The sequence below is a fragment of the Natrix helvetica genome, assembly GCF_964273705.1.
Source record: "Natrix helvetica genome assembly, chromosome: Z".
Lineage (NCBI taxonomy): Eukaryota > Metazoa > Chordata > Lepidosauria > Squamata > Natricidae > Natrix > Natrix helvetica.
Window position 1 is genome coordinate 86,278,802 of NC_138554.1, and position 72,089 is coordinate 86,350,890.

A 72,089-nucleotide genomic window follows, 5' to 3' on the forward strand; every position below is an offset into this window, starting at 1 on the left:
GGTGACATCAACTTGGCCATGCCCAGCCAATCACATGACCACCCAACCACACCCAGCCAATCACATGACCAAGCTACACCCACAGAACTGGTAGTAAATTTTTTTAAAAAAATTCCACCACTGCAAACAGTGTCATTTTTAATTTTAAATACAATAAATACAACCAATACAAACAAAAGTTATTTGTTAATGTTTAAAATGTTTAAAAATGAGGGATTATAAGAGAAAAACATTTAAGATGAATTTTAAAAGTTATATGAGTAGAGAATCCCCTGTAAAAGGAGATTTTGTACTGTATTTTGGGAGTTTTCACCCAAACTCCAAAATGTTGAAACGCTTCAATGTCTCCTAGCTTTCCTATAAATCTCTTTTCAAAACAGAGCTGAATGCACTAATACCGCCTTTCATGCAATGTCGAGTTTCATTCGGCAGAGCCCACTAATGTGACCCAAACTGTATCGCCCCCACCATCCGGAGTTACAGCGGCCTCTCTGGCCTCGGCGATTCTATGAACTAAGTATAAGCTCCACCTCTTCCTCTCAAAGTGGAGTAAGTAGGACTTCCGGTACTAAAGAACGGGGACCGCGCTGCGGGGTGGGGGAGATTTTCTCGATTGAACGCTGCTTCGACGGGTTTTTTTTTTTTTTTGATGTAGAATCATGTCGGGAGTTGGTCTGCTGTGTCGTGTAGGATTGCGACGCTTGGTACCTGGAAGCATCCTTAATTCAGTTCTCGGGACAGCGGAGGCTGCCGAAGTTGGAGTTAGACGGCGGTAAGACCGCGGCGGGAGCTGAGAGACTTCTTTTGCTACACGTATAATTCTTTTTAGGTATCCTTTTGTGCTCAAATAGCTCCTCCCCCACGCCGGGTTGCCTTTCGCTTAATAATAATAAGAAAAGTAAAACGCCCAACACCAATCAGTCGTATCTACGGATGATAGTTTGGGTTAAAGCTTTTCTACCTCCAGGAGCTGCACGTGAGTCAAACTGGGGGGCAGTTTTAATGCGGAGACAAAGAGTTTCAAGAAAGGCATTGAACAGTGTTGAGTTTAGCCATCGGCTCTTCAAAGCCAGTAGTATTCTCTTAGTAGTGTTGCCTATAATGCTATCAAATTAGTTTTCCTCTTTTCTCTCCTTTACGATCCTCATTTTCGTTGGGATAATATTCGTGAAGAGAGTAAAATAATTTGGAAGAGTACCTGGTAAGGATGTGCATGATATAGATAGCAGGAAACTGAGCCCAGTTTCCAGAAAATTAGCACCCTTAACCAGGTTTGCATATTTATCCCTGCCATTCTTGGAAATTTGTAGCAGTTGGCAGCATGGGACAATTTATTAAAAAGGTACATTCTTGATGCAGATAATTCTGAAAAGTTATACAATTTGTAAATAATGCAGCCTAAATCTTTACCCCATATAAACGTCCAGTGTCTCCTTATTCATCCAAATGGAACAGGTTTGTCAGTATAATTGTACTATACACTTGATCTTTAGTATGCTAACATATACCGTGTTTCCTCAAAAATATGACAGGGTCTTATTTTCTTTTTACTTACAAAATATGGCCTTGGGCTTATTATAGGGGGGGCTTATTGTTTTGGGGTTGCCGGACGGCTGCTCCCTTGTGAACTGGCTGCCGAAGAACCGGGCACAGCCTCAGGGACGAAGCAGCCATGAGATGACCCAGCTCACGAGCAACCGCCCGGCAAACCCCCTCTCCAGCCAGGCAGAGCGCCATCCATTCACCAGTGCATGGAGCTCTGTCCAGCTGGAGAAGGGGGTTGTGTGCCTGTTCCGCTCCCAGCAGGCATGCCTCCTAGCCTCAACATGTCCGGGCCCAGCTCCCCCTGCAGCAGCAGCTGCCATCGCCGCGCTCCGAGCATAACGTCTTCTCTGATTCCAAACTCCAAAACTCGATGGTTGTAGGCTGGCTGCTGGAAGACTCAACTGTCCAGAAAACTCTCTTACAGAGAGTTCCAGCAGCCAGCCTGCAACCATAGAGTGCACTCCTAGAGCAGCCGCTGCTGGAAGACTCGGCAGACAAGTTTTTGAGTTTGGAACTGGAGAAGATGTTATGCTCGGAGTGTGGTGACGACGGCGGCTGCAAGGAGAGCTGGGCTCGGACATGTTGAGGCTAGGAGGCAAGCCTGCTCGGGGCGGAACAGGCGCGCAACCCTCTTTTCCAACCTGGCAGAGCGCCATGCACTGACGGGGTATCCCTAATGTGCCAATCCGTGGGAGCTGGGGAGCGGGCAGAGTGCCACACGGCTTGGCGCCTTAGGTATACCCCCTAGGTCAGTGAATGGTGCTCTGCGTGGCTGGAGAGAGGATTTACCGGGTGGTTGCTCGTGAGCTTGGTCACCTCATGGCTGCTTCGCCCTTGAGGCTGTGCCCGGCTCTTTGGGAGCCAGTTTGCAAGGGAGCAGACCCCCGGCAACTCCCCCCTCTGGCCAGGCAGAATGCCACTCCCCAACCTAGCGGTATCCCGAAGGCGCCAAGCAATGTGAACACCTCCCCCCCCCCCCCCGGCTCCTGTGGCTTGGCACCTTCAGAATACCACTATGTCGGTGAGCGGTGCTCTGCCTGGCCTGAGGGGGGGTTGTCCAGGGGGTTTATTTTCAGGGGGTGGGCTTATATTTTTGCCCATGTGAAAAATGTGGCAAGGCTTTAGTTTCAGGACAGGTCGTATTTTCGGGGAAACACGGCATATTTGAAAGACTTGCTTCAACTTCTCAATTTTTCAGAGAGAGAGAGAAATTTTATTTTATTAAAATTAAAATTAATTTACATAGAATCAGACCTACATTTGATGTTTCTCTGTCCATTTATTTTTTCTAACCCTGCTTCCTTTTTGAAATGTTGCTTCTAGCATCATAGCTCTTAAGCTGTTGAATTCAATTACTCTTTTTACCAGTCTTGAATAATGATATTACCCCCATTGAAAAAAAAATTATACCGTCATTAGTCCCAGATTGGATCCTCAAGTTACAAATGAGAAATTACAAATTGCTCCATAACCTCCAGGATATGCTGGTTTGGTGTAGGGGCTAGAAACCAGGAGAGTTTATGTTCTAGTCCTGCCTCGGGCATGAAGACAATGGATAACCTACAGCTAGTCACTTTTTATTTCTTCTAGGAAAGAGCCAATAGCAAGATGCTTCTGGGAAAAAAACCCACTGCTCTAGTATATCAGTCAAAATCTAGGTGCTGCCTTTGATCTAAAAAAAATGTCCATTTCAATGTCAGCTGATAATTGCTCTAAGAACCTAACCCTCCCCAGTTATATAATTTTCTTTTAGGATACACACTGCAGAGGTTTCCTAGTCATGTATTATGATCATTATTTCCTGACCTTTTCTTTATTGGTAGGTTCGGCATAAAAGTAACAAATCAAGGTTATTGCACTGGAAGTTTGAAAATGCATTTTTCTGAACTCATTTTTCTTCTCTTTGGTAGGGGTCTGTGGTTGGTCACAGTTCGACATATTATTTACAACAGCACATGGTGGGATGAGCAACTTTCAGAAAAAAATGTTGAGTTCCTTAAGAAACTTTCAACAGAAGAATATAAAGCTCAAACTGCGAGTAAACTTTGTCCTCTGAAAGATGAGCCATGGCCTCTGAACTCATGGGAGCCAGGTTGGTATACAATAAATTCAAGGGATAAAGTAAAGGGTTATTTTGGATGTATCTGATTGGATATATATCTAATTCCTTTATTAAAAACATATTTCAAATGAATGAATTAGGTCTACTAGAATTGCATCTTATGATTCTGTTCTTTTACTTCCACTTTGATAAGTTTATGTATTTTACAGTAATCAGTGAAAGTCTATTCCAATTATTGGAAAGTCAGGTAAAAGTTATTTCAACTCTGGGAAATTCTTATAGATATCTCCATTATAATAAACTCATTTGCTGCCTGATTACAGTATAGAAAGAAATTACAATAAAATAAAAAAAAACATTAAAGACAGATAGTGAACTGCAACAGACTAGATGGAAGGAAGCAAGAAGTATCACACTCCCTCGCCAAAGATTGGGTAAAGAGCCACGCCTTCATGCCTCTTTTAAATAATAGCAGAGTGCGGGCCATCTGGCTCTCATTGTAGACGGCAGATGCACTTCCAAGATCCTGAAAGATTATATTGTTTAATTGAAGAAACCTGGTTTGTGCTAACCCTGCAGGATGAAATAAGATGGACAAGTACAGTAGTCCTTCAAGTAATCTGGCCCTTATTCCATAATGAGGTACAAATGCCAGGATTAATGCACTGCCTAGATGTTCACACTACAATGGGAGGGACATAGTTTTGTTAAATGTATAGTGAAGAATGGCAGTATAGTTATAACACAGTAACATCACATGTTAATTGCTCCTGCATGTTTAAAAATATTAGACATTAAAAAATCTGACATTACTTGTTTTCATAGTATGTCCAGTGTAATTTAATCTAAATATTATCTATCAGATAGTAGTAGCTACCACTTGAATAAGTTGATTGTGTTGCAAGATACTGTTTGTAGGATCTGTACATGCTGTGAATTAATTTAAGTATTAATCAGTCATGTCTTTCTGAACTCCCAATAGGCTTGAAATTTAAGAAAGGATTGTTTTATTCTTTTATTCACAGGTTCTAAAAGAGTCGGAATTATTGCAGTAAAGTTGGGAATGATGCCATTATGGACTAAGCAGGGTAAAAAAATACCTGTCACAATGCTTCAGGTAAGGTAGAGAACACATACCGTATTTTTGGAGTATAAGATGCACTGGAGTATAAGACACACCAAGGTTTTGAAGAGGCAATTTAAAAAAAAAAGGTGGATAGAGGGATAGAGAGGGAGAGAGAAATACAGTAGGTGGGGAGAGAGAGAGAGTAGTTAGATAGGTAGGTAGATAAAGGGAGAGAGATAGAGAGTGTCGGTAGGTAGGTAGGTAGAGGGATAGAGAGAAAGAGAAAGAGAGAAATATAGTAGGGAGAGAGAGTGAGTAAGGTTGGTAGTTAGAGGGATAGAGAGAGAGAAATAGAGAGAGGGAGAGAGAGAAATACGATAGCTAGGGAGAGTGAGAGAGTGGTAGGTAGGTAGATAAAGCGATAGAGAGATAAATAGAAGTGAGAGAGAAGTAGGTAGGTAGAGAGAGAGTGTGTGTAGGTAGGTAGAGGGATAGAGAGAGAGAAATAGAGAGATAGAGAAATACAGTAGGTAGATAGGGAGAGAGTATGTAGGTAGGTAGAGAGAGAGAAATAGAAAGATAGAGATAAATACAGTAGGTAGGTAGGGAGAGAGAGTAGTTAGGTAGGTAGATAAAGGGAGAGAGAGAGAGAGAGAGAGAGAGAGAGAGAGAGAGAGAGAGAAATACAGTAGGTAGGTAGGGAGAGAGAGTAGGTAGGTAGGTAGGTAGATAAAGTGATATATATATAGAGAGAAATGCAGTAGATAGGGAGAGAGAGAATGTGGGTAGGTAGGTAGAGGGAGAGAGAGAGAGAGAGAGAGAGAGAGAGAGAAATACAGTATATAGGTAGGAAGAGAGAGAGAGTAGTTAGGTAGGTAGGTAGGTAGATAAAGGGATAGAGAGAAAGAAATAGAGAAATACAGTAGGTAGGGAGGGAGAGAGTGTGTATAGGTAGGTAGATGGATAAAGAGAGAGAAAGAGAGAGAGAAATACAGTAGATAGGTAGGTGTTTCTGCTGGCACAGCACTTGATCAATGTAATTCTCATCAATCAGTTAAATATTTTTTCCAAAAGGAAAAAAAAAGTTTTTGCAATCTGCAAACCTCCCAAAAACAACCCGTTTTTCACGAAAATGCCCCCCCTTTTTTTAAAAAAAGGCATGAATAGCCTTGGGGGTCTTGCAGAGTACTCATGGGGGGTAGCCCCCCAAAAAACGAGCAAAAAACCGGCCCGTTTTTCAAGAAAAGGGGCCTGTTTTTCATCAAAAAAATGGCATGCATAGCCTTATGGAGGCTTATAGAGTGCTGCTGGGGGAGCAAAAAACGGCCTACAAAAACGGCCTGTTTTTTGCTCATTTATGTCCTCCCCAGCCCCCAGGAGGTCTCTGAAAGCCATTTTGGTGAAGGGGTGGGGCTTCGGGAGGCAAAAAATGCTGTATTTGGTGTATGATGCACCCAGATTTTCAGCCTCTTTTTTGAGGAAAAAAGGTGCATCTCTTACTCTGAAAAATGCGGTAATAATTATATTTAATTTGTTATGTATTGCACTTCACATAAAAATTTCAATACAAAAAAACTTTTTTGTCCAGGTGGAAAAAAATAAATTCAGAAAGAGAACTTTGATAAGTGATCAATAAAAGTGCAATCAATAAATCAATAAAATGATAATAGTGTAATAATACTTACCCACCCAGCAGGATTTTTAGAGTAGAGCAGGATTTTTAGAGTAGAGGGTGGCTGGATTTGCTTCAAAGCTTAAATGCTGGTGATGTTTGTTCACAGTGTGCTAGTGTATGCTGCCTGATAGTTCCAGCTTGGTCTCCATTTTAGAAGCACTACAATATTCATGAATTTTCCAAAAAGAAAACAGTCAACGTCATCTCTGAAGTGGAATTTTATATTATATTGTTTTTAAACAATCTAAGCATTTCCCCAACGTTAATTCTTTCAGATTCTAGTTTGCAAAGAGAATTACAAAACCTCAGGTTGTAGAAGCTAATAATAAACCATCTTCGTCTTCCAGAAGGCTGTTAAAGCCTGGTTTTCCTCTCATGCATTTGTTTAAAACACTAGGTTAGATAGCAGAAGATCATAAGTTCAAGTCCTGCCTTAGCCCTTGGGTGGCTAGGCCAGTCTTAGGCCAAGCTACCTCATAGGCTTGTTGTTGTGGAGAAAATAGAAGGAAGAGGGCTATTGGATATATTTGCCAAAATAATAAAGCTGGAACATACATAAATAAAATAATAAATGGGTATCTGTTTTTATGGAAATGCTTTATAGTCCCCAGTTTTCTTTATTTCTTTTTATTTGATTACTTTAATTGAAGGTTTTTTATGTTGATTTTAGAATTGTTTGTTATCCAAAGTTATGCATTTAATATAAATAAAGTTGTGCACACATAAACATATCAGAATAGAATCTCACATCTTATTATCTAGAATTAGATGTAAAACAGATTGTTGAAGCCAATATTTTTTGAAAGTTTAAGACTAAATCTAATTGTCTTTTTCCTCAACTAATATGTGATAAACATGAATAATTTCTTGTAGGTTCAAGACTGCCATGTAATTAAATACACACCCAAAGAGGAATTTGATGGGAAAACTCCCAGTCTAACTGTTGGAGGGAAAAATGTGTCTGAATTCCATGTAAGTCTGATTTATTTTTCTTTTTGGAGTGGGAAAACAATTTTTATTGCATTATCCAAAGAAATGCATTTTAGAAAGAAGATATCTTAAAAATCTAAAAGACTGTCTCCCTTTTTTGTCTTTTTAAGGAAACTTATTTCCTTGTCATAATTTCTTGAAGATAATCCTACACCTTAATACATTTTTCATGGAACATTTATGAAGCTAAGACATGTTTGTTTTTGTGTTCTAGTTCCTTTAGTGTTTTGTTTATTTTGACTAATGGTTAAACATAGTATATGTTTATCATTCATAAATCATGCCAGATTGGGCTATGAAAGAAGGTTTTATTCATTTTACAGTCTTTTTATATGCATATATAATTGTATGCTATATATCAGCGATGGCGAACGTTTTTTGGCTCGCGTGCCACAAGTGGGGGGAGTGCGGGGGGGTCGTGTGCGGGCGTGCCGCACCCATAATGCAACACCCCCCCCAGTGCGCATGCGCGCACAACGCGCCCATTTTTGCATGCTTTTTTCGCCCTCCCCAGGCTCCAGAGGCTTTATAGGAGCCTGGGGAGGGCGAAAAGAGCCTCCCCCGGCCCCCGGAGGCCCTCCGGAGGCTTCAGGGAACGTCCGGAGGCTTCCCTGAAGCCTTCGGAACACTTAAAACCACCTTCCGAGCAACCCGGAAGTGACTTCCGGGTTGCTCGGATGGTCGTTTTAAGCGCTCTGAAGGCTTCAGGGAAGCCTCGGGACGGTCCCTGAACAGGCACGAGACGTGCGTCTCCATCGCCCGGGCGCGGATCACCTCCGCCGTGCGGCGCCTCGGGACCGGCGTCCTTGCGCCGCTCCGCCCAGCCTCTGCGCGCTCGCCAGGGCCCGGCCTTCACATCGCTGCCGCCGCCGCCGCTACCAGGACGGGCTCGGCCGAAGGGAAGTCCGTCAGGCCTCGGCTGCGCCGCCCTCGCCTCCTCCTCCTCTAGTCGAGCCACGCCAGGCAGGCCGCGCAGCTGCCTCGATCCCGGCCTCAGGTGCCGCCGCGCCGCGCTCAATAGTCACAACTTGGCTGCCTGCCACCTTTCCCCTCCTTTGTCTCTCAGCTGGGGCGGCCCGCCGCCGAATTGCGACTATTGCCGTCGCTGCTGCCGCCGCCGTTCACAAGACCCGCCTCTCACCCTCTTCCTCCAGTCGGCAGGCTCCGACTCGTTCGCTGCCTGCCGGGCCCCGGCGCCGTGTTCGAGCCGGAGGGGGAAAGGAGGAGAAGGAGGACAACAAAGCCCCCTTCGCTTTCCCCGTCCCCCCCCTTTCGGCTTAAACCTTGCAACGCCCGCGCAAAGCCCCGAGGGGACGGATTCCTGTGCGGGACACATGGCAGGAAAGCTATAGAGTCCCCCCTCCCTCCGCCGTCCAGACGGTCCCTGAAGCCTTCGGAACGCTTAAAATGACGCTCCGAGCAACCCGGAAGTCACTTCCAGTTTGCTCGGAGGGTGGTTTTAAGCGTTCCGAAGGCTTCAGGGACGGTCCCTGAAGCCTCCGGGGGGGCGGGGGAGGCTCTTTTCGCCCTCCCCAGGCTCCTATAAAGCCTCTGGAGCCTGGGGAAGGCGAAAAATAGCTTTTAAAAAGGTGAACTCAGCTGGCCAGGGCCTGCATGCGCGCTGGCCAACTGACAGGGCAGCGCCTCGCGTGCCCTGACAAATGCCTCCATGTGCCACTTGTGGCACACATGCCATAGGTTCGCCATCACAGCTATATAGAGTCCTCAACTTGTGTGCTTCAGTTATTTGCCACGTGAAAATAAGCTAACACAACTACTACATGGTACAAAATTAAACATCTTTCTGTAATTTTGAGTATGTAATTATAGTTTATTGTTTTCTCTAGATTTAAAATAAGAAAACATGATAAAACAAGACAAAAGTTTGGACAGCTTTCAATTAGTGTTTTACCATCTCAGAAATAACTGTATAGTTGTTTCCTATAACCAGCTACGAATATTTTTAATCATTATTTTCAGTTATTACCCATCCTTTTTTATAGAACTCTTCTAGCTCAGAAAACATATATGTACTGCATGCTTGAGATCTCCAGATTTTCAGTAGTACTCAAATCTGGAGAATGTGAAGTCCATTCCAAATTTTTACTTTTATAGCTAGTTTTCATTGAACAACCACTCATCCAGGAACCATTCAAAGTTACTACTACACTGAACAAAAGGGACTGATGATGGATCTTTGTGGTAGCAGCCATAGTAGCACTTGTCACTTGATCGTGCTTTGGGTGCTTGACAACTAGTTTTGTTATAATGATCATAGTATCCCACAGTCATGTGATTGCTTGTTGGAAGCCAGCAGTAAAGAACGCAAATGGCAAAGGCAATGGGAAAGCTGGCAGGCAGTCACAAATGGTGATTATTACATTATCTGTAATTAGTACAGAATTTGCCTAAAAGGCAAGTGGGATTGCCTCAACTGTTTGTTTTAAGTTAGCAGGATCATATGACATTTTATTTTACAATCCCCAGTGACCATTATTAAGCAAGGGCTACATACATGTACTTCATGATTGATTTGGACCTTTTTTAGCTTGCTGCTTTGGTGAAACAGTTAACCACAATTTGTATGTGGTTTCTTCTCTGACTAAGGGATATTAACTTTTGGGTATATTGATATTTAATTGAAATCATTCTTCCTACCTCCTGTATAGTAGTTTGTGCCATATGCAGATAGTTCTCAAGTTATGACCATAATGGGGACTGCACATCAAGATTCTAAATTGGGTCATCCACATGACCAACCCAATTTTATGACCCTTTTTGTGGCTGTGATTATGTAAATGTGATTGTTAAGCAAATCTATTTTTTTCTATGGGCCAATCTTGTCAAAAGCAGAAGTAAATATTAGGAAAACCATTGTAAAACACTCATGTAACTACAGGGTGCTGCAAAACGCCAGCTGCGGAGCACCCAAAGGTTAGTTAAGTGACTGCAGAACTTTGAACCTGGTTCATAAGTATCCCCAAATAGGTCCATTATACTTACTTTTGCCAGTATATTAAGCCAGAAACAAGTCTTGATTACAGTGAAGTTTAATCAAAAATATGGATACTCTTAATGTTAGAAAATCTTCTGAGGAAATTATTTAATCTTTGATTTCCAAAATGATATTGTGAGACTTTTCTGTGCAGGATTATAGAGGATTAATAATCTGTAGATTTTCTGGCAATGCAATCAATCTTTAAAATTAATGTGAAAGATCAGGCATTTTTACAAGCAAATCTTTGACAGTCATTGGTTGATGGTGATTATCCAAGTATGGCACTACTGTCAGTCATGTAAATTGCTTTCTGAAACAATCCATTTAACCACAAAATTTCACTATGTTGATTTCTTGCATTTTCAGTTTTTATTCATTGTTCATTCATTTAGTTACTATAATAAGAAGGAAGTTCAGAGGAGCTTTTGAATTGTTCCAGAATGTAATGTTGATAAATTATTATGTTGTTCTATATATTGGCTATTAACTTAAGCAGGTTGCTAAAGTTGATTTCCTTCTTGTGAATTTAAGCTAAAATTCCTGACTTTATAGAGTCTGTCTTCTAAGACTGCCATTACAATATTGTCCTGAACTTATATCTCATATTTTATTTTGTAAAAAATATATTATCACTTATCCAGCACCTGGATTTTAGGAGTTAGTGGAATTTTAGTTGGGTAGCAATTTTGAATATATAATTGAACTGTTTGTATCTCAGTACTGCATAAACAGCATATTAATACAAGGTGTGCTGCAGCTATAGTGTTATATAGTGTTATATATACAGATTGCACCTAGAAATCAACTATTCTTTTAACATAGAGGCTAGAACATTTTCAGATCCTATTGATTGACGCGGATCACTTTTTCTCAAAAACTTCCCTAATCTCATAGGAATGTCAAACATTTAAATGTTTGAAGATACAACTCCATTTCAACTTTTGGTAGAATATTGTATAAAAAATTATAATAAAATAATCTTCATAATACTATACCAAAGCAATATGCAGAGAAAACTACTATCATATTACAAATGAGATAGCCCTCAAGGTGACCATAATCCAGTATACCACAAGGTCTGTATAAAGAGTCTGGCTTTAATGGTTCATCTATAAAAAAGGAAAATTAGGTGAGGTCTGAAAAATATTATAGAAAGATTTTGTTCAAAAGGCAGGCACTACAATAAAAATTGCATTCCCTGTTTCTCTCTCTCTCTCTCTCTCTCTCTCTCTCTCTCTCTCTCTCTCTCTTTTAATGGGTTTTAAAACAATTTTAATGGGTTTCTGTATACTTTATGGGATCTAAGAAGTGTACCTTCTCTATTGTAGTACCTGCCCTTTGGAATGTGCAACTCTTTTTGAAATAATGCTCTTTCTTTTATGTTGTAGTTAAGATTTATCTATGTTGCTAAGCTAACTTATTTTTTTCAAAAAATCTGCTGAAAAACTCATGTGATAAAATGTGTGATATAGAGAAAAAGGTATACATATATATATGCCTGTTTGTAAAAAAGATGCATACGTGCAGATTCCAGGTGAGAACATATTTAGAAGTAGAATAGTGAGTAAAAAAGCACCTTTAATTATTGCACAAAAATGATATTTTACTCATTTTGTATACCTCTAATATTTGCCTTTCTCTATGTATTTATAATTGAAATTTTTATAAAGATAATATTGAGTCCAATAAAATAGAACTGAAAGGAACAACATTTTTGCTTCATTTATGTTGCCTGTTTAATACATATGATTGTGCTGTTACTTGCTTGTTATCTTTTGAGCTATATGATCTCAGGGTAACAAGATTCTATTGTGGTATTGTTTTTAATATTGGGTAAGCCAGCTTTATTCTGAAGTGACTATTTGAGAGCATTCTTTCATTTCTGCTCCCACAAGTGCAAAGTATGAAGCGAGAACATCGGACCTGTATGTATCAGTGTGCTTTTAATTCATAGCCTACCCTGGGAATACTTCTTATTAATACTTATTTATTTAATTATATGCAAATCCTATTCTGTCATAGATTTATAATTTGTTCATTTTCATGAAAATAAGACATTCTAATGAATGCTTTATTGTAGATATAGATGGGCTCTTAGGGCATACAGCTTTTGCTAGGTAGAATAACTAATACAGTAACTCAAACATTTTACATTTAAAGTTTTAATAAAGGAATTAAGATTATTGTACTGTGCTTTTCAATTAAGTATTAACTTTCATTTAGAGCATTGGCACTTTTTAAAAATATAGACTATTATACAATTACAAGCAATGATGCTCTTTGTCATTCTGCCTCATTCTGTTCTCTGACATTTGTGAGAGCAATAAAAAGTTAAATTCTATTTTTATTGTTTAAAGGGGCTGCATATTATATAAATTCCACTTTTTACTATGCTGACTGTAGTTTTATGATTTCCAGAGAAGTTCTTCTGTCATGGAAATATACAGAGAACTAGGGCTCCCACCAAAACAGAAAATTTCAATATTTCGAGTGTCGCCTAATGCTGTCATTAAGCCAGGTAATGTTAACAAGGTGCAGTATAATTCTTCATTATATTCTCCCTAATAATTAAAAGCTATTTAGCAGAAGAATAAGTATTTGCTAAACTAGTATTCTTCTACTCAAAAAATAATATATACAGTACCATGTATGTAAAAGTAAAGAATTAAAAACTTCTCATTCTCCAAAGAAAAATTAAAAGTCATTATATTAGGTGCCTGTTATCTTACATTTATTTGAAATAACTTTGAGACAAAGTGAAGTGACTTTAAAAAAAGTTGGCTATAGCAGAAATATTTTTATTTAGTTTAAACATAACTCATAATAACTGTTATTTGTGATATTTGCTGATTGAATTGTGATCATGGACAGGAAAGTAAATTCATAAAAGTTACTATATTTTTAAAAGAGATTACAAAGTGAACCAAATAAAAGTTGCTTCTAATAATACTGAAAATAAATGTTTCTGTACTTTTGAAATGATAGAGAAAAATAATGTTCAGTGAAACCATATACTTTAAAAAATACAGATAGTCCTTGGCTTATGACTGGTAACTTAGCGGCTATTCTGAGTTACAGAGGACCCCCCCCAAAAGTTACTTATGACCCTGCTGGGTAAGTTATGGCCACTGTAGTGCCTCTGTAGTCCTTCACCCTTACCTTAATTGAGCACTGTAGCACAGACTTCTGTCTTCATACACACACACACACTTCAGCACACCAGATCTCCACAGGTGTTTTCTCGACTTCCCACTCCATCAGCTTTCATATCCTCCTCACTTATCTTTCAAAGATCTGTAGAATTTCAGAGCTTGGATTAGTTGCTTCATCATGGGACTACATGGGTGATTCTGGAAGCAGCCACTATTTTCTGAGCAGCCTCACTGAATTGAAGTTTCTCAGAAAAGGACAGCCACTTCTGGAATTCTACCATGTGGTCACATGACAAAGAAAATTGTTCTGCTTCCTTAACCTGGTCTGTGCAGTGCTACGGAAAGCACTAGGGCTTTGAAGTTCTTCAGAAGGTAAGGGTATAATGGGTGGGGTGGATACCCAAGCCCTTGGTGGGGCAGGGAAAACAGGTCCAAGGGCTGTGGGGACCTCAAGGGGCATAAACTAGAGCACTGGGTGTCTCAAGGGATGGAGGATACCTTGGGAGCTTGAAGCAGGTGTAGCTGATCTGCATTAGGCCTCCCAGGTTCTCCTCACTCCTGAGGCACCCAGTGCTCTGCTCACAACCTGCACAGTTATTTAACAGCTGCAGCAGGGAAACATGGGATTAAGCGAAGTCATTTTCTTAATGCCTGTCATGACATGCAACTGTAATGGGCATGCTCTATTACAATTATAAGTTGAGGCACATTTATCTTTCATTTTACATTAGGCAAAGGTTTTATTAAATCCCAGCAAATTGTGAATAGCCTTTAAAACCATCTCATTTTCCTATTAAATATTTGTGTGATTGCCAGGGAGCAACAAGTAGAATGGAATGTGAAACAATTGATTCAGAATTGGGGAAAGTGTGTGAAGGTTCTATACTTTCACCTAATTTATTTAATGTATAGAATGATAAATGCTACATTAGAAATAGAAATAGCAATTAAGATAACTGAGATCTAGCTTTAGATATGATGATGACACCACTTTTTTGGTTGCAAGTGAGAAATATTTCAGGAATCTCATGTTGAAGGGGAGGAAAAACTTTAAAATGGCCTCAATATTTTTGGGGGGCGGAGGGAGAGAGAAGAGCCCTAATTTGTCAATAGTCAGTGCCAACCCCGTGCAATAGATGAACAATAAGAAGAGTTTTAATAAACACTGATCCTTAAAAACCTTGGGCATAGATCTTTGAAAAAAATGACAGAATTTTGACAGTGGTTTGCACTCCAACCTTGTTTCAATTTAGTTTATGAACGTTTCATTATCAGAATAGGTAACATCATCAGCAGGATTTTCTTGTCCTATTCTCCCTAACTTATAAATATCTTGTGTGATCATTTGGTCCTTTGATTGGTTGATTGTTTGGACTTTGGAACTATAATTAAATTCTGAGCAGCTGATTGGTTCTCTGGTGGATTGATCGTTTGAATTGTCTGGTCTCTTACATATTCATATGCTGGATCTAGATCAATGTGCCTGTTAATTGCTCCTTTGGTAAAATACAAGGATTCAATAAATTCATGTGCATGGCGGGTGCTGGCAGGGCCAATGATTTTTGTTCCTTCCCAATCAAACTGGGCTTGTTTATTATCAATGGGGTTTGAGATCAGGGATTTTGGGTCGTGGTGTTTTACTGCTAGTTGATGTTAATGAACCCTTATTTTCAAAATACTTTCTCTTTGTCCCATATAGAATTGGTTACAATCGTTGCAATTGATTTTTTATGCTATGTTGCTGTTCTCTTCCTTCTGTATTTTGTCTTATATAGGTTTTTTTTTAGTGTAAATGTGGGTTTGTGAACTATGCAATGGGTTTTGGCTCTTTTGAAAAGGGTCTGGATGCAGTTTTTGTGTGCAGTGGGGTGAGTGCTTATGAAATTTAGAATTTGGTCTGTGTGGTTGTTAATTTGCTGCTATCTTGTCTCTTTATGTCAGTATCTAGGTCATTGTTCTTTTTCTTCCTCACATGTAAAACTGATCCCATTTATTGAAGCCTGGTATTCTAGCAAAGGAGCAATTAACAAACATATTGATGTAGATCCATCGTATCACTACATAAGAAACCAGATCATTCAAACAACCAATCAATTAACAAGAGAACCAATCAGCTGCTCAGAATTTAAATATAGCTCCAAATGAACAACCAATCAAACAACCAACTGATCACACTGGCACACAAAATATTTATAAGCTAAAAAGAATAGGACAAGAAAATCCTGCTGATAATGTTACCTAGTCTGGTAATGAAACATTCCGAAACTAAATTGGAACAAGTTTGGAGAGCAAACCACTGCCAAAATCTAAAACCAGAGCTAGAAGTATTTTCTGTTATTTGAAAATGACAGAATATTTATCTTTTGTGCCATAAGAAGACAGTATTTAACTGTAAGTAGAATAATCAGATTGCAGATAAATAAATGAGAAGTAATTGTTTGTCATAGTTGAATCTACCTTTAGAGTGGGGACCCCATTATTGAAAAAATAATAATTAGAATGGAGCCATGTCATGTCATTATATAACACGGCAAGATATTTTATATTTTTCTCAAAATGCAGAAACTGTAATACATATGTTTTGCTGCAGCTGATATTAAGTAGTAAGTAGTTTGACTGATTCCTTACTTAATCTTCATAGTTGTAGCCAGACATTAATGGTTTCCTACATGTTTTTTTTAACCTAAATTGTTTAATCTCTCTTAATTTACTTTAAGGTACACCTCTATATGCAGCTCATTTCCGCCCAGGGCAGTACGTGGACATCACTGCTAAAACGTCAGTTCCAACTCTATTTCTTTATGTCCTAAAGTTTTAAGTACAATTTAATTAGCTTTTCTTGGAAGTCTTCTATTTTTCATTAAGCTATTAACAGGGTGCTCTTCAAACATTTGAGTAAAATATAAATAAAATACACTAATGAGTATTTATAAATATTATAATAATCCTGCTGCTGGAAATCACATTTTTCCCCTACTCTAAGACAAAATGGTGCTAAATTAGTTCTGGGACAGGTTGTCAGTAGAGTAAGGCAGCTTCAGTTACAGCACAGAGAAATAAAGCAAGGTAGTTTATCTATCGCTACTATTTCAAATAATGGTTCTTGTTTATGAAACAGCCTTTGTAGTATAAGTAGAATTAAAAATTAACAGGTCTGATTTATAAAACTTTGTAAGATTGAGAGAGTAATTGGCCCAAAGTCATCTAGTTTCTATGCTTTCAACTGTTATAACAAATCGGCTGTCATTCTGGTTCTTTACTCAGATGTATATACAGGGATTTTAGGTTCTGTTGTGTTTTAAAAAAAACAGAACAAAATTTACTGAAATGCCTTCCCACTACAGTATGATTTATAAGTTAGTACCTTTGTTTTGAAATGATACAACTAAGAATTAGAGATTTATTGCATTACTAAATTTAAGCTTGTATTTGTTCAATTTTGTCTTTATTATCTGATTTCTTTTTTTCCTATCTTTATGCTTGTTTTATTGTTTTATTGGATTTATAACTTACCAGTGGTAGAAAAGTAAGAGGACAACTGTATTTATTAGAGTTAGGTAATTTTTTTGTCTGTTACCTAACTAGTAGAATGATGACCTCCTTAGTTAAATGAATTATTCAGATTTCTTAGCTTTACTAGAAAAAGCACAGTATTTTATTATGGAACATGCTAAAGCAGATTGTCAGTCAAAGCATTATATGTTTAACTTTTTTTAACATCAAGTTAGTTTCATATTCTGTATTGAAAAATAGAATTCCACATGTAAAGAAATGTATATTGTGTGGACATTATGTCTATTGAGGCAGAGCACATAAATGCAGGATTTATTCCAAATATAAGGAGAATACAGATAAAGGTCTGAAGGTCTCCAAGGCAATGTATTACTTTTCATTGCCTAATTTTTCATCATGTGAAAAATAGGCCCATGCAATAAATGTATTACATTGAAAGGATCCATCAGAGAGGCAGTGTAGGACCACAATAATAACTAACCATCTGCAGGATATTAAGAGCTGAAGATTTCCATTTTCGTATTCTTAGAAGTTGTTAAAACCTGAAACAGACACAGAAAGAAAAATGGTTCTAAGAGTGCTGCCACTTATATGTATGCAATTTGTGTGTTGAAATTGCTTTTCGATTTTATCCCATCAAAGTCACTATTTATGGACTATGTGGATAATTCCCATCTTTGCTGTTTTATAAAAAAGGGCAACTAGATAAAAATACTGAAATGGACACTTAGTTCTTTGCCACCAGGAATTATATTGCTTGATTGAACTTGACAGATATATGGTCAACAATGCAAGATTAAATGATTTTGCTTCATGTTTTGGCTTTCTCTAAACATTTCTCCTTTAATATATACAATATTTCTTTAAAATAGCTTTTTGTTCACAAAACATATTTAATTGATTCATAGCCTGGAAGTTCTCCAGCTGGACAGACGTGGTGGAATGTGGGCTCTCAAGAGTCTCACATGAACCCTGTCTGACAAACCATCTCCGAGATCTTTTTTACATTGGAACCCTCCTGGAGGAGGGGTGAAGAAGGGGCAGCGTCTCATCAGACCGACCCAGGGGGAGGCAACAGGTCCCTCACAGGTTGAAGATTTGACCTCTGAATTGGAGTAGGGGTGGCAGCATGGCAACATGCTGCACAAGAAGCTGACTTTCAGCCAAAGCAAATGAACAGGAGTGTGAGGAAGAGATGAAAGACCAGTAAGAAAATTCATCTAACCCACAGCCATAAATCAAACTTGGAAAAGGCAAAGAATCTTGAGAGCATAAATAATATTTGATGGTCAGATCAGGATTTTTGCAAAAAGAAAGAAAGAAAGAAAAGGAAAATGGAGGGTTGAAACACTAGCCTCCCACCCCAAAAAAGCCATTTGTTTGAAACAATTTGGAGAGAAAGGGAGAAAGCAGAGAAGTGACAAAGCCACTCAAATACTAACTCTAAATTTGGTTTCCGACTTGAAAAGATTGTTTTTTTAAAGGAGTCTAGGAGCGTGAAGATTTATTTCGTCACAGTGTTTTTTAACTAATATATCTTAAGCAACTCCAATTAATGAGAGATGGAATGTAACAAGGGAGAAAGATCAAGAAAAAAGCACCATCTCCTCACTGACAACTGATAACCTAATCTTGCTTGTGTGGGAAATGCTAATTAACCAACCGTGGTAAATCAGAACTTGGAAAAGCAGGAGGTGAAGAAGAAACCCTAGTTTTGGCTGTATGCAAGCTTGTTCCAAATAATATATTTTGAGCAGCTATGACCAATGAGAGATGAGGAGTGACAAGGAAAGGAAATAATAACAGAGTCAAGAACTGGGAAATACGGAGGGGTTTTTTTCTTCTTTTTTCTGCAAAAGATTAAGATGGCTCCAGCTTCTCTTCCAGTTGCACAGTAGTTGAATTAACTAAATTTAAGGTGGACCAGAACCTTGAAATAAGACTTGTATAACTAGCTGCAATTTTGGAACTGGACATTAAGAAAGAACAAAAGACCAAGATAGCTCCCGTCGTTCTTCCCCACAGCAGCTGAAGCAGAAAATTTAAGGTGGATCAGAACTCTGAAATAAGAACTGTATAACTAACTGTAACTTTGGAACTTGATATCATGGAAAGCTGGGAATTTGAAGAATTACGTGAAATTATAAAAAATATGCATAAATCATTAAAATCAAGCCAAAACAGAATTCTGAACCCAGAGAAACAGGTATTTAAAGAAGAAGGCAAAGAAGAAGTGGGGCAAGATAATGAAGGGGTAGAAATTGAGGGAAATAAAAAGCAGACGAAAAACTCCATTGGACTTGGCAGTAGCATAGGAAAAATTGTAAAAGGGGAATGTGTCCCAACAAAAGGGAATAAAAAGCAGACAAAAGATGTTTTGGAAGTTGTCAGTGGCATAAGGAAAATTGAAGTAGGAGATTACGCCCCAACAAAGAGAAATATAAAAGATTTTGACAGTGGCTTGGGGAAAATTGAAGTGGGTGGATGTGACAAAACAAAGAAAAGGAAGAAGGCAGGAACAGAGAAGTGAGACAAAAGACTGATTATATTTAGCAAATGTATTGGTCTGTAATTGGCAGGGTCATCTTTCTTTCCCTTTTTAAAAATTGGGACAACTGCCAAGCCCCAAACTTCTGGGACATAGCCAGTGGAATCAATGTAAGTGAATAGCGTTGCCAAAACTGATATCCACCACTCCAAATTGCTCTTCAATCAGCAGATATGAAGTGAAAATGAAGTGAAGAAATGAAGTCAGCTCCTGGGGCCTTCCCAGTCTTGAGTTGGCCAATGAGCGATTTGATTTCGGACGCTGAGACTGGGGGCCATTCAGGTAAATCTTTCATAGTATACCTTAGTCTCACTGGAGGAATCTTCATACAGTCTCCAAAAGTGAAGTTCCCAGGTTGTAGGAGATATATGGGAGTCTAGTGGGGTATGAAGATGCCAGAATAGAGAAGAGTTCTTTTGCTTTGCTGCCACAATAAGCTGTTCTCAGGAGGATCTTTATTTTATTTTAGTTATTTATTATCTATCAACAAGTATAAGGAAACAAGTATGAAAAACTTGAAAAAATGGCACAAATAAATGGATATAAATAAGCAAAACATAGCCATAAAAAGAGTATATATAAAAGGAACAGTAGGGCAGGGACGGTAGGCATGCTGGTACGCTTATGCACCCCCCCCTAGGGACCTCTTAGGAAAAGTGTAAGGTCTACAGTAGACAGCTGAAGGTGAAAGGTATGGTGATTAGAGGAACTAACAACAGGATCACGTAGGATGTTCCAAACATTTACTACACTGTTGCTGAAATCGTTTTTCCTGCAATCAACATTAGAACGGATTACATTTAGTTTGTATCTATTGATAGTCCTTGTGTAATTGCAGTTGAAATAAAAGCAGTCATTAACAGGTAGGACGTTATGGCAGATTATCTTGGGTACTAAGCTCAGGTCAGAATGTAGATGGCATAGTTCAAGGTTATCCAGGCCTAAAATTTTAAGCCTGGTGGTATATGGAATTTTATTACGAACAGAGGAGTTGAGTACTCTTCTTGTAAAATACCTCTGGACTTTCTCTAATGTTTTAATGTCCGAAATGCAGTGTGAGTTCCAAGCAGGTGAGCTGTATTCATGCCCTAGTTTGCAGCATAGCGTTACCAGAGAGAAAACTATGTAAAATAAGGTTGACAACTCTGAATGCCTTTTTGCAATGTTGTTACAGTGAGGTCTGGGGCTTAGGTCTTTCGAAATGTGTACTCCTAGGTCTTTCACAGAGTGTGGCTCATCTTTTAGATCGTTTCTGCCCAGCTTGTATTTGATGTTCTGATTTTTATTGCCAATGTGTAGGACTGAGCATTTGTTAGAAGAGATTTTGAGTTGCCAATTATTTGACCATTCAGATACATAATCTAGATCATTTTTTAGAATAGTAGAATTTTCTGTGGTGTTAAATAGTTTTATATCATCAGCAAAGAGGATGCAGCTGTTAATAATATGATCACAAAGGTCATTTATGTAAAGTAGAAAGAGTGTTGGTCCTAGAATGCTGCCGTGGGGAACACCACTGTTTTTTTTATTTTAAAGAATTTTATTGATTTTTAAAAATTTATGGGAAAGGGTAAATGGATATACAAATTGTTTTGGCAACTCCATCATGCTAGAGGTAGAAATATCTCCAATTCTCACAACTTTTACAGAAAAGAAAAAACAAAGGATAAAAGATAAGCAGAAACAGGATCTTATTATACATTGTATCAACCATGTGTTCAATCATCTCTTTTGCCACTTTCTAATATATCAACAATTACAATGATATTTCCAATACATTTATTTTTGTGACCTGAATCTTTCCAATATTGTTCCCTCTCCCCTGTCCCCAGGCGGAGCAGCGGCCCTTCCCTCCTTCATGTCTTGTATATTGTCACCTTTTTCACTACCTCTTATATTTTCATCATCTAGGAGGGCACTATGTTTTTTCATGAAGGCCTCTGCCTCCACAACTGTATTAATTCTAATTCTGTTTCCCTCCCAGAAGATCAACATTCCTTCTGGCAATAACCATCTAAACAAAACTCCTTTATTATATAATTTCTTTGATAAGGAGGAATACTTTCTCTTCTTATCTCTTATTTTTTTCAGAATTTGCTTAAGAATGGTAATTTTTTTGTCTTTATATTTTAATGGTCCCCCCCCTTTGGGCCCCTAAAACCTCATCCCTTGTGGTCTTCCTAAGAAAATTAAAATTTACTTCCTTTGGAACGTTATGTGTTTTAAATCACATTATACAAATAAATATGAATTATTCTAATCTTCCAACTTCAACAATGGTCTCTTTCCATAATCCTTTATTATTTTTCCAATAATTCATTTAAATATAAATAGCATTTCTTTGTACCCTGTATTTATTATCCCCTGCTAAGTACTATCATTTAATATTTTAAGAGTTACTCATTATTTCACCATAGCTTCAATATTCCAAATATGTAGGGTTACTAATAACCCCAAGTATTAACAATATTAGATCAGTCCCGGGAGTGTATCTTAAAATCCCCACAATTTCTAATCCTTACTATTTTAAATTCACAGTATACACACTATTGAAACTCTTAATTCAATTAAATTACCTAATCCTAAATTCCCACCTAATCCTAAACTTATTGGGGTTGTAGTAAATATATATTGTCTATTAATCTATAAACTACTATTTTGCCTATGTATATTTTCCCATTTTATGAATATATTTTCTCATTATCATCTCTTAACCTCTTTGAAATTCCATCATTTATTGATTTTTTAGTCAGCCTTTTATCTCTTAGAATCTTGTATCTCTTTTTTATTTTTTTGTACCTACTGAACTTTCCTTTCTGAGTCCCTTTTGTCACTTTCTGCTGTGCTACTTGAACACTCATCCACAAAGCTTCCTTTGGATTTTTAAAAAAATGTTTCCCTTTTTTTCTGTTCTATTATAATTTTTTTTAAATTTATATGATTGTGTTCTACTTATTAATTCTTTCTCCTCTTTATTTCTGACTTCTTGCATCTCATTTTGGTTTTTTCCTTCCACAGCTTTTTTCAATTCCTCATCTATTTCTTGGATGTCATGTTCCTCTTTTTCCCTCAGTTGTTGAATAAATTCTACATTCTTTTCTGTATCCTCAAACAATCCCTTTATCTCATTGTCTTTTAAAGACTCACACATGCTTTTTACCATAGCTATTAATTCTTCATACATCTCTAATGTCTCTTGTAAAACCATTTTAAAGTAGTTTGGTGAGAATTATAAAATATATATTTCTATAGTTCCAATATCTCAATATTTTAAAAACTTCTGCTTAATAAAAATTCATCAGTCCCATAATTATACCTCCAAAGCCCCACACTTTATGATCTAAACTTCTTAATACTTATACAGCCTTTTAGTTCCACAATTATATATCTCCCAATTATCCAAATTTTAAAGTCTCATTTAGCTTCCCCCCCCCTTTACTTCTGGCCCTTTCCTTCTTTTGCCTCGTAGAATGTTCTCTCAAATAGCTTTCATAGTCCAAATTCAAATTAATTCACTAAATTCCTCCAGTCTTTCAAGTCCTAAATCCAGTAACCAATTTTGATAAAATTTAGTTATTTGCAAGTTAGTTCCTTTTATAAGTCTTCAAAAGGGAAAGAGAAAAGAAGAAATGTTCTCAAATTATCTCAATCACCTTCTAAACCGGTGATTCTCAACCTGTGGGTCGCGACCCCTTTGGCGGTCGAACGACCTTTTCACAGAGGTCGCTAAGACCATCGGAACTCTAAACTTTAAACTCTACCTCGCGTTCCTCGAAACCCCCCACAAATGGGCTCCGGAGTCATCGCCCGCTGCACAGAGCATTGCTGCGGCTCCACGCCGTAGAAAACAGGTGCACGCGCATATCCCGTACAATTACAGCCTCGGAGACTTTGTAATGGCAGGAAAATGTTCTCACTCTGACAAAGCGCTGCCTTGTCTTTCACAGCCACCTCGTTTCCAATGGGGGGGGGAAATCCTCTGCATGGATCCCCCCAATTGGAAACGAGACGGCTATGAAAGATGTGTGGGGTCTGGAGACCATCTGCGGGGGAGGAGTCCCCTCGCGTTCCTTATCTTCCCGGATGGGCTCCGGAGTCATTGCCAGCCGCGCAGAGCCTTGCCGTGGCTCCACGCCATTGAAAACTTAGGCGTGTGGCATGCGCGCACCCCGTAAATTATAGCCTCGGAGACTTTCCCTCAGGGAAAAACGCCGCTGCCAGGTACTTTTAACCTGTGATTAAAGGTGACCACAGTATGTGTGTCTGTGTGTGAGTGAGAGGGAGGGAGAGACAGACAGACACACACACACAGTGACAGATGGGAGAGGGAGGGGAGAGACAGACAGACAGACAGACAGAGTGAGACTGACAGACAGAGAGAGACACACACACACACACAGAGTAACAGAGATGGGGGAGGGAAGGAAGGAGAGAGAGAGAGAGTGAGTTATTAAGTGAGTGAGTGAGAGACAGACACACTACACACACACATAGTGACAAAGATGGAGGGAGGGGAGAGACAGAGAGGAACACAGACAGAGAGAGGCACACACACACACACACACAGAGAGACCCAGAGAAAGAGACACCCAGAGAAAGAGAGTGAGAGACAGACACACACACGCACACACACACAGACAGAGATGGGAAGGAGCAGAGGAAGAAACAGAGAGAGAGAGAGAGACACACACACACAGAGTGAGTGAGTGAGTGAGAGACACAGACAGAGATGCAGAGAGAGTGAATGAGAGACAGACACACACACACACAGAGTGACAGATGGGGAGGGAGGAAGGGAGGGAGAAACAGAGAGACACAGAAAGAGAGACACAGAAAGAGAGACACACACAGTGAGTGATTGAGTGAGTGAGAGACAGACAGACACACATATACACACACACATAGAGTGACAGAGATGGGGGAGGGAGGAGAGATACAGAGAGAGAATGACAGAGAGGAGGGGAAGAGGGAGAGAGACAAAGAGCCACACACACACACACAGACAGACACAGAGAGAGACAGAAAGAGAGAGAAAGAGAAAGATATATTCTCTTAATATATAGATATATTAAGAAATATTTCACAATATATAATTACATATTGTTTTTGTGATTAATCACTATGCTTTAATTATGTTCAATTTATAACAATAAAAATACATCCTGCATATCAGATATTTACATTACGATTCATTACAGTAGCAAAATTACAGTTATAGAGTAGCAACAAAAATAATTTTATGGTTGGGGGTCACCATAACATGAGGAACTGTATTAAAGGGTTGCGGCACTAGGAAGGTTGAGAACCACTGTTGTAAACAGTAAAGTCAAAGTCAGGCTGTCTTCCAGTATTGTTGCTTCTTTTCTGGGTATTGGTCTGTGTGTATTAGGTTAACTTTCACTGAATATGCTGCATCTATAGTACTGTTGTACTTCTTTTCTTCCAGTAGATGGCACTCTTATTCCCAAATCCAACCTTAAACAGTCTGTCAAAAACAGCTGATATTCCAATAAGTCCAGGGAGTTTGAAACCACAAATAAACAGAATATTTTTTCCCTGAATTCTCTTTTCAAATTATTTGATCTTTTTTTCAGGCTTTCTGTATTTTTATAGCTTCTTTAGGGTTTCTTACACCTCTTAGTTTCCGGTCCCCCCTTTTCCCCCTCCATGTGTTAGGTCGTCGCTATCTTAAACTTAGGAGTTATCTTTTAATATTCTTGTTATTATATCCAATCTTTAAGGTAAAAGTTGGTAATTATCTGTCCATAAACCACAATCTTATTGTCCTGGTTGTCCCAGCTTAGTGATGGCCAAGAGAAATAGCGATCATGCCTACTATCATTTGGGAGAGCTTGCTTCAGACTTAACAAGGAAATTGCGGGTTCCTCGTGGTCAGCGAAGTGCCTCTCCTTCCTTTACCATCCTTCCAAGATGGCTATGACCCATGGAGTTTCCTGACAGTGGTTACTGGCTGGATTTCATGGGGCTCGGCAGAGCCTTGCTATTTTCCAGCCATTCTCACTGTGACATCAACTGGAAGGGGCCTGTATTGGAAATATTAAAAAGGTGCTCAGAAAGGATTTCATTCTAAAGAGCATAGAAGTAATTGTGGGATGCTTGAATGACAGGAGAATTCTCATACAATCTCATACATTCTTGCATTCTGTGTGTAGTAGATTGTATTAGAGTGAATTCACAGTGTAGCAGCTGGCTGAAGAACAGTCTAACAGCTTTTCTATCACTTCAACATCTATTCATTCTGTTGTAAATTTGCAAGATGACCTGGTTAGTCTGCAGATTGTAGTTTTATTGGTCATCTCTGAGGCCTTTACCTGATTGAGTGTTTTCTTTATGAGTGTTCACATTTTTGGAAGGGAAACAAGGGCCTTCTCTAGTTTCAGTTCCTGAATTAGCCATCCCATATCTGTCAGTAGTTGTCCTCCTAAGTCCTTCTGCAGTATTTGGGTGACTCTTTATAAACTTTGCAAAGGATCATTTCAAGCAGTCAACTTTATATATGACAGTTTATAAAAGTTTATAGACCAAGTTTACAGTTTAAACTGTAAGCAAACATTGTTTACAGATGAACTCTGTCAAATTTTCCCCCTTTAAATTTATTACATTCCCCTCCTGTGCAGGGAAAGCTGCTGTTAAGTTCCAAGGAGGAGAGCCATTTTCTGCGAGAGTGGAAGATATTTCTATATGCTGTTTGCTTTCAAGTTTGGTTTGTAAATCCTATTCCGATGAGTTACATTAATTAAATTTATCTGATAAGGAGATGGCAGATGCGTTACATACTAGAACAGACTTGACTGTTTGCAGTAGAATCTTCCATTTTCTGCTACTTCAATGGCTTGGATGAACTCTCGGCTGCAGAGTGCTGCCTCTTTCTCCTTTTCCCCATTCTTAAAAATCCTGGCTTGTAGAATTGTTAAAATGTATCTAAAACAAATTGGTAGCCACATTATATGTGCTTTTGTTAAAAAAAAAAGTCCACTACAGGTTAAAAATACATTAAAAGTGAGTTAAAATATTATAAAAATACTTATTATATATATATATATATATATATATATATATATATATATATATATATATATATATATATATATATATATATATATATATATATATATATATATATATATATATATATATATATATATATATATATATATATATATATATATATAATATTATATTATATTATATTATTATATTATATTATATTATATTATATTATATTATATTATATTATATTATATTATATTATATTATATTATATTATATTATATTATATTATATTATATTATATTATATTATATTATATTATATTATATTATATTATATTATATTATATTATATTATATTATATTATATTATATTATATTATATTATATATGAAAAAGAAAGACCTGTTTACTTTTGGAAGATCTCTTTACAGTCGTTGCTGCCTGTCCTCCATCTTAGCTCCTCAATGTTAGGATTAAATGTTTTTTAAAAGAATATGTTAAAAATTTATGAGATTCACATTATAGATGGTAATGTTCTGTAACACATAACAGAAAATATAGAGGTCAGCTTTTCTTCGATTCAGTTTTTTTCATGATTGGATCTAGAGTCATTTGACCAACATTTTTATTAATATTTTATTTTTAGTTACAATCTGGAATCTTTTCATATTAACAACTAGTAAGGTAGAAAGAACAATTATCAAATGTGTAAATTACATGAAGTTGGGAGAGACAACTAAAACTCTGAAAGACTGAAACAACAATCAAATTGTATAGTTACTGACATTTTAGAACCCTTAATATCCAATGTAATACTTTTATATCCTAATTTCACTGCTGAAATAATTGAGACTGCGAATGTGAATGTCTTCTCCTGACTTTTTTGGTTGTTGCTGCATTGGTTTTAATCTGTTTAAGTCATTGGTTAAAACAAATCCATGTTATGATTACACTGGAAGCTAGAAAAGAATGCGAATATCTTCCTGTTAATGTTTGCATACTTTTGTGTTTTTACATAAATCTTATTAAAAAATTAAACATAATGTTAAAAATAAAGAAACTACCGTGTTTCTCTGAAAATAAGACGGGGTCTTTTAATCCCTGAAATAAGTGCTTGGCCTTATTTTCAAGGAGACATTATTTTTGAGGTGCAGGAGGTGGTGAACATGGTCACCTCATGGCTGCTGTTGTGTTGCAAATATTGGGCTTATTATCCAGGCAGGTCTTATTTTCAGGGAAACAGTAATACAGAATAAAGGGAACAAAGAGACAAATTATAAAAAGAAATACAAGAAGCTTATTATTTCTTTTGCAGCAAATATAAGAACGATTATAAAGTTATCTCTTACTGCATTATTACAAAACTCATCTTTTTTTTCTATGATCCATTTTTTGTAATAATCAACTCAAAAATTATAAGTACATTTTTTAATGTTTGATTCAAAAAATCTAAGGGGTTATGGATGGTAACGGATGTTCCATAAAACATGTAATGAACAATTTATTTTGGGGTAAGACCATTGCCTGTAAGTTTAGAAAATTGCAATTCTGGCATCAGGACACTTCTAGCAAGGTCAAAATCGGACAGTGATATCTAAGAGTTGTATGTCAGTGGAGAGTCTTAATCATCCAGATCATGATTGTCCCAAAAGTGCTTTTCAAAAGGCAAATGGACTTTTGTTTTTTTTTTTCCTTGAAGATGCTTTGCTTCTCATAAAGAAGTGGAAAAAGGAAAGGAAAAAACAAAGTCCACTTGTCTTTTGAAAAAGACCTTTGAGAACTAACACTTGTATATACTTCTACTCAAAAAGTAGTGCTGAATGACTATTATTCTTTCTGTTGAAATGTTGCTTACAGTCTTCCAAGAGTTTATTGATACTTTCATTCCATAAGGTAATTGCCAACTTAGAGCCATTTGTTTTGTGACCGTTTGAAGTAATAACGGCATTGAAAAAGTGACTGACAGAGAGATCACTTCTGGTCCCCGAAGGCGACGGACGTTGCTGTCCACTGCTCATCTCCCCGGTGGGCTCCTTTTAGGAGCACAGGCGGTCTTGGAGGGACCACCTGCCATAGGGCGGCTTGCTGGAACCCCCAGAGTCGGCAGCAGCCACGGGGTGGGTGGGTTTCTAGCTTCGCCTCAGGAGCCAGGGAGTGTGGGGGGTGCATAGCACAGCTGGGTGCCTTCACCGAATGGATTCCGGAAGGAAATAAGCAATTAGAAGTTGCAGCAGAAGTGCTGGAGGTGAGAAGTTTGCTCCAATCTCTTTTAACACCATTTAATTGATGAGCAACAGCTTTTTGCAAGTTGTGGATTCAATCTGTTTGAAGTTGTAAGATTGGAGGGTTTTTTTTTTCACCCCCCTCGGGTAAAGCGGCATTTGGACTATCTCTCAATCTTGGAATGGAGAGAGAGAGTAAAATGTTGAATTACTCACTTATACTAACTATATGAGAAAGATTTACATCACAATTGCAAGAGGTGATTCCTGAGTTGTTTTAAAAGTTTTATTGAAACTTTGGATGCTTTGCTCCCTGGTTTCCTGTGAAAGGGGGAGCCAAGATGGCCCGCTTCCATCTTCTTCTTCTTCGCTCTTATAAATGAAACGCCTTTTGAAACTACCTTTGAAGAAATTTCTGGCTTTATACTATTTACCCCCCGAAGGTCTCCTGGAGCCCCTCCTATTATGTGGTCTTTCTGGATTTGGATTATTTGATTTTCTTCTTTTGGCTTGGAACTGTGATTGAGGATAACTTTCACTTCTGGGCTTGTCTGCCTCCACGGTCTCACCCAGCTGTGCATTCCACAGACGCCATTTCTTTTGTATAAGACTTACACTCATCTCTGAACTTAACAAATGGGGCCCAGAAAACCTCCTCCTGGCAAGGCAGCCTCGATGCCCACTTCCTCTACATCCAGCCCAACGACTCAACAGACAAAAAACTCCTTAAGAAAATGTTCTTGCTTGCAAGCCACGTCCATTTGTAGATGCAGATCAGGGGGTTTGCCTTCTGTGAACTGCTCTTTCTTTCTTTGAGTTTGGTTTGGACTGATGGAAATGAATCTTTGGCATACTTGCTGGGGGAACCGTCTTTGAAATAAGGAAACCAGTTTGTTCTGAGGATACAACAGTCTCTTGATGCATTTGTTATGCACTCTGTCAGGATCCTCTTGTGACTGACTGAATGGAAGTTGCTTTTGAACAAATACCATGGAAGACACTGCAGAAGACTGGTCCAATTGCTCTTTGACCTTTGCTGATGTTTGTAGCAGGGAGCATGCTACAGTTTGTTTTGTATTGTTAGGTTGGCATTGTCTCTGTGGTCTGAAGGGAAGAGGGGTGACTTGGTTATCACTATCTTCTTTGACTAATTCCTGTCCTGTCTTTTCTAAAGGGAGTTTGTGCTCAGTAGATATTGCCACCCAATTACCATATTACAGTTTTGGAAGACTGTACACCTGAAATGACCTTGTTCCCTGTCACAGGCTAGGTTGTCACTAAAAGAGCCTATGAAGGGACAAGGCAAATGAGTAATGTACGGTAGTTCCTTTAAGAGGAATTGGTTGTGGCATGGCTGAAAGATAGAAGGATGTCTGTGCTCCAATGAGCTTGTCAGCATGCTGCTAATGGAAGTTGGTTTGTGAATGCTTCTTAAACAGACATCTCCTATAATGACCCACCATAGGTCTAATTTCTGAGCATAGAGGACATTTTGGTGACCATTGATCTGAGCCCTCACCTTGTGGACTTGTAAAATATCTCTCCATAGGAGCAAGACTATTTGAGCCTGAGGATTGAGTTCTGGTATCAGATGTGCTATGTGTTTCAAAATGTGAGTGATGAATCGCTACATCTGGTGTAGGGATTTCAGATCTATGGTCAGAGATCTGGTTGCATTTGATAAGAGTTGGTAAAGTCAGGCATGTTTTCCCATCTACCAACTTGACTTGGTAATCAGATACTTTTCTCCCCACCATCTCCACAATTCCTGCACAGGTTTTTAAGGAATATGGAGTCCTGGGGCCTTTAATGCCAAAGGCATCAAAGAATACTGAGATGGCTAAAGACCTGTTACTTTGGTCATCTAGAATAGCATAAAGCTTAATGGCTTTGTCTCTTTGGCCTCCTCGGGAGACTTTTGACTAAACAGATTTTGGAGCAGGACTTGCCGTCTGCAGTCTCTTTGCAGACTTCTGTGCATTTTGTATTGATTTCTGCTGTTGTTGTAGCAGTGTGTTCTTCCTGCCATGCTCACTCCCACTGCAAGTGTGTTGTAAAATCCATGGTGATGGTCCTTGATATAAAGCTATGTTGTCGCCTGTGCTGCCACATTCCATGCATTTTACACTCACCTTACAGTCATTGGCAAAGTGGGAGACGGATGAGCAACACTTGTAGCAGATGTTCATTTTCAGGAAAGCTTTGCAATCTTCTAAGGACTTTTCCCTGAAGGCTCTGCATTTTAGAAGATGTGGCTTCTGGTATAGAGGACACTTTACCAGGATCTGTGATCTCTGTTTCTATGTGAGAGGAACTGGCAGACCTATGAAGGTAATCTGGAAAGGTCATATTGTTTTGTAGACTGCTACGTAAGCCTTCCAATGATTACGTTCTGAAGAAGCAGCACATTTCTTGTTTTAGCTTGTTGGCACACGAAGTCCACAAAAACAGAGAAGGGGGAAATGGAACATTGTGCTCTCTTTTGTATTTGGAGCCATGTGTGATCCACTGCTCTTGTAAATTATAGGATAACTTTTATACAGTGGAGTTGACACCTCTGTCAAGGAATGCAAGTCCTTGCAAGTCCCCTTCCAACTTGGCTACTTGAAGTTGCATTAGTAAGTTGCTAAGTTCCCTAGTTTCTGATAGGCTCTATTAGGTATTCTGGGAAACTTGTCAAGTCTTTTGAACAGTGCATTCTCCACTGCTTCTGCTGAGCCATAGCACTCATCAATTCCAGATGGTTCTAAGGCCTATTTCAGGGTAGTTTATATTTATTGCCCTGATTGCTTTGCATGCTCAGCAAATTCATCTCCAAGTCATTTCATTATTAAATCTATCTCTCAATATATTTATTTATTATTTATTTATTTATTTGAACTTATTAGTCGCCCCCTCTCCCCACAGGGACTCGGGGCGACGTACACAAGCAACAGTCAGCACAGTGTCATACAGAGGAGGTAAAAAATAAATAAATAAATTACAATACTCAAAAAGGTTAAAACCCCAATAACATTAAAAGTTTAAAAACTAAAATTAACAATTAAAAATGACCAAGGGGTGGAAAAGTTGTTCTGCCAGGCCGGCTAGCCGAAACAGGTGGGTCTTCAGTTTACTGCGGAAGGAGCGGAGATCAGTTGTTGTCCTAATGTCTGGGGGAAGGTCGTTCCAAAGGGTAGGGCCCGCCACAGAGAAGGACCTACTCCTGGGCACTGCCCTCTGACAATCTCTAGAGGACGGCACCCGGAGGAGACCCTCTCTGTGTGAGCAAATGGGCCGCAGGGATGTATGGGGCAGGACACGATCCCGCAGGTAACTAGGCCCTATGCCATGGAGCGCTTTGAAGATGGTAACTAACACCTTGAAGCGCACCCGGTAGGCCACAGGAAGCCAGTGCAGCTCGCGCAGGAGAGGTGTTATATGGGAGAACCTCGATCTCCCCATAATTACCTGCGCGGCTGCATTCTGGACCAACTGCAGTCTCCGGGTGCACCTCAAGGGGAGCCCCATGTAGAGAGCATTACAGTAGTCCAGGCGAGACGTCACCAGCGCATGAGTGACTGTGCGCAGGGCCTCCCGGTCCAAAAGGGGTCGCAATTGGCGCACCAGGCGAACCTGGTGGAACGTCCCCCTCGCCAGGGCTGCCACATGATCTTCCATAGCCAGCCGGGCATCAAGGAGGACGCCCAAATTGCATGCCCATTCCACCGGGACTAATTGTTCATCCCCGATGGCCAGCGATGGAATGTGCTGGTTGTACCGGGGAGCCGGGAGCCACAGCCACTCTGTCTTGGAGGGGTTGAGCCTGAGCCTGTTGTCACCCATCCAGACCCGCACGGCTTCCAGACAACGGGACATCACTTCGACGGCCTCGTTGGGGTGGTTTGGGGTGGAAATATACAGCTGAGTGTCATCAGCGTACAGATGGTATCCCACCCCGAAACCACGGATGATCTCACCCAGCGGTTTCATATATGTGTTGAACAGGAGAGGCAAGAGGATCGACCCCTGTGGGACCCCACAAGTAAGGGGCCTCGGGGTCGACCTCTGCTCCCCTGTCAACACACATTGCGTCCGGCCAGAGAGGTAGGAGCGGAACCACCGCAGTACGGTGCCTCCGATCCCCAACCCCTCCAGACGGTGCAATAGGATACCATGGTCGATGGTATCGAAAGCCGCCGAGAGGTCTAATAGGACAAGGATGGAGGAACAACCCCCATCCTTTGCCCTCCAGAGATCATCCACCAACGCGACCAAGGCCGTCTCCGTGCTGTGACCGGGCCGGAAGCCGGACTGGCGCGGGTCTAGATAATCATCTTCCTCCAGGTGACGCGGGAACTGCTGAGCCACCACATTCTCAACAACCTTCGCTAAAAAAAGAAGGTTGGAGACAGGACGATAATTTGCTAACTCCATTGGGTCCAGAGAAGGCTTCTTGAGCAGGGGTCTCACCACCGCCTCTTTCAAGGCGGTTGGTAAAAGGCCCTCACCCAACGAAGCGTTCACCAGTCCCAGTAGCCAGCCTCGTGAACCCTCCCAGGAAGCCAGTACCAACCAGGAGGGACATGGGTCCAATAAACATGTGGTGGCTCGCAGTCGCCCGCGCAACCTGTCCAAATCTTTGGTGACAACAGGGTCAAACTCCTCCCAGCGTGGAATCTCAAGACTAGCCTCGGACGCCCCCTCTGGAGTACTGGAGTGGGTCCACCCCCTCCGGATCTGATCAATTTTATCCTGCAGGTATTCCCCAAACTCCTCTGCCCTGCCCTGCAATGGGGGATCCCGCTGTCCCTGCGACAGCAGGGAGCGGGTCACCCGAAACAGGGCGGCAGGGCGGTTCTCTGCGGACGCTATAAGGGTGGCACAATATTGACGTTTGGCCACCCTTATTGCCACAAGGTAGGTCCTTAAGTAGGCTCTTACCTGTGTTATGACAGATCCAAGCCTCTGATGGCATTTTGGAAGGATGATCACCAAGCCCGATAGCTTTCTGGACAATTGTCAAACCTTTCAAGTCCTTGTGTGACTAGCTCAAGGAACTTGGCAAGGTCTATGGTGGTTTGATTAGCCGATTGTGCATTGCTGTAGTAAAAATGTGTTGAGTAGTCATATCTTTTGGGAGTCTCCAATTTCAGCTGGTCCTTTTTTGACTGCTCTGGCATGAAGGCTATGGGATCCTATGATCCTATGGGATAAATTGCAGGTCAGGTACCTTGGATATAAGGAATCTGCTATCACATGTGCAGCTTTGCTTGAAGCTTTCTCCTTTGAGGCTTGGGGCTTGTCATTAGCCTGTAGTGGTGCTTGAGTAGCGTGTTTCTTTAAAAAGTTGTCTTCCCTATCGAGGTGGGAAGGAAGTACAAGGGCTGACATTGTGGTGTAAAGAAAATAATCTTACACTTCACACCAAAAAAACTAAAGAATTTACAATTGACTTCAGGAGGAAGAAAGATGTACATTTACCATTGCACATAAATGGCAAGGAGATGGAGAGGGTTGGTAGTTTTAAATTTCTGGGCATTTATATCTTGGAGGACCTCTCATGGACCATGAATGTTAACATGCTTGTGAAGAAGACGTAGAAGAGGCTGTACTTCCTGAGAATGCTAAGGAAGATAAATCTATCTCAGCATCTATTTCTGTCCTACCATCGCAGCACTATTGAGAGTATCCTGACATACGGCATTCTTGCATGGTATGGGAGCAGCTCTGCAGCGGACAAAAAGCTCTACAGGGAATCATTAAAACTGCCCAGAATATCACCGGGCTCCAACTACCAGCCTTTGATAACATCTTCACATCTCGCTGTTTGAGGAAGTTGTATAACATTCTCAGAGACTCTTCCCATCCTGCTTACAATCTTTTTAGACTATTGCCTTTCTTGCAGAAGATACAAAACAATTAAAACTAGGACCACACATCTTCTGAATAGCTTTTATCCCAGAGCTATAATTGCACTCAATAATGAAGGGGAACTATCAGTGAGTTGTTTGCTAGCACTACTTGGTCTGTTGTGTGGATGCTTGGATGGTTTAGGGGTGGGGAATTTTTTGGTGGGTGGGGGTGTGTTTGGGGATTGTTATGTGTGTTGGGCCTGGTCTCTGGGAGTTATGTGATTTTCATTGTATGTGTAAACTGTGTATAATAAGTACAATGACAATAAAGTAAACTAAAGTGTATTGCTTAATGGACTGATAAATTGGAAAAATGGACTGTTATATTGGCCACGCCCACACAATCACATGACCACCTAGCCATGATCACCCTGCCAGTTCCCCCCCCCCCCAAAAAAAAAGTCTGAGGGACTGAATTGGCTCCCTGTTTTAAAAGTTTGAGGACCCCTGGTCTTGAGACTGCTGCAGGTAGCTGTGTTGATGGATTAGCAGGTTTCTGTATAGTCTTCACCCTGGAACCCACTTGCTGGGTAGCCACTGTTTCACTGTTCTCTCCCCACTCTATGTTACTCTGTGTGCAGCTTGACAGACAGCTAAACCAACCTATCCTCCGCTAAAACAGACTGTGTGCGTCTGTTTGAATGCTTTATTGGGAGAAAAGGGTATGGTGAAACTGAGGAAAATAGGGATACATACAGTGAGACTCAAATATAAGATAGATAGTATTAAGTTGCTACTGAACATAAAAATTAGTAAAAGCAAGCAATTTAAGTCTCACCAGCGATGCTCTGTGTGTGGGATGTTAGTTTGTCTTTGGATGACTTTGTGCCACAGTTTAAAATGGCTGCTTCTGCCTTCTCCAAATGCTGAAGGAAATGGAGTCTGGCTTCCCAGCGTGCACTTGGTTTGAGTGCGGGCTGATGGGTAAATGGGCAGAGTCAGCTTTGGACAATGTAGTTGGGGCATATTTGCCTTTCTGGCCACTAGGAAACTTATAATAATAATAAACATATAATAGAAACTTATACTAAAGTTATAAGTTTTGGCATGACAAGTACGATTCCTTTTTTTCTCCATCTGAATCAGAAGTAAAAGCTGATAAATAGAGTATATTTCAGTTCTAAAAAGATGTTTAAATTTTAATGCCTAATGTGAGTTTGCTGGTAAGGTTACAAACTCATTTTAAATGTTTAATTTATTTGATAACAGTTATGGGCCAGTACAAAATAAATAGAAAATTAAAACATATAATTCTCAATAATGACTAGTGACAAGAACAGTAGTATACAAATCTGTGAAACTATGTATGTCTAATAAAAAAGCCATAATTAGCAACAAACAATTGCCTTATTTTGTTGAAAAAAGATAACTAAAATCTGCCAACTGTTGATTTATAGTGAACATTACAAAGGTAAAAACAGTCGTTTTATTTTTAATTAGCCACATACAGGTTTCACAGCAATGTTCTATAAAAGTCTTATGCTGAATGTTCAACTTATATAATAATTCTACTAGAAAATATAATTCTGCTATCAAATTGATTTATGAATATTTAAAAAATATTTAACTTGGCTTGCTTGCTTTCAGAATTGGCAAAGGTTTCCAAGGAGTCATGAAAAGATGGGGATTTTCTGGCCAGCCTGCTTCCCATGGCCAAACTAAAACACACAGACGACCTGGATCAATTTCTAATTCTGCAAGTATTCTTATTATCTATATTATGTTGATCAGTTCAAAGAAGATACAAATGTAAAGCATATACTGAATTGAGACATCTTGGTAATATCAAAATCTTCATAAGCTAAATTCTGCCCCCCTACAAATTGATAGTGATACAGATTCTGAGTAAATTTTATCACATTTCTTGAAAACTGTATAAATTGCCATGCGGAAACCTCTCTATGTGCCTAATTATCTCTTAGTAAAGTTAGTCCTTGACTTAATGACCACATTGGAGCCCCAAATTTTGTTCATAAATTATGGTAGTCATTAAACAAAGGGCCTTGTAACTATCTTGCTCAAAAACTGCAATCCAAGCTCTCCCCATTGTATGACATCACCTACTGATACACAGTAACCTGCTGTAGGTTGGGAGGCATCACCTAGCTACACCCACCGGCTCCACAAACCCTCTCTGCACCACATCAGATTTATTTACTTTAAAAAGCAACTCATTCCATTTTCCATGTGGACACATTCTCATGATAGTTTGGAAGGTTCAAAACCTTTAGTGGTTTCTTCCCCCAGAATCCACCTCTTTTGCTAGCATTCTTCTTTTCGGAGGAGAAAATGCTAGAGAAGCCAGCATTCTGAAAGACTCTGCACTAGCTTCACCAGTGGTTTCTCCAAATTTGAGGTTTGTTCCTCAAGCGCCTGGGAAGATTTTCCCTCCCTGCAAAAAGGGGAGGGAAAATCCCTTGATACACAATGGAACAAATTTCATTGAGTGAAATCCTTCAATAACCAAGAAAGAAAACTCCCAACTCCATTTGCGCAGAAATAAAAGTACTTTTACTTGTTATGAAAAGAAAGCAGCAAAAGAAAAGCAAATCTTGAGTCAAAAGGGCACAAATGTACATATCAAATGTTTACCCAGCACCCTCCCCCCAATTACCCCAACCCAATGTCCAATCTGCAACTCCCTAAGTGTTATGTGGAGTGCATCTCCAAAAGGCCTCATTCAGTTGGTATGCAGAGACGGCTGACCCTGACAAAGCCCAAACACGAGCCATTAGCATGTGCAGAAGATGGTGAGAACAAAACTCCCTTCTTGATAACTCCTCCAGCACCAGTAATTCCCCCCAAATACCACAAGCCCCCACCCTCCCTGTTTCTATGGCAGCCGATAGCAACCAAGCAAAATAGAGGCTGAATTTGACCCACCTTCAGAAAGGACATCATCCCTGGAGAAAAAGATAAAAATGGAAAACAATAACAACAAGTATGGGCAGCACAATTAAGATTTATCAGGATACTTAGAATGTAATTGTTGCAAAAGTTTGGGGGCTCTAACATCAGATTTATTCACCCACTCAGCATGGGGGAATAAATTATCCTGCTGATAATTGACATAGCACCTAAGGTACTGCTCTAGAACCGAGTTAGCCCTTTCACAAACCCCATTATTCTGCAGATGGTGGGCGGAGCTTAGCCCCTGGGCGGAGCCTATCAGCCTCAGAAACTCCAAAAGAGAGAGGTGAATTGGACCCCCCTATCTAAAATAATGCGTTCAGGAACAACATGTAACCTATATACATGTAAAATAAACAGTTTAGCCAGTGTCTTTGCCCACGGAAACTTGGAGCAAATACAAAATCCACTTGCTTGGAGAACAAATCAGTGATCACCCAGATGACAGTATTTCCCAGACTTTCTGGTAGCTTGACAATACAATCCATCAATATCTCCTTCCACGGTGCACCATGTTGGGCAACACTTTGCAGTAGTCCTTGAGATTTCCCTGATGGTCTCTTTGTCACTGCACAAACGGGACAGCTAGCTGTTAAGGATTCAATGTCTTTTTTCAAAGAAGGCCACCAGAATTGCCTTTTAACCAAATGCAATGTTTTCACAAAACCAAAATGCCCTGCCATTCTTGAGTCATGGGTCCATTGAAGGACAATACTTTTTAGGCTGGCAGGAACAAACAGCTTAGCTCCTACCCAGGCAAGGCCATCCTGCATAATGCACTCATTGGAGTGCAGCTTGAACCAATCATCAGATGCAAGGCCTTCCTTCAGTTTTTTCATCAGATCAGTGGGCACCTCCAAATCCAATGTACCCTGGCTCCTGGTGACCATTGGGGCAGCTAGGTGTTTAGCTGGGATGACTGGATGAATCACCACCGATCTGGCACTGTTGTACTGGGAGAGCCGGGACAATGCATTGGCCATAAAGTTTTTTCCCCCAGGGATGTATTTTAGTGTAAAGTTAAATCGGTTAAAATGTTGTGCCCAGCGAACTTGTTTAGGTGACAGATTTGCTGGATTTTTAGCATTTCAAGGTTTTTATGATCAGTCCATACCTCATATAGGTGTTTAGCCCCCTCAAGGAAATGCCAACAGATTAGCAAGGCCCACCGAACGGCAAAAGCTTCCTTTTCCCATATTGCCCATCTTCTTTCCATTTCTGTTAGCTTTTGGGAGGTGTAAGCGCAATGTTGCAGGTTTTCATCTGCGTTCGTTTGGAGCAACACTGCCCCCACGGCTACATCACTTGCATCTGCTTGGAAAGCAAAGGGTGTATCCATGTCAGGGTGTTTTAAAATTGGTTCAGCTGCAAACAGTCATTTCAACTTCTCAAAAGCTGCTTGACATACCATAGTCCAATTCAGAGGTTTACTAGGCCTAGGTTTAGCTTCTCCTTTTGATTTTAGGAGATTTGTATTTGGCAAAGCTAGCGAATGAGGGAATAAATTGGCAGTAAAAGTTAGTGACACACAAAAAACTTGGTAGCTGCTTGTGGTGCGAGGACTTGCCCATTCTGTAACAACCCGGACTTTCTCCGGGTCCATTTCAATACCTCATGAGAGATACGGTACACCAAATAGTCAATTTTCTCCTGGTGAAATTCACACTTAGACATTTGGCATAAAGTTCAGCGGCTCAGAGTTTCTTCAGGACTGAGCGCACCAATTTTACATGTTCTTCATGTCTTTCTATGTAGATGAGGATGTCATCAAGGTAAACTAACACCCCCTTGTACAGGTGTTCATGCAGCACCTCAATCAATTGCATGAAAATGGCTGGCGCCCCCTGTAGTCCGAATGGAAGCACTCTAAACTGGAAACATCTCAAAGGGCAGTAAAAAGCAGTCTTCCACTCACCTCATAAATACAAACAGGTTGCCAAGCTGTCTGGTTCATAACTGTTGTTTTTGGAAGCTGTGGTTAATTTGAACTGTTGTGAGGCAAAGGCTCATAAGTCAAGGATATTAACAGGGAAGAATGCAATCATATTAGTCATTTAATGGGCTCCATTCTTCCATGGTACTCCTACGCCAGGTAATAAAACCAAGTTTTGTCTAACTTCACTTTGATTTTTGAGACAGGGTGTTTCAAAGGTCTTCAAGGGAAAGAAAATGCCAGGACAATTAGGAAACTTCTATCGGACGGCTAGGGGGCTAAAGGTAAGGCTGCTGAAGAATATCTCTTCTGATATGATAACTTCTTAGTGCACAATGATTTCTGTGTAATAGTAAAGTTTACATATTCCTTTCAAGAAATTCAAAATAAGTAATTGAAGAAGCCACTGTCATTTCCACCTGACTTGAAAAATAACACCTTGGTTCTCATACGATGAAAACATTACACTTCTTCAAAGCTAGAGAACAACCTTCTTAATCCTCTTTTTGCCAATGTGGCTGTTAATGGAGTCCAGAAATAAAGACAAAAGGGTTTCTCACATGGCCACCTTTATGCTATTAAAGATTATCCACCACTGGGCTGTTGAACAAATTGAGTGGTATATAGCTGTATGTATAAATTCAATAATCCCTGATCATATTTCTAAGTGATCAGAAGCTGATACAAGCTTTCTATGGCACAAAATTAATCACGAAGACTATAAATTTGAATGCAGAAAGTTTCTTAGTTGCTGAAGAATGCTTAGAGAAGCTGTTATTTAGTGTTGCAAACTACTTATTAGAATTAGAAATAGAATTCTTTATTGGCCAAGTGTGATTAGGCACAAGGAATTTGTCTCCGGTGCATAGGCTCTCAGTGTACATACAATAGTGATAGATCATTATCATAGTCTTTGTAAAAATATATTCATAATAAAACATTCTATACACCAGCGATAGTCGTGGATACTAAATAAGCAATCAACATAAATCATACTAGAATACTAAGTAAACAATATAAATCGTAAGATAAAAACAACAAAGTTATAGCCATAAGAAGATAAGGTAATAGTGAAGATAAGAATAATGATGGTAATATTGCCTTTCTAGATAGTTTAACAGTGTTGTGATAATTAGTTGTCTAGCAGAGTGATGGCATGGGGGGGGGGGGGAGACTGTCTTGTGTCTAGTTGTTCTAACATGCAGTGCCTTATAGCATCATTTTGTGTATAGAAGTTAAAACAGTTTATGCCCAGGATGTGAGGGGTCTGTAGATATTTTCACAGCCCTCTTCCTGGCTTGTGCAGTATACAGGTCCTTAATGGAAGGCAGATTGGGAACAATTGTTTTTTCTGGGGTTCTAATTATCCATTGAAGTCTGTGTTTGTCTTGCTTGGTTGCAGTGCCAAACCAGACTGATGCAGATAATAGACTTATTTAAGGGAATACAAGCTTCTGTCCCTGCCATATTTACAGATGGATTAAAACTCATAAACAACAACTATATAACCATTTTTACTTCTATTGAAAGAGATTACATAGCTGTCTTTTTCTTAAGTTTCTGTTCTAAGAGAATTCCTCATAAAAGATGTCTTTTTCACTTAAAAAATAAAGTTAGCTATAAGTCAATAATAACAACTATTAATTCTTACTGGGTGATTTTAATCTTACAGATATGGCAGGTCAATGTGAAGCACAATATTTTATATGTACATGGAAGTGTTCCTGGTCATAGGAATTGCTTAGTAAAGGTAAGTTTGGTGCTTAGACATGAACAGAAAATGGCTTACAAAATACTTAATTTTATTATCAGAATTACATAAGATCCTCTGTCACAGAGATCTCTGCTTATTTTCTAGTGTTACGTTAGAAAAAGCTAAATATTATTACTCTTACCAATCAAGTAAAATCTTTGAAGATACCTTTGTTTGTTCCATGTGTTATAATTATATGCACATACAGAAACCATTATTATCATATCTTTACTTAAAAGCTACAGAGCCCAAATATATATAAAGCAGTTTGAAATTTATGAAAGCCATATAAATAAGGTATCGTTTCCCTTTTAACAATTTAAGAGTCTTGCTTTCTAACTCTTCTTTAGAGAACAGTGTCAAAGTTCCTTGTTTGCATGTTATACAAGCAAAGACTGAAGTTCTGAGTTTTTGTTAGCTATCTGAAAGGCAAATCAAAGGTGAAACTCTGAATAGCATGTACCAGTGCACTGCTTGTTCAAAGCAAGCCAAAATTATTTCCAGTACTAGATTCTCTTTATTTGCAAAAAAAAAAATGAGTAAGACATTACAGTGTTCAATTCAGTAATAAACCACAAATATTCCATCCCAAATTACAAGATATTCAGATCCTTAGTAGCTGTACAAGCAAATGTCATACTGTCAACTACTTAGTAGATAGTATCAACTACTTATGATATCATATATAGAATAGAATAAAGTAGGAAGGTACCTTGGAGATCTTCTACTCCATCCCCCTGCCCAAGCAGGTGACCCTGTATTATTTTAGACAAGCGGCTGTCCAGTTTCTTCTTACAAACCTCCAGTGATGAAGCACTCAGAACCTCTGAAGGCAAGCTGTTCCGTTGGCTAATTGTTCTTACTTAAGGAAGTTTTTCTTTATTTCTGAGTTGGTTCTGTCCTTGATTAGTTTTGAACCATTGTTTCTTGTCCTATCCTCTGTGCTTTGGAGAATAATTTTACCCCCTACTTTGTGGTAGCCCCTCAAATGTTGGAATACTGCTATCATGTCATCACTAGTTCTTCTTTTCTCAAGACTAGCCCAACCCAAATCCTACAGCCGTTCTTTATATGTTTTAGTCTCCAAGCCTTTGGTCATCTTTGTTGCTCTTCTCTGAACTTTTTCCAAAGTCTAAGCGTCTTTTCTGTAGTGTGCTGACCACAATTGATTGCAATATTCCTGGTGTGGTCTTACTAAGATTTTACAAAATGGTACTAATAAATACTAAACGTGATTTTGATTCTATGCCTCTGTTTATACAACCCAGGATTGTATTAGCTTTTTTGGCTGCGATTGCACATTGCTGGGTCATTTTCAAGTGATCATCCACAAAGACTCCAAAGTCCCTCTCACAGTTACTGTTTTTGAGCCAAGTCTCGTCTACTCTGTACTTATACCTTTGGTTTTTCCTACCTAAATGTAAAGCTTTGCTTTTTTTTCCACTTTAAAATTCATTTTGTTGGATAGGGTCCATTGTTCAAGTCTGTCAAGAACTTTTTGGATCCTGAGCTTGTCTTCTAGGGTGTTGGCTATTCCTGGCAGCTTAGTGTTATCTGCAAATTTGATGAGTTCTCCTTCTATTCCCTCATCTAAGTCATTTCTGAGGATATTGAAGAGTTCTGAGTCTAAGATGGAACATTATGGTACCCCACTGCTTACTTCCCTCCATGTTTATGTAGTATCATTAAGGACTACTTATTGCATACGGTTTGTCAGCCAGCTACGAATCCATCTGATGGTGATGTTGTCTATTCCACATTTTTCTAGCTTACCAAGAAGTAGGTTGTGGTCTACTTCGACAAATGCCTTACTGAAATCTTAAGTATACTATGTCCACAGCATTTTGCTGGTATATTAATTTAATCACTTTATCAAAGAAAGAAATAAGATTGGTTTGGCATGATCAGTTTATAACAAACCCATGCTGGCTACTAGTTATATATATTTCTAAATGTTTGTAGATCAGTTTTTTGATGATATTTTCCAGGATCTTCCCAGCTATTGATCATAAGCTGATTGGTCTGTAGTTTCCTGGGTCTGTCTTTTTCCCCTTTCTTGGAGATGCGAACCACATCAGCCCCTTTTCAATCCTCAGGTACTTCCCTGATACTCCAGGATTTTCACCATCTTCAGGCTGGTGTTTTTGGCTTAAAGCGTGGTCGGAGCTGCCGTCTTTCTATAAATCTTGGTGGGGGTGTGTGGAGTGCTGGTTTTGTTTCAGTAAGTGGATTGATTGGTTGTGTGGTTGTATCATGACTGGTAGATTGGTGCTGATTGGTGCTGGCTGTGTGTCCGTTGTTGTTTTGTGTTGTAACTGCCTGGGTGGTGGGTGGGGCTCGTTTGTTGATTAGAGCTGATTTCCAGATGTCTGGTAGGCAGGAGGTATTGTTATGTTTATTCATGTTGTGGGGGTGTTTCTCTATTTCGATAGCTTCCATAATTATCCTCTTGTTGAAATGTTCATTTTTTGAGATTAATTTGGTTCCTTCAAAATTAATTTCATGTCCTGTAGCTTTAAGGTGCTGGAAAAGGGAGGAAGTTTTTTTCTTTTTTTTCTGACTGCGTTCTTGTGTTCTGTGATGCACGCATTTATTCTCATGTCCGTTTGTCCTATGTATGTGGCAGGGCAGATTTTTGCTGATTTTATCTGTGGTGCCTTTGATGTAAGGGAGGAGGGTGATGTAAGGGAGGAGGGTGATGCCAAGAACCAAGATACAGAACAGGACAATGACATCGCCCTCCTCCCTTACATCAAAGGCACCACAGATAAAATCCATAGTGAATTGTATTTTGTTAGTTTCAAAATGTTCCATGTATAAGTTTGCAATGATGGGTGAGAGGGCAGTCGCTCCTAAACCATCCCCATTGAAAATATCATATGCGGAGTTGAAGCTACCCTCACCAAAATCAACCCAGATGAAGCCAATAAAATCAGACTTGAAGTCACCAACGTCCTCTGCTCCAGCAATCCACCCAGAAGCAACTTACAGAAAGAAGAAGAAAAAGCACTCACCAACTTGAGGAAAGACAACAGCATAATCATTCTCCCAGCAGACAAAGGCAACGCCACAGTGGTGATGAACACGTCTAACTACCAAGCCAAACAATCCAAACAACTCCAAGACCCAAACTTATATATGGAACATTTTGAAACTAATGCCTTAGATAAATCTGAACCCAAACCCAAACTCTGTCTTAGATATGTTGATTACACTTTCGTGATTTGGCCACACGGGAAAGAAAAACTGGACAGCGTCCTCACACATCTTAACAGCCTACACCACAAAATATGGAAATAGAAGCCAACAACCAACTTTCCTTTCTGGATGTCCTAATCTACAAAAAACCCAATGGCTCCCTAGGACACACCATCTACCGGGAAAAAACACACACCAACCGCTACTTAAACCAACAATCCCATCACCACCCTGCACAGATCAACTCTGTAGCCAAGACCCTCATCCCCAGAACCAAACGCCTAGCCGACAAAGACCACCTGAAAACTGAATTACATACACTCACAAACATATTAATCTCCAACGGATTCCAAAGAAAAACAATCACCAACCTAATCCAAAGGGAGACTCTCCCCAAGAACTGAGACACAGAACAGGACAACGGCATTGCCCTCCTCCCTTACATCAAAGGCAGCACAGAGAAAATCAGCAAAATTCTCCACAAGCACAAAATCAAGACAGCCTTCAGCACCAAAAAATAGCCAACATCTTAAGAAACCCCAAAGACAAGATCCAGCTAGAAAACCAAGGAGTCTATGCAATACCATGCAAAATCTGCCCTGCCACATACAGCTGCATTGACCCTGGTCTTAATGAAGCACAGCTGAGTGGTCCAAAGTCCTCTTTTCTGATAAGAGCAACTTTAGCATCTCATTTGGAAACCATGGACCCAGAGCATGGAGGAAGAATGGAGAGGCCAATCAAGCACAGTAATCCCACAGTCATTGAACCAGTTTTTGGTGCTTTTGGCAAAATTTGCTTTCATCAGAAAAGAGGACTTTGGACCACTGAGCAACAGGACTTTGGACCACTGTGCTTCATTAAGACCAGGGTCAGTTTAGCCATCTACCAGGAGATTTTGGAGCATTTCATGCTGCCTTCCGCAGACGAGCTTTATGGGGATGCTGACTTCATTTTCCAGCAGCCCACACTGCCAAAAGCACCAAAGCCTGGTTCAATGACTGTGGGATTACTGTGCTTGATTGGCCAGCAAACTCGCCTGACCTGAACCCCATAGAGAATCTATGGGGCATTGCCAAGAGAAAGATGAGAGACAAGAAACCGAACAATGCTGAAAAGCTGAAGGCTGCTATTGAAGCATCCTGGTTTTCCATAACACCTCAGCAGTGCCACAGGTTGATAGCTTCCATGCCACGCCGCATTGAGGCAGTAGTTGCTGCAAAAGGGACCCAAACCAAGTACTGAGTACATATGCATGCTTATGCTTTTCAGAGGTCTGATATTGTTCTATGTACAATCCTTGTTTTAATGATTGCATGTAATATTCTAATTTTCTGAGATGGTGGATTTGGGGTTTTCATGAGCTGTACGTCATAATCATCACAATTATGACAAATCACAGCTTGAACTATCTTGCTTTGCATGTAATGCGTCTTATCTCATATATTAGTTTCATCTTTTAAGTTGCATTACTGAAATAAATGAACTTTTGCACGATATTCTAATTTTTGGAGTTTCACCTGTATTTGCTCCAGTTGACAAAAACCATATTTTTCAATAAATATTCCCTTAAAATTCAACTTACTTCAACACAAATTTCCTTTTTGATATATACATAAAATTATTTTTATTCATTAATGCCCACATTCAATAAAAATATTTTCCTAAATCAGAATTCAAGATTCCGTATAACTACAATTAGGCAGGTTCTGAACATAGAATAAAAAATAAGACATAGCTTGCCTCCAGGCCTATGAACTGAGATAGAACTGAGAAAGGTAGAAAAAAGGATGGAAAGAAAGGTCACATGTTTGAAAACACATGAATTCTTGATATTCTCATCCTGTTTATTGATGTATTAGGTAATGGTTCATTGGCAAATAACAGTCTGGAGACAGTCATTGTGGCTTCTATGATTACAGTGGATAGTGTTCTTCCTGGGATAGATGGGAATTGAAATTACCTGCCTCATTTATTTGCTGATGATTGTACCAGGCTCATTTTCAGTGCCTAGTTTTCCTCTGGCTAAATGAGGGGTTGGCAACCTTAAACACTCAAAAAGCCACAAAGGTCCTAACGGGAAGTCCCCCATTTAATTCTGGAGCCGACTGGAAGTCCAGTTCCCCCATCATAGTCTCCTCCTAGTGTGACATCCTTTTTCCTCTACCTACCCTAACTGAAAGCCCTATGAATTGTGGAGCCAACCAGCGACAGAGAGCCACAGCAGAGGGATGAAAGAGCAACATTCAGCTCCAGAGCCATGGGTTGCTGACCCCTGGGCTAAATGAAAGCTGAGAATTATTTTCCCCTTTCCATTGTAGCAACTGTAACACTTTAAATGCAATATTATTATTTGATGTAGAGTTTTTGGCCAGGCTAAGTTATTAAGTTCTCAATGCAATATAAAGAATTACAACTAAAAAAAGCTGTAATTCGGTTTATTCCCTTCCTCCCCCAGTATATTTATATTCAAGTTAGGTTGCATTTTGTTTCCATACTTATTTTGTTTTGAAATGAATTTTACTAAGGACATTTTTTTCATAAGTAATGAGAAATTTGTGTTATAATTATGGTTCAGTCAGCACAAAAGAATATATTTGCTTGATTTTTAATTCCTCCTGGATCATGAAAAATATGTTTCTTGTTTGGTGGGATTACTTACGGAAGTGTCTGAAATGAAGATATTTGGATCAAGCAGATCAATATTTATCTTCAGAAATAAGCATCTTGATAATATTCATACTCACTGGGTGGTAATAGTAGTTGTGCCAATGAAAGGAAGAGACTAAGGGAATGTGTGATAGAACGTCGATAATATATTAATTAAATCAGTATTTTCATTTAATACCTTAAGGCATGTTTTACAGTGAAATCCCAAAAGCCTATTACTAGAAAAAGAGGAGCACAAATTTGGAATACATTTATAATAAAAAAGCTACTACATAACTTGCAAATCTTAGTTGTGAGGTTGATACATGACCAGTAACCTTAAAATTACTATTGATGATCATTTAGAATTTGCTTGCTGTCTTCCTTATACTTCTTGATCAAAACCATGCATACGCCTTCACCAAGCCCTGCTAATTTATCTAGCAATGATCTTTCTCCAAAAATTAATACCAAGCAAAAGAGGTAAAAGAAATGAGTTATAGCTATAAATTCTCCCATATTCCACTAAATTCCAAGATATGCAGTTTAGTAAACCAGAATTATACACGGTAATATAAATAAAACTGATTATCCGTGCAAATAAAAGATAATCAGTCAAAAACAATATAATTTATAAATACAGTAACAGTGAATACTGCCAACATAGGTAGGCTTAAATACCAAAGACACTGTTACTTGTCCAAACAATAGCCTGGTCCCCTAAATTCTGTCACATTAACAACTGTATGTAATGTGATGCACATACCATAGTATGGCCAATGCCTCTAATCCAGGAGTTAGCAGTTTCTCTCTGTCCTGGAACTATGTTTCGTTTAAACTGCCTTTAAGGGGGTTTGTATGGTAATAGGACATCGCCTTAAGGGGGAATTGGAAGTTCCAGATCTTCTCTGACTCAGATGTGGCAAAAAGGTATCTTAGGATGTAGCAGAAGCTTTGTATATTCATTATTTTTCTTATTCCCTCTCTTTTTCCCCCTTCTACTCAAAGAAGCTGCACAAAATAGAAGGCAATATATTGGTGAACTTCAGATGTTATTTATCTCAGCGATGCTCAGAGTATTGGACTATTGTCTGTCCACTTTTGCTCTGTTCAGCATATTTTGAAGAGTGTGTCAACTCCACAGTGATTTGGAATAAGTGCTTTGAATCTTGCCTGAGCACAGCATTTCTCTTTTAGTGATTAAAAGGCACTTTTTTATTTCCATGCGAATCAAAAACAGCAGCTCTTTAATGAAGTTTTAGAAAAGCTACATCCTGTACTAGGTTTGGGCTGCTATGAGCAGCCCTAAAAAGTGCCATCAAAACTTTCTGATGCTTTAAAAATGAGCAGATATTTAATATTTAATCCACATGCAAGATTACAGTCTTGATTAGCAAAATGTGCTTATACTCAGTAATATTGTAAATTGGCTGACTAGTAGCATATATTCTCTCAGGAAGTTATTGACTGGATTATTTTTTTTAATGTAATTGTGATGCTACAGAATTGTAGCATCACAATTGTACAGTGATCTTCATTGCATAGTCATATGCAATATGTACCTGTAAGAATATAATTTGCTTCTTTTGGCTTAGAATGAGTGTGAATTCATCTATTATGGCCTAATAGGCTGTTCTGTTAAGATTTGTTCAACAAATATTTTTAAAACACTTGATTGCACTTCATATGTAAACAAAAACAGCTACAAACCCCATAAAGCAATTATTTACTTGGAACTACTTCTACTCTTTGAGAACGAACAAACACTGACAGGTGCTAAGCCTGGTAGACAGGGCCATGAATATTGGAGGCCCTGACTTTTGGAGGCCCTCATTACATGGGCCATAGGGCTTTGGCCCATGGGCCCTCTACCTCCTCCCTCCTTCGCATTTGGCAAGCGCACTCCTCAGCCTAGCATGTATATGTAGGGGGCAACGAAATAATTTGACAGCCAACATAGCAGCCTTGCTGCGTAGCGTTCTGGCTCTGACTGCTGCGTGCGGAGAGAACCTCTCCCTTGCGGCTAGAGGTTCAGGCATGCATCGCAGCAGTTTGGAAGTGCCACATGCGTCTGCAACGCTACGCAAGCAGCCCCTCAGTGTGCAGAGAAACACGGCTTGTCCCGAGGCTACTAGGAGTGGCGCGATTGGCAAGCCAGAGCTATTAGCTGCAGCCAGGGATCGTAAGAACCCAGAGCATTCTTCCTCGCCTGACAAGGCCTGGGCCGTGCAAATAAAGACGCGAGTGCCTTTTTGAAGAGGGCAGAGCCTGGAACGGAGGTTGCAGCCGCCATTTTGTCTTCCCAACCTTTCTTACCAGCAGCAATGGCGGACAGCAACATACCCGAAATTAACGCAGGCAACACCAGCAGCGTTTCGGAGGCCGCTGGGGCAGGCTACCCCTTCCTTCTCCCCCCCCCCCCCCCCAGACAATCAACGTCGCAGAGCCAGTCAGGGGGGAAAGACCGGCAATAAGAACTCTTCCTCCTCCAAGGGCTCCGGGTCCAAGAAGGACTCCAAATCGACCACTAAGGCAAACATTGGGAAGAACCAGGGCCATCGCAGCAGCATCTGGCAAGGTTCCAGTACCGGCCACCCGCCCTAACCCATTGCCACCTCTGCAACTGGTGTTGAGCCAGAGCCCTTTCAGCCCTATGTTGCCCATAGACACATCTGGGCTTTGGGGCAGCGCTGCCTCGCAGCCACAGAGTACACCTGTGGAAGTGACCTTCACCCCCACCATGGCCGGCCCTCGGCCAGATGGGTTTCTTTCCACTATGCCAGCCACAGACCCGTTGCCAAGCATTCCCTCGGTGTCGTCTGGCTTCCAAAACATCATTGCCGAGGCCATCAAAATCCAATGGTGGGCCTACAGGAGAGGAACCAGGGGACACTGGCAGGGTCTTCCCGGTCTGCCCCTTGGGCGGGGTCAACAGCAGAGGCGGTTGCCCACTTGTCTCCAGCTGAGCCCATCGGCTGCCCCTCCCCCGTCTCTGAAGAAAGGGAGTTCAGAGATGCCGACCTTTCCGAGGAGGAGGACACCAATCCAGACAAGCCCACCTGTGTGGGCCTCTTCCCTTCCGCTCTATTTAAGCTGTTGTTGAGCAAGGCTAAGACCTCCTCCGAGTTCGGGAACCCGACGGCGATTGCCATTGCTCCGGCGCAGCTTCCATCAGCTAGTGCCCTATTCACTGAGCACAAACTGGAGGCGGACACCATCCCAACGCCTCAACTGTTCATCGACACAGGTGCAAACACAGTGGTTGGCACCAGCATCTGGGTCTGCGCCATCATCCAACGACTGGCGCTTCTACAATGTCGCTGAACAGCTCCACAGCACTCTTCTCTGGCCTATTGTCGACCCTCCCATTGCCGCACTGCATACGAATACCACACTGCCCGGAGCACAGGAGGACATCCTCAAGCCGAAGGATAGGCGGACCGACCAAGTTCTTCAGCGGGGACACCAGGCAGTGGCCTGGGCACTGCGGGCCTTGACGTCCGCTTCCTTCTTTTCATGCTCTAGCCTCTTTTGGCTCCAACAGCTTCAAGAACGCATTCCTGCGGGTGACTTTAGGGCACACCAGGACCTAAATAAAATTGTCGCCCCAGTGCAGTTTATCACAGATGCCACGCTGAGTGCCACGTGGTTCACATCTAAGGCCATGGCCTCATCTGTGGCCTCCCGAAGGCTTCTGTGGCTGCGCCAGTGGTAATCCAATATGAGACATAAATGGCGCCTAGCATCTGAGCCATACAAAGGGGGGGGCTTTTCAGAGACTCGCTTACTCCATTGTTAATCGAGGGCAAGGATAAACGTAAGATCCTGCCCTCTAACCCAAAGAAGGGGTTTTCCCAAGCTGCCCCCTACTCTAGAAGGTAGTCCTTCAGGGCAGAGGAGTATGGGGGGCCTTTTAAACACACAGATTACTTACTGTCAGGGTTTTGCTAGCAGGCAGGTTTCAGTCAACGACCAAGACAGCAACAGCACAGACAGCAGAGAGGGCGCCAGTCTAAACACCCCTTTCGAGGGGGTGGTAACGGATACTATCACAAACCCTAACCTGTCTCGGGATCAGGCCCCCATTGGGGGATGACTGCGGCACTTCGCCGATCAGTGGGAGGCCACGACCTCTGACACGTGTTAGAGCCATGGTCATGTTCGGTCTGACCTTGGAGTTCATCTCCCACCCCCCTGTTTCCTCCAGTGCCCTGTTTCCAGTAATCCCCAGAGACGATTATTAATGTGTTCGGCCATCCAGCACCTCCTGGACATTGAGGCCATTCAGGAGGTGCCCGCTGACCAAATTCGTCAGGGAATCTATTCCTTGTTGTTTGTTATTCTCAAAGCCTCGGGGGAGTGGAGAGCTATACTTGATTTAAAATGGTTGAACAGGTTTATTAGATATAGACATTTTAAAATGCATTTGTTACTTACTATCTTGGAAAGGGTGCGCGAGGGTGACCATCTAACTTCGGTCGACATTACCGAGGTGTTCTTGCACGTACCCATTCTGCAGGAGCACCGTCAGTTTCTCCCTTTTTGTTGTTATACTTGTAATTACCAATACACAGCTTTTCCTGTTGGCCTTTCTTCTGCACCCAGAGTCTTTACTAAGGTTTTGGTAGCCCTGACTCCCCACTTACATGCCATACCTGTCAGGGTTCAACTATATCTCGATGACATTTTGATTCAGTCTGCCTCGGTGGACACGGACAAGGGGGGACCTGCACACCACTTTACACGTACTCCTATCCCATGGGTTCTCCATCAACGAGGCTAAGAGCCATTTCACCCCTACCACCAGGATCCTATATCTAGGGGCCTGGATTGACTTGGAGGCAGGGCAGGTCTTCCTATCAGAGGAGCGTATTAATAGCTTGAGACAGCTGGTGACAGAGGGAGGGAGGGACCGAAGACCAACTCTGGCTACTCTCTCCAAACTGCTGGGCAAGATGGTGTCGGCCATCACTATAGTTCCCTGAGCCACACTACACACTAAGGACCTCCAATGGTTCCAATTCCCTACCAGAAAAAGAGAAACAGCACTTCCCTGGTGCATGTTGCCTTACCCAGGGAGGTCCATCGGTCCCTCATCTGGTGGAAGTCTGAGGCCATAGAGAGAGGATGCCATTTTAGATTAACCAGTACCACCATAACCACGGACACCAGTCTGTATGGCTGGAGGCTCACATGGGTTCACTGGTGGCACAGGGTCAGTAGACCCAGGCTGATGCTGTTAGGACATCAACTGGTTGGAGCTCAGGGCTGTAAGACTTGCTCTGCTGAGCTTCCAGCATTCAATCACCAGACAACATGTGCTAATCCTAACGGATAACATCACAGCCAAGGCCCACCCGAATAGACGGGGGGGGCACCATGTCTAGGGACCTCATGCAGGAGGCTAGCACTCAGGAGACCTGGGCGGAAGACAACCTTCTGTCAATCTCTTTCAGGAGATCACGCAGCGCTTCGGGATCCCGGTCGTGGATCTATTTGCCTCCCCTGCCAACACTCAACTCCCCAGGTTCTTCACGAGGTTCCATATGCCGGAAGCGGAGGGCGTGGATGCTCTTCGCAGTCCTTGGCCAGAGGGCCTCCTCTATGCATTTTCCCCAGTCCCTCTTCTTTCCAGGGTTGTTCGCAGGATCATCAGCGTTCAGGCGGAGATCATCCTACTGGCCCCGGGACCGTAGTTCACCAACCTTCAGACGTTGTCGATAGAGACACCCTAGAGAATCCCATCGGACAGGATCATCCTCAGCCAGGGGTCACTGGAGCAGCCAAAGCCCCAGTGGCTGCAATTGACCACCTGGCAGTTGAGTGGCTCGCTTTGAGTTGGGGCAACTACTCGGCTAGGGTCATTGACACAATGCAGGCCCCTTGACAGTCCGGATCTACAACGCCACTTGGAAAAAGTTTTGTAATTTGTGTTCGGGCAACACATCACTCCAGAGGGCTCCTCTGTACTGCAGGTGCTGGAGTTCCTGCAAGACGGAGTGGAAAGAGGCCTGTCACCTAACACCATTAAGAGACAGGTGGTGGCTATGGGTGTATACCATACTTACCTGGAGGGGAGGGGAAGGACAGACCCTTTCACATCACCCTACAGTTAAGAGGTTCTTGAAGGGGGCCACAAATCTGAGACCGCCAGCTGTCCACCGGTATCCGATTTGGGACCTGACCACGGTTCTCGAGTCCCTTGTCAAACCACCATTCGAACCCCTGCGGGAGGTTTCCATGCAGTTTGTTACCTGAAAGATGGCCTTTTTGGTGGCAATAACATCCGCCAGGAGGATATTGGAACTGCACGCATTGTCCGTCAGGGAGGAGCTGTGTAAGTTCTATCCGGACAGGGTGGTTCTCAGACTGGCCCGTTGTTTGTCCCAAAGGTGGGGTCCTGGTTTCACAGGGCCCAGGAGATTGTGCTACCTAACTTCTTTCCCTCATCGTCCCATCCCTTAGAGAGGCGATGGCACAATTTAGACGTGCGCCGTGCACTTAAAATTTACATCAACCGCACATCAGGGATAAGACAGTCGGAGGCTCTTTTTATTTCCTTTCAACCCTTGTCCCTAGGTCGGAAGGTGCCAGTGGCTAGCATTGGCAGATGGGTCAGACGCTGCATTGCAGCAGCATGTGAGTCACGTGTGGGGGCAATTCTGGAGGGCATCAGGGCTCATTCCACGAGAAGTGCTGCCGCCGCCATGGGCATGGGCAATGCAGGCCTCCATGGACGAGATCTGCAGAGCTGCGGCATGGGCGTCCCCTTCACCCTTTATTAGGAACTATAAGGTAGACAAATTCGCATTGGCATATACGGCCTTTGGCCGCCGGGTCTTGCAGGCAGTTTGGACAGAGACAACATGCCCAGAAGAGTCGGTATCCTACCCTTTTGGACAATTCGGCTTGGGTATGTCCTATGCATGGATGCTATCTCCACCCTTATTGAAAAAGGGCATTGGTATTTACCTGATACACCTCTTCTAATAAGTTGGAGATAGCATCCAGCCCCTCCCGTATGAGGCGACTATTCTCTCCAGTGTTCTTCCAGTTTGATCCTTTAGTCCTAGTTGGTCTTTCCTTTTCTCCATGTTGCTTTGTTATTGAGACTAATTACTAAAATCGTTGCTGGATAACACCATTGAGTCTGTTTTCTTTTCCTTCTCTGAAAACTGGGTGGAGTTACCTACAAGGGTGGGTTATAAAGCGTGTTAATTAATTAGTAATCAGACTCAGTCCAATCAGAGCACGGACAGTGTCAACCCATGCATAGATGCTATCTCCACCTTATAAGAAGAGGCGTATCAGGTAAGTACCAACACCCTTTTTGTTGTAAGCCAAGGGAAAGTCAGATTCATGTTTCAATTTCAACCATAGAAATTCTGACTGATTTTTATCCAATAACTTTTCTTGATCCAACTACCTTCCAGGATGATAGTTGGGGGGGAAATGGAAAAGGGAGTGCTATGTGCCTTGCCTTGAGGCAGTAGTGTATAACAACTGAACAACTCAATAACAAATGAATTCAGCGAATTTAGTTCTTAAACTAATATTTTTAATAAAAGACTTTTTTGCTGGAGGCTTTATTGTCAGCAGGTATAAAAACGGTGTACTGATGCAATCTTTAGTTGCTTGGCAACCATTAAGTCAATGTGCATCTTGACAGGCACATTTTTAGAAGGCATTCTTCTCAGTAAGCTTGCTGTAGGTTAAATGAATGGCATAAGTTCTTTCTGAAAATTTAATTTAAAAAAACTTGGACATTACTATCTTTAAATAATGCAGTTTCATGCTCACCATGCATTATATTGAATAACAGAAAAGCTATGCCGAGTTTTTTGTTTTTCTATTTTTAATATAAATAAACTGAAATTTATAACACATTAATCAGCTTCTTGTCCATAATCTTTATAATTGTATAAATCTTATAATCTCTTTAAATAAATAGGTGGTATATAAATGTATTAATGTAGAAAATAAGCAGTTCACTTCCTGTGTAGTGAAAGCCGAGTTGTAAAGTTTGAATTAGCGAACTATAAAACTTTTAATTTATTTTTTATGAAAATGAAAAAAGCCCACACCCGAACCCCCAAAATGCAATGCTTCTGTGGCCCCCTGCGTGGGCCCCATCCCCCATCGCATGTGCGGCAGAGACCCGAAGACCAGCTGGCCAATGGAAGGCACATGTACATGCTCAGTGGAGCTAAATGGGGCGACAGCTCGCGTGTCCACAGAGAGAGCACTGCGTGCCACCTCTGGCATGCATGCCATAGGTTCGCCATCATGGCTATAGTGTGTGTGTGTGTGTATGTGTATGTGTGTGTGTATAAGATACAAAGCTGGCTTTTCTTAGCTCATAATAGAGAAGATGTGACCAAAAAAATTCTGAGACATGTAGTTAAATAATGAGTGACAGCTAACAATGTAACAATGTTACAAGTTAATGTAGGCAGTAAATAAAAATATGTGTCTGATACACAGTTCACTTGGGAGAACTTATTGACCTGCTCAGCAAGTTGCTTAGCACTCAATAACGTGTCAAAGAAGCAGTCAAGATGTCTTACAGAAAGAAATTCTGTGCTCAACACATAGCCTTTGGATGGTCTGTAATATTTTTGCTGAGAAGAAATGCTTTTATTTGCTACATAGGTGTCTCCAACTTTTTAATATATTCCTAAAAATGGTTTAGTATAGCCTGGAGCTTAAGTGGTTTTTTTTCACTTGCTACCCGAACATTTTGTTTGTCACATTGCTCAAGTAATTTTTAGTTATTCTGCTTTGTGGAATTTTGGAGGATCACACTTGAAAACTTTGCTATCAGCAACATAATTTTGCTGGTGGTGGGGTTTGCATGTTTCTTAATATTAAACAAAAATAGAAATAAAGACAATGGAAAAATTTGAAAAGAAAAGAAATAGAGGTGATAAAATGCGGAAATGTGGGGAAAGAAATTAAAAAACAAAAGCAGTAACTTCTGACTTTTTGCAGTGTAAAAAGATAAATAGTAAAGTTATAATGCCAACTTTTTAGTTTTGCCAAATAATAACCAGTTCATTTAACTCAGTTGTCAAAAACCAGACTCAAAGTTTCATTGATTTTCTCTTCCATACAGAAAGTCCAGAAGTGGTTTCTAAAAAACTGCAAAATTATTTACATTCTTGTTTCTAATAATGCAGTCAGCTTTATTAATCATCTTTTCGATCCATTCCTCCATTGTGGGAGGTAACACTTATTTCAATTTCTGGGAATATATAATTCTTGCAGCTGTCATCATGTATAACAGTAGAGTTCCAACCCCCCCCCCCTTTCTTTAATAATTCTAAAGAGTTTCTAATTTCCATTGTAAATTCATTTTTAAAGCTTTCTGAATTAAACCATGATATTTCTTTGCCTTGTCACATGTCCCCAATTTAGGATAAATGTTTGATTTTAAATTGTTGGTTTTGTTACTAATGACAGGCAAAAATCAAAAACAATAATAAACTTTTAAAGGACAGCTAGTACCTATTTTATTGAGAATGTTTTGAATTGTGTGGAATTTTGCTATTCTTTCTTTTCAATTCCTCTGGCTCTTATATTCTAGGTCACTGACACAGTTTTACCAACTTACCAAGAAAACCTTAAGAATCCACCATTTCCAACATTTTTTGCTGATTCTGAAGAGCTGCCTGATGAGCTGTATGACGAAGAGCTTTTCCAGTTCACTGAACCCTCTATTGCACTCTCTGAGTCCTGAAGAATTAATAGCTATTCTACCTTCAGTCTTCAGAACTAAACACGAAGCCCTCACTGAAGGGCCCTATGACTTCTTTAAGATGGTATCCACGTAATGTGGATCTTTATTAATTTCCAGATCCACTATTAAATAAAAACAGTTCTTTGAAACTGGAGAAACATTCTGTAACATGTTAACAAATTAATATGATTCATATAATAAATATGTATTTTTAATGTTGTAATTTAGAAATATCTGCTGGTTTGCACATACCACATTTCCTATTGTGCAAAGCCATCTTTTCATGACACATATCCTGAAGTCCTTTTTGGTTCAAAAGACAACATCCAATAGCTGAAAACAAATAGAACTGGCAGGCATCCACAATTGCCTAAAATAATATGAGATTGATATATGAATTCAATAAGAGTCTGTTTCAATTAACTTAATAGGGTTTGCTTCTGATTAACAGCCACATTTTCGTTATGAAAGAAAAAGAAGGTAATGTGTGAAACATCTCAAGGTTTACATCTGCTTTCATATGAAGACGTATTTCGCTTTTTGCAGAACGCACTTATTTCAACACAAAACAATCCTCAAATATGAAGGAAAATTGCTTTGAAATTATCAATATCATTCTAAAATTGTTTTCTTCCTAGTCATTCATAGGGTCACCCAACCATTATGGGTGTCCTTTCTTGCTGACATAGCTGTCATGTCTTGTTTTGAGTGCTTATGAAAAATATCTGGATAGTCCATATGGAAAAAAAGATAAAGATCAGTATGACTCCTTAATCAGTTCCACCATTGCTCTTTGCATGAAGAGCTAGAGTGGATCTGTGGCAGGCTTTTTTAAACTTTGAATCAGAAGGAAGTTGCTCTGGAGGACCAGCAGTAAAGAAAGATTTCTAAGAATCTGCTTAAAACATTGCTTTTTGAGAAATCGGTTGAACTTCCAAGCAATCCAAACCTACAATAAAAGGATCTTATTGGAGCAGCTGCTTTTCTTTTAATTTATATCATCATCATCATCATCATCATTATTTCTTCTCCCTCATTTTTCCCCCCAAATGAAGCTAGCTCAGGGCCGTCAAACTCCCATGGACTGGATGCGTCATGCATTGGCCACGCCCATGCCTGATTTAGCAAAGGGGAAAGTCCCCATACATTACCTGATGATGTGAGTTTGACACCCCTGAGCTAGGTAATTAAACAAGCCAAGGAAGATACTTTTTCAAAGACTTGTACCATTTGATACCCAATACTGAACATGGTACTGGAGCTTTGTGTTGCTTTATTCAGTGCAAGAAAAAAAGCTGCCTTCTCAATGAAGTTGCTTTTCCCTCAATAGATCCACTAGCCTAGTGGTGGGCAACCTTTTTTTTCAACTGAGCCAAATCTCGCCAAAACCATGATTGAAATTTATTTTGAGAGCCACATTTTTAAAACCGAAAATACATAGGATGGTACACTGTTTTTAATTTCAATAAACTCTGGCATTTGAAGCATGCAAGTCTTAAAGCTGTCAAGTTGCAAGAACCTTGCACCCCTAACCCTTTAGAAAAAAAAACCCAGGGGTCTTCAAACCTGACAGCCTTAAGACTTGTGGACTTCAACTCCCAGAATTCCTCCTCCAGTCATGTTGGCTCAGGAACTCTGGCATTGAAGCATGCAAGTCTTAAAGCTGTCAAGTTGCAAGACCCTCGCACCCCCAACCCTTTAGAAAAAAAAACCCAGGGTCTTCAAACCTGACAGCTTGAAGACTTGTGGACTTCAACTCCCAGAATTCTGACAATTGAAGTCCACCAAGGGCATCAATCATATTAGCCCAGGGATCTGCAAAATTGGCTCTTAAGACTGGTGGACTTCAACTCCCAGAATTCTGAGAGTTGAAGTCCACCAGTCTTAAAACAGCCAATTGTTACCTCTTAAAACTCCCCCATTGGTGGAGCCCCAAGAAGCGAGGAGGGAGAAAAAGAGACGGAGGCCAAGGAGCTTTCCCCCCCCCCGCCCCCTCCCAGCAAAAATCTAACCGGGGAGCCGGGCGGGCAGTAGCAAATTAGCCGATCACGCCCCCGGTTAGATTTTTGCTGGGAGGGGGCGGGGGGAAGCTCCTTAGCCTCCGTTTCTTTTTCTGCCTCCTCGCTTCTCGTCCCCGCCCGACTTCAGGATCCTCCCTAATCACTGTGGATCAAAAAGAAAAAAGGGAAAGGGGCGCTTGTTTTGAAGTGCCCGAGAGGAGGGAGGGGAGCGGGCGCTTCAAAACAAGCGCCCCTTTCCCTTTTTTCGATCCACAATGATTAGGGAGGATAATAATCCGGCACACAGAAGAGCCGCATTAAAATGTGTAAAGAGCCGCTTGTGGCTCGCGAGACGCGGCTTGCCGACCACTGCACTAGCCAATAAGATTTAATCCAACTCCCCTCAAAAGCAAACTGGCCAGAGGCGCAAAAAGATGGAAAGGAGTGTCAGTTGTCCTTGCCAAAGACCTGGGTAAAGAGCCAGACCTTTTATTTATTTCCTTTGCAGCAAATACAAGTATAATCACAAAATTATTTCTTACTCCCTGATTTCAACAAAGCACTTTTTTCTGTTATCCCATTTTCAACTCATCAAGCTCACACTTAGAAATGCATGTTTTCTGTTTCATGCAAAACGTTTAGTGAAGAGTCCTTTTTTTAAGGCCTTCAAAATACAAGTAGGGTGGGAGTGATTCAAATTTTGAGGGAAATTCCAGTTGGCAGGCATTGCTACAGAAAAGTGTGTTTCCATTTCCCATAGGTGGCCCCCGTTTAATCAATGGAATCCAGAGCATATTAGCTCTGCAAGATCAAATTAGCTGTGGCAGACAGGCAATCCATCAAGTAACCAGGACCTATGCCCATGATGGTGAACCTATGGCACATGCCATTTGTTAGGGCATGCGAGGCATTGCCCTATCACCTCCAGCTGACTTCAACCTCCTTTTGAGGCCATTTTTCACCCTCTGGAGGCTTCCTTGAAGCCACTAGAGCATGAAAAAACGGCTCTACGGAAAAACCGGAAGTTTGGGAATGGAGTTCTGGTTTGTTCGTAGTGCCAGTTTTTCATGCTCCAGAGGCTTCAGGGAGGTTCCTGAAGCCTCTGGAGGGCCTCCAGGGGGGCAGGGGAGGCTGTTTTTGCCTCCCTCAGGCTCCTAGAAAGCCTGGGGAAGGCAAAAAAAAGTGCGCCAAAAGCGGTGGGGGGTGGTCTTTAAGAAGAGACTGGACAGCCACTTATCTGAAATGGCATAGAGTTTCCTGCTTGAGCAGGGGGTTGGATTAGAAGACCTTCAGGGTCTCTTCTAGCTCTATTCTGCGTATGCATGTATAGAAAAATTACCTACAATGGAATACCTTAAAATATATCGTAGTATGTGCATAAGCACCTTTGAATAATACGCAATTATTTTTGCAACTTTAAAAAAAATCCGCGATGAAAATTTATTGTTTTCTATCACTGCTTGTTTAATGCTGAATCAATCCTATTAATAAATGTCCAAGTTGTCGGCTTTGATCTGGATAAGTAGTGTATCTATAATGAATGCCATGTCAGCAATGGTTATCCATTCTTAAAGTTTTAAATATGAGTTCCTAACTAATAAATTTAAATGAAGTGTTTTGTCTTATTAAAAATAATTGCTTATTTATAAGTCTAATGAGATGTTAAATGAAATATAGTTTCATTTTAAGACACATATTAAAAGATAAATGAGATTTTGAAAATCTATACCTAATTTAGTATAAGGGACAATCTATTTGCCCTTATGATACTAGTGTTGATATTCATGTCATTTGGTACTATATCCATGTCCCACCATCCTTTAAATCCATGAGTTATTTAATGTACAGTATGATTATGTTGAGCGCTAATATCTCAGTTCATTGGTTTTGGGGAGCTGTTGGGTGTTTCCAGATAAGGCTTATACTGAAAAATAATTCCGTTCCAGCAGAAATGACGTTTGGGAGGGAAGCTTTATAAAAGTGAAGATGGTGGCCACAATTCTATGATAAAAGCCTCTCCCCCTTTTTTCATGCATCATGATTGTTTCCACCAATACATTGATTTATTACTTGAGGATAAACCAGATCAGGAAACAGATTCTACAGGAATTTCTATGACAGTGATAGCAAACCTTTTTTGGCTGCCGTGCCAAAAGCGGGGGGAGCACAGGGGGGTCATGTGCCGGCGTGCCACACCCATGAGATGTGCTATGTGCGAAGCGTGTGATCAGCGACGCAACAACCCCCCCCCCCCCGCTTTTGCCACAGTTCTTTTGCCTTCCAGGGAGGGGGCGGGGGGGCTGTTTTCGCTCTCCCCAGGCTCCAGAAGCTTTCTAGGAGCCTGGGGAGAGCGAAAACAGCCCCCCCCGCCCCCTCCCTGGACGCCCTCTGGAGGCCTCAGTAGCTTCCCTGAAGCCTCGAAGAGGGCAAAAAACGGAGCTATGGGGAATCCGGAAGTTTGGGAATAGTGACTTTTGGTTTGTCCGTAGGGCCGATTTTCTACCTTCGGAGCCTTCAGGCCCTATGCCCATACAAAACAAAAATCACCCGGAGACGTGCTGGCAAACAGGAAGCAGGGAAACGGCAAAATTTTAAAGGCAAAAGGTGGATTTCTCTCCCCCGCCCTTTAGAGAAATGCTCCTTTTTTCTTGTTCTTTCCTGAGTGTTTTATTAGCTAACTTTGGCAGGGGAGGGAGGGGCTGAGTGGATTCCCCACATCCCATTTGGGGAAACAGCGTTTTTCTTACTGCTTCCTGAGAGGTTTCTCTACTAAATTTGGGGACTGGGTCACAACATGGAGCATGTGAGGATTATCAGGGCTGGATACTTCTACATTTCTTTGGAGTTATAAATCCTCACAAAGCACGTCCATTTGCAGAAATCTCACTGCATCAAGGAAGGGATTCATTCCCCATTTGGTCAAATCCACAGAAATGGGAAAACGGAGGGTGGAAATGGAGAAGGAAGATATAAATAGAAAGAGGGCAAGGAGTATATTTTATATTTTCAGTAGTTCAACAGTTCTTTTGGTGACTTCCCCCCACTCTCAAAAAAAAAAAAACCTTAACAATTTGATTTTGGATCCCAATGTCCATCTCTACATCTCTGGTATTATTTTTGGAATAAGAGGCAAACTGGTTTTACAGTTACATACCATGTTATGCTTTATCCGGATACTAAATTTTTAGATTATCACAATGTATTTAATAAAAGCCCCCCCCCCCTGATTCTTATTCCAGACACTTATTTCTCTTCCTACTTCCACATGTAGTGTCAGAAAAGTCAGTGCATAGGACATGTACCAGTTAGTTTTCTTTGATTTCCTAACTGTGTGCCCAATTGGATATGTGCCATCCAACCATTGTTAAATTCATCAATGATCTGAGGGAGTTCCAAAAAGGCAGAGATGCGTTTTATGAACAGCTCTTTTCTGACATGGCCCTCCACTGAAACTCAAAAGTATCTCATGACAGATGAACTCATTGCCAGGATTGTAAGCGAATATGGCAATTGAAACTCTACTTACTATTTAAATAGTAATAGTAATTACTAATAAACTAATAAATAATTAATAGTAATTATTAATAAATTAATAATTTATTTTATACATGGCTTTTTATGATTTATTGATGTCACAATGTGGGGTAACTAATCAAGGGAGGGAGGAAGACAGACATAAAGTGTTAGGAGTAAGAGAGCCTGTGGTAGTGGGAATACATCACCCCCCAAAAAAGTTTTAGCAAATGGGGTGAGTGAAATCCACTCAGCCCCTACCTACCCTTCCAAAGTTAGCAGAGAAACTTCCCAGGAAGCAGCAAGAAAAAGGAGCGTTTTTCTAAAGGGGGGGAGGAGAAATCCACCCTTTGCCTTTCAAATTTTGCTGCTTCCTGTTTGCTAGCACATCTCCAGGTGATTTTTGTTTTGGTGGGGTGCCAAGTTGGCTCCAAGTCCAGTTGTCCGTTGCAACTTGTTCTGTGCCTACCTGGCCATGTTCACCTGGCACCCCCTAGCTTGCCACACAATGTAGTTGTGTCCACTTAGCTTCACTCATCCAGTTGTCCCAAGCCTTGAGTCATCCCCCTGAGTGGACTGCACCTAATCCTTTGAATTGACTTGGTCATGCCCACTCATACCCACCTGGCGGCACTCAAATGGCCACGCCTACCCAGTCACGCCCATCTGGTTGCAAGAAGAAGGCTAGAACTGTATTGTGATAGACTAAAATGGAATCTTGGAAGCCTGACTTTGCTTTCTATTTTTATTTATTTATCCAATGTATGTGACCACCCACTTCAATGAGTGAGTGAGATTTATCTCCCCTCGGGTTCCTCTAACAAGGCCTTAAACAACATTTCAGGCCTGTTTGTTTATATAATGAGTTTTCGTTGCTTCTTTCAAAGTCATCTTTTAATTCTCTGGGGAGAAGAATACAATTTTGTAATGCACAATGTCAGCAGCTGCCCCCTGCATAAAAATCCAGATCTTCCTATAAATGTAAAGGTGATGAATATATTTTTAAAAAGCAGTTAGACCTCAATAAATTATAACACAAGATATAAAAAAGATATTGAGATTGGAAAGAATGCGGAGAACAGCAACAAAGATGATTACATGAAGAATGATTGTAGAAATTGAGTATTTAATGAAAAGAAAGACTGATGCTGCCACAAAGAAGAGTGGGCCAACCTATTCTTCAAAGCACCTGAAGGCAGGACAAGAAACAATGGATGGAAACTAATCAAGGACAAAACAAATCTAGAACTAAAGAGAAATTTCTTTACAATTAGAACAATTAATCAATGGAAGATTTGCCTCCAAAGTTGTGGATGTTCCAACACTGGAGTTTTTAAAGAAGAGATTGGACAACCATTTCTCTGAAATAGTGTAGGTTTTCCTGCTTGAACAGGGTTGGACTGGAAGACCTCCCTAGGTCCCTTCCAACTCTGTTATTCAGGGGCTTGGGAAGTATTTAAAAGGACTCTCATAAGCCATGTTTTAAAAAGTTGAAGTGATAAATGCAAAGGCAATTTAATATTTAGATGAAGCAAAATCTGGACTAATTGTGGGATAGAGATAGTCCTTGACATAACCATTTGTTTAATGATGGTTCAAAATTATGATAGCCTCAGAAAAAGTGACATGACCTGTATTCACAATTAAGGCTGCTGTACCACCTAGACATGTGATCACAATTCAGGTGTTTGACAACTAGCTCACCTTAGAACTGCAACATCTTATGTTATTTTGAATTGCCTCTCTTTTCAGCAAAAAATTCCAGCAAAAATCCACCCATTAGGCAAGCTGCATGCATTTAACAACTTCCATAAAAATAGTAAAGTCTAACTTGGTTTATGTTCTTAATGACTTACAATAAAAATTCCAGGCCCCATTATAGTTGTAAACTGAGAACTATTCTATATAACCCTCTCAATTTCAAGGTTTTGTGTATGTATTGTATTTTTCGGATTATAAAACACACCTTAATTGTGGGGGGGACAAGAAAAAAGAATTCTGCCTCTGCCTACCAGCATCAGGATCAGTGGCGTCCCCACTTCCAGTCAGATTTTCATAACAAGCAGCACAGATCTTTTTCTCCATTTAAAACAAACCCTATTACCCTATGCACATTTAACTGGAGTGAGTGGGGTGTGGGATGATTTTCATGGGGGCAGAAGAAGGACTTGGTATCAAAGACTCTGCTCCCAAAATGCCCCTGTCTTCCTACCTATAGACGTAGACATTGAAAGCCTGGCTTTCTCACAATAAGGCCCAATAGAGATGCAGCACTTCAGTCCTCCTGGATGCTGCCATCTCATAAACACCGTGCCAGGCTTCCCGGCAAGCCCCTTGGGTCTTTGCTGCCCCGGTCAGAACCTGATTCCACAAGCAGTTTGGGGAAGCAGGCTAGTTGGGACTCGGTTAGTGAAGCCCCTGCATTTTCATGAGGGCAAATGGCTCTGCAAATTGCATCGGGGAATTGGGCCAATGGGCTGTGGTGGCTGGAAAGGAGGGAACTTTTGCTTTTGGGGCTCTCCCTCAGCTCAGCTCAGCTCCCAGGCATGGAGAGGGCTTAGGCAGTGGAGGCTCCTCACATTGCTGGGGATTGAAGTCATAATGGCCATTGTCTTCCCTGCTTGCTGGGTGGCCAGAGGGGGGGGATCTGCCACAAACCATGAGGTCCACCTTGTTCACTGAAGCTGCCAGGAGATCCCCCCCAGACCAACCTGAAGAGGTTTATTCCTCAGCTGTGCCCCAACCCTCCCCCCAGACCATGCAAGGGGTCTCTGGGGAAAGCGAGTAGTCCCTGCAGGTTGCAAGAGCACCCCTCTTAGGGACAGTCTGGGGTGGATCTGCCCGGCAGCTTTGGCAAACAAGGTGGAGTCACAGCTGCTTGCTCTCATGAAAACACAGGGATGGTGGTTTTCAACATGTTCCAAGCTGCACCCTAACCCCTGCCACCACCAATGATCTCCCAGCGTGTGGAGACCAAAAAAGTGATGCTCATTTTTGACAATCCCTGTCACCTGGAACAGCGTTTTTGGGCAGTTAGCCACTTTTTTGGCCTCCGTCCAAATCAGGGAGGAAACTGTTTTTGAGTGGCAGCGCTGCGATCCCCTCCTCGAATCCCAAAACAGGTCATGCAGCCGGTGCTACCGTCTGAAAATGTTTTCCTTCCCGATTCCCCGTTGCACATCGCAGAGCCACATGCCCTCCTCCTCCTCCTCCTCCTCCTCCTCCTCCTCCTCCTCCTCCTCCTCCTCCACAGACTCACCTCTTTCCACCTGGGCCAGGAGCAGAAGCCCACTGCACTCCACCTGGGTCACCTGGAAAAGGGGCAGGCAGAGCTGCTAGCCACATTGCCTTACACCTGCGCAGCACCCGTTTCACCAACTGAGTCCTGACCTCCATGCTTTCCTTGGCCGTGCGTGGGTGGGTATTCTTTGGAGTATAAGACAAACCCAGATTTTTACCCTCATTTTGGGGGAAAAAGATCCGTCTTATACTCTCAAAAATATGGTAATCACAATCTGCTTGCTGAAATGAAGAGGAAGGTCCTTGAAAGTTTTAGATGCTTGAGAGTTTTCAATAGGCTGAAAAGGCTGAAAATGTCTAACTGAGAATGTCATGCCTACCTCCTTGCTTTTGCTTAGGAAGTCTCCAATACTTTTCCTCCAGCATTCTTGTGTTCTCTTTCACTGACTCCTGTACCTGACAGTCTCTTGACTGCTCATATCTGTGTTACTCCAGCTGATCTCCAAACAAGGAAGTGCTGTTCACATTTCCAAGCACTGTGTTGACAAGTTGAAGTCTAGAAGTTGATAATGGCTTAATGAAAGGTTATGGCAAAAGCTTAGGCCAAAGGCCAGCTACCCACAGGTCTGGAGCCACATGTGGCTCTTTGACCCCTCTGATGCAGCTCCCTGCCAAACTTCTGCAGTTTGGTAAACCAGCTGATCCCACCATTGGCTGGCCCGCCCCTCTCCATTCCCCTCCTAGTCACTCCTCACCTGCCCTGAGAAGGTAAAGCTGATGGCGAGGGATGGAGAAGTGGCTGGGTCTCATCTCTTGCTAGGTCTCTCAGGTGTTTCTTCCAGCCACCTGAAGCTGGATGTGCCTCACTCGCTCAAGAAAAGACACTCAGGGCAGTGGGAAAAGAGGGATGGCCCTGCCAAAGCTCGACCACACACCCTAGAGGTCAGGCTCAAAGAAATCCAGCGCGCCCTCATCAAAGACTCTCACCTGGTCAACCTGCCCACCCCATGCACCTTTGCTGCAATTTGGCTGAGCACAGCCTAACCACAGCTGGTTAGGGGGTCACGTGAAAAGAAGGAGGAGGAGGAGGGTCATCTTCGGAGAAAGCCTCCGCTGGGGCTTGCATTCATTCCTCAGCCAGCCTGGATTTCTGAAAAGTTGCCAAGAAGAAAGAAAAGGAGTAGCGAAGAACCCCAAGGAGAGCTCTCACCCGGTTGGCCCAGCTTTGCCTTTCCAAGAGAGAGAAGATGATAGATAGATGATAGATAGATAGATAGATGAGAGAGAGAGAGAGAGAGAGAGAGAGAGAGAGAGAGAGAGAGAGAGAGAGAGAGAGAAATACTGTGTGAGAGAGAGGAGAGAGAGAAAGGGCGGGGGGGAGAGAAGCAAAGGAGAGAGAAGGAGAAAGATGTGAGAGAGGGAGGGGGTGAAAAGAGAGAGAGAGAAGGTGAATAACATACCTGAGGCCAGGAGTGGCAAGAGGTGACTGGGAGGGGTGAGGCGGACCTGGGAGGGGCAAATAATTTAACAACCAGTTCTCTGCCTTAATGACCAGCTGGATAGGCATGATGGGGAGGTCATGTGAATGGGAGGGACTGAGTGATGTCGAGTTGGCCATACCCACCCAGTCACACCAGTTGTTAAATTATTGGCTCCCCGTGTTTTCTGTGGGAAATGGGTCCAAATGACTCTTTGAGTGTTTAAGGTTGCAAACCCCTGGTTTAGGGAGTCTTCTAATTTATTTCATGGTAATTGGCAGGCTCATCTTCAGGTTTTAATTGCATGCCAGAAAAGAGATGGAATGTGTCAGCAGGTTGTGATTTGCAATCATAGTTGTTTTCACTTTGTGTCATTTCGGAGCCAGCCTTTTGAGTTTGCCATTTGGGAATTAGGGCATCACATTTATATCATAATATAGCAAATAACTTTGCTATATTTAATTATATGTTTGTTTCTCACAAATATGGCAAACCTAGGGTCTGGCCAAAACATTTGGGTCCTGAGATATTTCCATTCCACTTGCAAAAGGCATCTCCTCCTCCTTTCCCCCTCCCCCTCCCATTTTTAGGCATCTTATCCTGCAATTACATGATCCCAAGTTATAACAGGAATGAGTGTGTGTGTGCGTGCATGTGTGCGCACGCATGCATGTACATGCATACATTTTACGGAAACTTTTGGGTCAGCAGGGGCAATCCAATTCTCTGCTGTTCAGTAAAAATAAGAAAAACAGTTGCTGTTCCACACCGATTTCAAACAATGCTAAAGCACAGGCTTCAAATAAATTCTCTAAGAAGTCAGCTGGTTTCTGAAATTGCTGAGCAGCGAATTGAGAAAGGTTTTGCTTTATAGCTTACTGGTTTTTAAAATAATTTAAAAGCTAAATATATCTTAAACTATGCTATAAAGCATAGATATGGCAAATCACCAAATTATTCTGATGGGGAACACTTTTAAACAAGCAAATGGTAAAATGGTTAAGGACTTTGGGCAGGGATTTTATAAAGGAGGAACTAGCTACATGGAATTACCGAGGGCTAATGTAATTCAATGGTTAAACTGCAAGATTAAAATAGAGGAGTTCAAAGTTCAAAGCTATCCTCAGCATAGTAACTTGTCATCCAGATGATCATTAAATGGCAGAAAGAATTGTTGAGAATGAGAAAGCAGAATTTTGCAGGAAACCCAATCTATTTATTATAAATATTGTGAAAAAATAGTAAGAGAGTATTATGTATTAGGGCCTGAGCACATAATGTTTTGGAAGTGGTTGGGACCCCATAGGAACATAGTCCCGCTCCACTATTCATTAAAGCAGCCCATCTTTTCTTAGGCATCGGAGTCTGAAATAATAATAATAATAATAATAATAATAATAATAATAATAATAATAATATATGGATGATTTGAAACTCTATGGAAAGTCAGAAATAGAAATCCAATCACTGACAAACACAGTCCGAGTATTCAGCAATGATATTTCAATGCAGTTTGGCATGGAAAAATGCGCCACTGTATCCATAAAAAGGGGCAAAATCACTACATGTGAGGGAATTGAAATGCCCAATGGCCAACTAATTAAATGCAACGAAAATGAAGCCTACAAATACTTAGGCATTTTGCAGTTGGATAACATCAAACATGGAGAAGTAAAAACTATTGTCAGGAGAGAGTACACCAACAGAATTAGGAAAATTTTGAAATCTAAATTAAATGATGGAAATACAATCAAGGCCATAAATACCTGGGCAATACCAGTTATAAGATACACAGCTGGTATAGTTAACTGGACACAAGCTGATTTGGACATTTTGGACCGAAAAACAAGGAAACTAATGACAATGCACTACAGTTTACATCCACGCGGTGACACTGATAGACTATACCTGCCCCAAAAATCAGGTAGCAGAGGATTATTACAAGTGAAGCAAATAGTTGAAGAAGAAAAACATGCACTGACTGATTATTTAAAAGAAAGTCAAGAACATCTATTAATCGAAGTAAAGAACAAAAATCTACTGAAGGCCCAACAGACGAAACAAGAATACAGAAAAGATGTGATAAAATCAAGAATGGAGAGTTGGCAGAACAAAGCCTTACATGGTCAATTTCTGAAAAAAAAAAAAGATAAAGTGGACAGTGAAAAAACTTGGTTATGGTTAACAACAGGTACATTAAAGAAAGAAACAGAGTCACTAATCCTGGCTGCGCAAGAACAAGCTATCCGAACAAATGCCATTAAGGCCAAAATCGAAAAATCCTCTGATGATGCCAAATGCAGACTCTGCAAAGAAGTTGATGAAACTGTTGACCACATACTCAGCTGCTGTAAAAAAATCGCGCAGACTGATTATAAATTGCGGCACAATTCAGTAGCACAAATGATCCACTGGAATTTGTGCAAAAATTATAATATTAAAACAACAAACTGGTGGGAACATAAGCCTGAAAAAGTCACCGAAAATCAGATGGTCAAGATCCTGTGGGATTTTCGTATACAAACAGACAAAATACTAGCACATAACACACCAGACATCACACTGGTTGAGAAAAAGGTTACAATCATAGACATCGCAATACCAGGTGATAGCAGGGTTGAGGAGAAGGAACATGAAAAAGTCACGAAATACAGGACTTAAAAATTGAAATCCAACGATTATGGCACAAACCAGCAGTGGTAATTCCAGTGGTAATCGGCACACTGGGTGCTATTCCAAAAGCACTGGAATTACATTTAAAACAGTTAAAACTTGACAAAATCACCATCAGTCAAATGCAAAAAGCTGCACTGCTTGGATCTACACGTATATTACGAAAATACGTTACGACGTCCTAGGCCCCTGGGTGGGGCCCGACTAGTAATCAATGCCAAATCCGGCGAATCAACTGGCCGCTTGGTTGCAAGTACTTAGGCATATTGGAAGCAGATAACATCTTGAATGGAAAAGTCAAAAAGTCAATGCAAAAGGAATACATCAGGAAGGTCCACAAAATATTAAAATAAAAGCTGAATGCTGGAAACATAATTAAAGCCATTAATACATGGGCAGTTCCAGGGAGAGAGAGCCAGACGTCGCGACAACACAACGTGCGGTCTCAAAAGTCCGAGACTGCTGTTGATTCTTTTACCTGATGCACGGTCCATATGGACCTAAACCATCCCGAAGAGACAGTGACAGGGAGACAAATCCTTGCTAGTCTCAGGGACACCGCAAAGTCCCTGATTGACCCAAGGGAAGTTTTCCAAGCCGGCGGTAAACAGACAGCCCCCAGGCTGACAAAGTCAGAGATGGCTCCGGAAGAAGGCAGTGAAAGTGAATCCAGCTGGTGAGATTTTTTCTTTTAGAATGATTGCCCCCAAAAAATTTTTAAAAGATAAATTAGTCCTTTAAGCAAAAGAATAAAGCGGCAAAATTTATCTTTATTGGACTGCCTTAGAAAGTTTTTTCTTTCTTTTTCTATGTAACAGCATTTTGTGGATTGAAGTGATTGGAACGCTTCCCGTTTCTCCTCTTAAGTGAATGAATTGATTTTTTCTCCTTTATTTTTTGGTTGATTTAAAACTTTTTTTACTTTAATAATCCTTCCTCTTACTGTTTATTAAATGTTGTTAAAGACACTTAGAGGTTTTTGCTTTCTTTAAGTCTGATACAAATAAGAGAAAGTTGAATCTGCCATTCAGAAGCCAGAACTTGGGTTTTTTTGAAACACTGTATCCTTTGCTCTATTTTCTTTGATTTTGTTGACGTAACTAGAGGGTTTGCAGCTTATCTGTAGAGACTGATAGTGACTCAAGGACATGGACTGTTCCCTTGCAGGTGTCTTTGTGGAATATTTTGGACAAGGAAAGGGAAAGAAAAGAAAAGATAGAACCCTCACTTCTTTGAAAAAATTAAAAGAATCTTATGTTTAAGCAAATCTAAAACAAAAATATTTTATACATAAAAGAGCCATTGAAGGAGAGAATGGCAGTGGTTTTTAAACTTTTTCTTTTCTTCTGGGAAATATGAATTTATATACAGATGAAGAAACCCTAAATTACCAGGATTTTTTGGATGGAATTCTAAATATATTGGAAGGATTTGAGAGGTTTGATAAGTTGGATAGATTATTGTCTGGCACAAATGATGAAGGGACTGGAGCCTCAAAAATTAAAGAAGAGAGTGAAGACATAGAAGATAAAGATAAGGTAGCAGATGAAACTAATACTGAAGCACCTATGAGTGAAAGTGGAAAGAAGGGAACATAGAAAAGTGAACCTGATTATTATTATATGCTTGATGATCTGGAGCTCTACCCCTCCTGTCAAGATATGGATTTGATGATGGAATTAAGAAGAGAAACAGTTTTAGAAAGACATCTGATAATCAAAGATATGTTAATTTTAATACCAGTTCAAGGGCAACGAGACTATATGAGAGATCTTTCAAGCAAAAAAAGTGCGGAGAGAAGTTTTAAAAAACTTTATAAAGAAGATCATAAGAGAATTGATGCAACAACTGTCTAAAGAGATAAGATTGTTTTCTTACTGGAAAGACAGATTGATAATGAAGGTTGATAAACTAAAATTTAGTTAACATTTGGTGATTAATAAGTTGGATTTTGTAGACACTTTTAGAATGTTTTCTTTAAAATGTTTATTTGTTAATTAATAACTCATTATGATAAAAATAATGAAATAATAATCTTAATTAGTAAAAACAATTTGGATATAAATTGTAAATCGAGACCTGAGGAAAAGATTTATCAATTTCACTAGTACATTTTTGCTTAGATTTTGTTATAAAGATGTAATTTATCTTGGGTACTTATAAACTATGCTACTCAGATGGAATCATCAACTGGACTTTGGCTGAACTTGAAAACTTGGACAGGAAAATGTACAAACTTTTGAATATGTACCATGCTGTACATTCACAAAGTGACATCGACAGGTTTTACAAAACACATAAAGAAATTGCAGCTTCCTGCAATTA

The 72,089-nt window shown here is 40.7% G+C and overlaps 1 protein-coding gene across 1 annotated transcript; it reads left to right on the plus strand.

The window, feature by feature from the left end:
- Positions 1-568: 568 nt before the first annotated feature.
- On the plus strand, positions 569-57,083 carry MRPL3 (mitochondrial ribosomal protein L3). Its single transcript, XM_081931912.1, has 10 exons — positions 569-772; positions 3,456-3,637; positions 4,633-4,724; positions 7,222-7,320; positions 12,755-12,854; positions 16,206-16,266; positions 36,266-36,374; positions 39,728-39,805; positions 41,194-41,271; positions 56,708-57,083. Exons 1-10 carry the CDS (start codon positions 660-662, stop codon positions 56,858-56,860), a joined length of 1,065 nt encoding a protein of 354 aa, XP_081788038.1. The 5' UTR covers positions 569-659; the 3' UTR covers positions 56,861-57,083.
- Positions 57,084-72,089: the final 15,006 nt, after the last annotated feature.

Coding starts and splice junctions, on each gene's coding strand:
- MRPL3 (XM_081931912.1), top strand. CDS start 660: ATGTCGGGAGTTGGTCTGCTGTGTCGTGTAGGATTGCGACGCTTGGTA. Junction 7,321..12,754: donor AAAATGTGTCTGAATTCCAT/GTAAGTCTGATT, acceptor TATGATTTCCAG/AGAAGTTCTTCTGTCATGGA. Junction 16,267..36,265: donor GTGGACATCACTGCTAAAAC/GTCAGTTCCAAC, acceptor GCTTGCTTTCAG/AATTGGCAAAGGTTTCCAAG.